This window comes from Bubalus bubalis, chromosome 1 (genome assembly GCF_019923935.1).
Source record: "Bubalus bubalis isolate 160015118507 breed Murrah chromosome 1, NDDB_SH_1, whole genome shotgun sequence".
In the NCBI taxonomy this organism is placed as follows: domain Eukaryota; kingdom Metazoa; phylum Chordata; class Mammalia; order Artiodactyla; family Bovidae; genus Bubalus; species Bubalus bubalis.
In genome coordinates this window covers 66,606,556-66,678,644 of record NC_059157.1, presented here as the reverse complement: position 1 = coordinate 66,678,644, position 72,089 = coordinate 66,606,556, and positions in this window count along the sequence as shown.

Below are 72,089 nucleotides of genomic sequence, written 5' to 3'. Positions count from 1 at the left end.
TGATTTGGGGAAAGATTGAAGGCAGAGTGAGAAGAGGGTGACAGAGGATGAGATGGTTGGAGGGCATCACCAATTCTATGGACATGAACTTGGGCAAACTCTGTGAGATGGTGAGGGACTGGAAGGGCTGGTGTGCTGAAATCCATAGGGTCGCAAAGAGTTGGACCCAACCTGGTGACTAGATAACAATAGACTGTTTGTGCCCTCTTCCAAATGTACATGTTGAAATCCTAACACCCAATGTAATGGTGTTAGGAGGTGAGGTGTTGGAAAGTAATTAGATCATGAGGGTGAAGCTCTCATGAATGGGATAAATGCTCTTACAAAAGAAATCCCAAAGATTTCTCCAGCTCCCTTTCTGCCATGTGAGAACACAGCAAAAGAATAGTCTGCAGGAGAAAAAGGGACTTCACCAGAACCTGACCATGCTGGCATCCTAACCTCAGACTTCCAGCCCCTAGAACTGGAGAAACACATCTCTGTTGTTTATAAGCCACCCATTCTATGGCATTTTGCTATAGTAGTCCAAGTGGACTATGACAGGATGGTTGGAGAAATGTGTCAACCAGTCAAGAATATGTGTACCTGCAGGTACTCAGTGTCTAAGAAGTAAGAAGCTGCCTGGGAGAAAGTAACTATTTTCATATAGCTTTTGGTGACAAACACTTTATGTTTAGTATCTTAAATCTCTTTTAGAAATATCACTCTTATTTTATGGAGGAAGAGACTGGGACTCATAGATAAACTCACCCAAGGCCACAAAGACAACAGTGAAGCCAGGACAGAAACAAGAACCATCTGGCTTCAAACTCAACCTTCCTCCTTTTCCACATCATTCTGAAATGTAAACATAGGACTTCCTTCAAGAAGATTGACCTGGCTAAAGACAGAAACCATAGTTCAGCTCTTTAAAAGCAGAAGGTATTGGACTACTGACCAATCATAGTTGGATTCAAAACTTTTAAGCAGTTAAGGAGATTAGCAAATATTTATTAAAGCAAATTCCAAGGAGACATGAAGATTAAATATAATGTGTTATCCTAGATGGAATCCTGTAAATGAAAGAGGACATTTAGTAAGATGTAAGAAAATCTGAATAGAGACCTCAAGTTAATAATAGAGTATTAATTCATTAATCTTTAACATATGTACCATACTAAGATGTTATTAATAGGGGAAACTGGGTCTGGAGTATATGAGAACACTCGACACTGTCCTTGTAATTTTTTTTCTGTAAATCTAAAACTATTCTAAAAAATAAAACATGAAATTGAAAGTAAATTTATTAAAGCAATTTTGACTAGAATTCCTCTCCCCCTTTGATAGATAGTATCTTTAAACCTCATTCATTTTCCTTCCCTACCTATCCACTGTTTTAGAATCCAAGAGGAATGGTTAAAAAAAAGATACTTGGAAAAAGATTCCACAAGGAAGAAAAGCAGAAGAAATAGACTCTAAAGTTTACTTATTTCAATTACAATGGAAAAAAAAATCCTTAGTCTATTGTTCTCCCACGGCTTGTTCTGGAATTGATTCTGAATCATGCTCTGTTATGAAAAACATAACAAAAGATCAAGGACTATAGTTTTGTAAAGTACATATTCAGTATTTCCCAGCTTTTGGTCATGCTCTATATTCATTATCCATCATCACAATAATACCTCTTAACAAACCTCAGTGGTATATGATCATTTCCTCCACCACCACCACTCCTGATCTTTGGGTCAGCTGGATGGTTTTATTGATTTGAGCCAGTTGTGGCTGATCTTGGCTGGCTCACTTATGCATTTGTAGCTGACTAGGAGATATCTGTGGAGAAGGCAATGGCAACCCACTCCAGTACTCTTGCCTGGAAAATCCCATGGGCGGAGGAGCCTGGTAGGCTGCAGTCCATGGGGTCGCAAAGAGTCCGACACGACTAAGCAACTTCACTTTCACTTTTCACTTTCATGAACTGGAGAAGGAAATGGCAACCCACTCCAGTGTTCTTGCCTGGAGAATCCCAGGGACGGGGCAGCAGAGTCAGACACGACTGAAACGACTTAGCAGCAGCAGCAGCCACAGCAGAAGATATCTGAGAGCTGGTTGACCAAGGAAGTTCATAGCTGGAGAGACCTAGCTCTGTTTCATTTGCTCCTTCACCATCTAGCACACTAGCCTCTGCTTGTTCTAACTGCTCAGCAAGATTTCAAGGGAGCAATAATATACAAGGTGTCTGAAGCCCAGGCCTGGAACTAGCATTTTGTCATTCCTGCCATACATGTTCTACTGGCCAAAACAACTTGAAAGGCCAGTCCAGAGTCAAAAGGTGGGGAAAAGAACACCTTGGGAGGAGCTGCCAAGTCACACTGCAAACAGAAGAAAATTAATCTTCTGCAATCAACCTACCACATCTACCTACCATCTTTTGGAATTTTGCAAATTCCCTTTATCCACTGATTAACATGCTTGTTACTTAAGATGTCCACATTACCACAACCATATTTGTAAAATCATGGGTTTAAAGTTTTATTTAAATATGCATTAAAAATTTTAACTAATAAAAATTGGAAAAAATATCACATACCAGTTAAAATTCTCTCAGTGAAACACGCTGAATTAAGTAATGTTCAGAAGCTTCTATAGGATCCAAAGAGAGAAAGTCTCTAACTTGCAATGAGATAGTCAAAGCAATCTCTCTAACAGGTGCTAGACTCCCTATTGTATCTGAAGTACTCAAATACATTCAGAGGAAGAGACTAAGGGCTTAAATCCCATCTCAGGAGAATTTGCAACCCAGGGGGGCAAACAAGATTATCTTGTCCAGCAAACCTGCTTACCCTGAGTGAGTAGAAACAGTATGTATATCAGACAGAGAATAAGTAAAATAATATTTCAAATTAGGAAGTGATCATGGAGAGGTAGAGGAAGAAGGCATAGATGGAATTGATTTTGAGCTAGACCTTCTCATATGGGTAGAAGAATAGCTAATCTTAAGGTAAGGAGGCTTTTTAAATTAAAAGAAAGCCTCAGCCAGAGGCTCAAAGGAAATCACTAAACAAGCACAATTAGGCCTCAGCAAAATTACATAAATAAGGTTAAAACCAACATTATTCACATTATAGTAAATAAATTATATTGTGTAACACCTGGCTTTGGACTTCAATATCGTGATCATTGAGCACATCTGAATTTAAGAGAGATGGGGAGGAGTACTGAAGACTTGAGAAACGTGATGCACTCTACTTATGGTAACTAGGGCTGCAAATTTTGAACCAACATTGCTATTAAAGGAGAAAAGCTGGACATAATATAAAAACCACTAGCTAGATTATACTGGAAAGCTCATAAGATAGTGAAGAATTGTCAGATCAACATCCAAGAGAAGGTAAAAGCCAAGAAAGTTGACTCCACATTTGAGGACAGATTTTCCTCTGGAGATATTAACTGCTGAGAGCCTGATCAGCACTTTCGAGAGCCTCTCAAGGACAAAGTCATCAAGGGTGGAGTCCAGGCACGTGTTTTAGTTTGGGATCCTAATAGTTACATTCTGATGTCAAGTTCAGGTAAATCTGCCCATCCACAGACTGCAATTCATCTTCAGAGCAGCTAAATCTCTGAAATAAATTTGTGTCCCAGGCCACTAGCATTTTAGAAATTTTATTTTGTATCCCCTCTCTCTTGAGCCTCCTTCCCATCCCCAATCCCACTTGACCGTTATTCCACCCCTGTAACTCATCACAGGACACTGAGTTGAACTCCCCATGCTATATTTCAGTTTCTCATTAATTATCTATTTTTCACTATTTGGTGTATATATGTCAATACTATTCTCTCAATGTGTCCCACTCTCTCCTTCTCCCACTGTGTAGACAATAGGTGTACTGTACAGCAGAAGCTAACACAACATTGTAAAGAAAGTATACTTCAATTTAATTTTTTTTTAAGAAATTTTGGGTTTTCAAGTTTATTTCATTTTCCTTTTAGCTGAGTGCTCCTTCGACTGGACACAGACAGAATCTCAAAGAGAAAGGACATTCATGAACTACTGAGAAAATATAAAATGGTGTGTGATGCCAAAAGGAATTTTAGTTATCACACTAAGGAATGCAGAGCAAAATATTGCATCTTTATTCATTAGCAAAACAAAAGCAAGCAAAAATAAAACCTTTTCATTGGAACCCAGCTATGGGTTATTCATTGGCTTTCTTTTGCTATCTTCTTTACTTGGCAATCTGTTGAGATGATTTTTCTATTTCATTGTATGTGGAGATTGATTGTAAGATGTAGAACAAAAATAATTCTGAGTGGCACATGAATTATAAAGTCATATCAGAGAGAAGCAGACCCAATTTCTGAAGATACAACACAGTCTTGTGCATTTGTTTTGGTGGGATTTGATTTTTATGATGCTCTTAGAAATTCTTGACATATAGTTTCCAGATATAACTAAGAGTAGGCTCTGCTAAGCAACAGAAGTGAATTGTAACACATGACAATATGTAGGCTTATAATCTGCTACTATACTTAAAATATCCTAGTATGTCTTCCTATTTAATTCATTTTTCTGATTCTCAATATGTCAGAACATAATGTTCTCATTCTTTCATTTTTGAAGACACAATTCTTATTTGTATAACTTTCATTAGCACTTGTTCACTCTGTTCTTTACACTGTTTTTATATGTGGGATGCTGTGTTAAATGAGTAAGCAAAGCATGGGCACCAGATGCTGACTTGCAGAAAAGAATGGGCCTAATGTATCCAAGTATGTTCCCTGGTAAAATTTGCCATGGCTGAACATTCTAGTACAACATACTAGACAGGAATCTGTGTCCAAGATATTCAAAGTCACTTCAAACATTTAGTAAAATCAATGGCAAGCAATGGCCCTGAAAGAAAAGACTGCAAGCAATTATAGCTAGATTAGATACATACTGTTCTTTCTTTCCCAACCTTCTATGATGGTTAATTTCAAATGCCAACTTGGCTAGACTACGATGCCCAGTTGCTTGGTCCAACAATAGTCTGGATGTTACTGTGAAGGTAACTTTTAAATGAATTAACATTTGAATCAGTGGACTTTGAGTAGTTTATCCTCCAGAATATGGGTGAACCTCACCCAATTTGTCGAAGATCTTAAAAGCAAAAATGGAGGTTTTTTTCAGAATAGAATGAATTCTGTCTCTGAGCAGCAATATAGAAATTCTACCTGAATTTCCAGTCTTTAGACACAATATTGTAACATCAACTCTTAGCTGAATTTCTAGCTCTTTAGTTTTATCCAATGGATTTCAGACTTGCTCCTGCAATCATAGGCGTCAATTCCTGAAAATAGATCTTTCCCTCTGTATACATAGTATATACCCCACTGATTCTGTTTCTCTGAAGAACTCTGATTAACACACCTTTCAAGTTACAGAATGAAGGTCCATGCAGTAAACTGCCCATACTCATTTGAAATACTTTGTATAAATTTATCAGATGTATCTAGCACCCATTCTTAGAGTATATGTTAATATTATGTCTTTGTATTTTTTAAAACAAGTGAATAACAGCCAGAGATGCTTGCTCCTTGGAAGAAAAGCTATGACAAACCTAGACAGCATATTAAAAAGCAGAGACATCACTTTCCCTACAAAGGTCCATATAGTCAAAATTTTTCCAGTAGTCTTGTATGGATGTGAGAGTTGGACCATAAAGAAGGCTGAGCACTGAAGAATTGATACTTTGGAACTGTGGTGCTGGCGAAGACTCTTAAGAGTCCCTTGGACAGCAAGGAAATCAAACCACTCAATCCTAAAGGAAATCTACCCTGAATATTCATTGGAGGGACTGATGCTGAAGCTGAAGCTCCAATACTTTGGCCACCTGATGTGAAGAGCAAACTCATTGGAAAAGACCCTGATGCTGGGAAAGATTGAGGGCAAGAGGATAAGGGGGCGACAGAGGATGAGATGGTTGGGTGGCATCACTGAGTGAATGTACCTGAGTTTGAGCAAGCTCCAGAAGAGAATTAAGGACAGGTAAAGCCGGTGTGCCGCAGACCATGGAGTTGCAAAGGGTTGAACACTGAGTGACTGAACAACAATCACCACAATCCTTTTATCGTGTATTCTTTTCTTAGACTGTCAAAGAGAATATGTTCTTTTGACTCTCCTATGTTTCCTTTCTCAGTCTTATCCTACTGTTGCTCCCATACTAATTCTTAACATTAAAGTTTATTTTTTCCACCTGGAGTAAATTTAAAACTTTTAATTCTGTATCTTATGGCCCTTTGCAGATTACTTTTTTAAACCTCTGATTATCTGTTTGTTCTTTTTGTCTTTCATGAAAACAACTACTGCCATTATTTTTTTCTGTTGTGAAAAACATTAAATTGCCATATGTTACAATCTATGGAAAGAAATGTTTCTATTCTCTTAAACAGTTCCCAGAGAATTATTATCAAGGACAGTTTATCAAAAGTATGAGTGTTAGGACCATTTCAAGGGCAACTTTTAGTAGTGAAAGGAAACAAAATTAATTTATTGGAAAAGAAAAGTGAGTTAGGAATGCAGCAGTCTAGAAGAGATGTGTATATAAGTATATGAAGACGGGTTTTGATATTTTCACTCTCAGCTCTCTCTTCCTGCTGAGACCAGATGGAAGAAAAGACCTGGATTTCAGAGAAGAGGATGGAAGAATTTTAAAGGTACACATAAGGCTGTTCTTTAAGCTTTTTTCATAACTTAGTGAGACTGAATATATCACTGATAGTTGTGATGGAAAATAAAACCAAGTGTAGGCAGCTAAGGGGAGGATAGGAAGGAACTGAAAAGAGAACAGTTAACAAAGTGTCCAAAATTACAAGATCATTAAACTAGTAATTTTTCAAATGTGCTTCCTTATAATAGTCACTTGGAGATAATGATTAACTCTACTAGTTTCTTCAAAACAATCATGAGTTTTAACAAAGTTATGTAAGAACCCATGTTCACAGGATGACAAGAGAGAATTTTATCTTAGCAACTGGTTCCAATGATCTAAAAATGTTTCAGTCTTGTTTGAGCACCCTAAGCTCTGTTTTTATACATGTCCTCCAGATTTTTTCCAAGATAAATCAACAAGTCTTTGATTCCTTGTCATGTGGATGATTGCAACCTAACTTGCAAGGTTTTATCTGTAGTTTATCTCCTTCATTATACTGACACCTAACTCTAGTAGCAGGTCTATGAGGTTGGGACGGGGTGAGACATGAGGATAATGAACTTCCTCTTCAAGGAAGTCACTAAGGTGACATGGTAACAGAAAAATCTTTAAACAACTGAGAAAGAGCCATCAGACAGGCAAAGGGAATCTGAGAGCAGAGGATGCTTAGTGGACCGTGGGGAAAAAACAACTAAATATCTATTTCTAGTTCCCAAATTTAGATATTTGAATTTGTCATTCCCTTTCTTCAACAGTTTAATTCTATCAGGATATATGCCACCATGAGCTCTGAAGCCTTGCTGTTACACTTTGGTGGCCACCATGCTGTCTCCCAGAGCTTGTTCCCAAGTGAACACAGAATGGTGGAATTGGCAGTTTCACAACTCTTTTGCCATAGATTACTAAATTCCCATGACAGAGTATTATAGGATTTTGCATACATCTAGACCAGATTATTGGAGAGGGAAATGGCAACCCACTCCAGTGTTCTTGCCTGGAGAATCCCAGGGGCGGGGCAGCCTGGTGGGCTGCCGTCTATGAGGTCGCACAGAGTAGGACACGACTGAAGCGACTTAGCAGCAGCAGCAGATCAGATTATCAATCCCATTTCCCCATATTTCCCCTGGGATATTTTGTCTGTGTTTATCTATACTCCATATCAATTAGGACATTGTCTTACAATAAGTAACAGAAATATCTTGTGCCTAGTTTAAGATGATAGATACACAGAAGAAAACAAAATACTTAAGGAGAAAGACATTTAATACATGTGTATTTAAGGATACATATGTATTTAAGAATATATACATGTTAAAGGATATGTATATTTAAGAAATCTATGTCTATCTAAATATATGATATCTGGAGTAACTATATTTATAGAAGGTTCTTCTGAAAGAGCATCTCTCAGCATTTCACTCTGGCTCAGATATGGGTGCTAATGCTCAGAGTAAATTGTTTCTATTCTTGTTTGAATCACTGAATACAGTCCAGGTCATGTTTGAAAAATCCAATTGAAAGGATTAAATCATTATCACTTCCTAAGGCCCAGGGTGTGCCCTGTTCTCTGTCTTCGATGTAGCAGGAAATAAAATGCCGCCTACGAACAAGATCACACAGTGTGGGAAATTATCCCCTAATAGGACACTAAACAGTCCTAAAATGCAGTGAGCACTAAAACTTCTGGTATCTTTTTGTCCAGCATAATTCCCACATTGACTAAAGTGCACTTCAGTGTTGCTAATTTGTACATGCCTCTGAGAGAACTCTGAATTACTTCCACCCTGGACACATCTTGGCTCTTTTATCCACCGTAGCAGGGATCAAAAGCAAGTGTTTTCCATTGTAATTGTTCAGTCACCATGAACATATTAACTTGTGTTGATTGGCAAGGAAGCAGTCAAATAGCTGTCACAATAGCAAAGCTAAGTATCCTTTGATCATAGAAATATCAATAATGTTCATTCACTGGTCTCTGGCACATGGCAATTACTTTTCTACCACAGAAAGGCCATCTTCATTGAACTTGTATTTCCTGTTTCCCAGGCATTTTGCGTAGGAGGAGGACAGACATTCTCCACCATCTAAGGCAATGATTTGCATCATTTTAATTTGGTTGGAGTCTTAAACATCCTAAATCCTGATTGTCTACATTCCAAGCTGTGGGGTGTGGCAAACAGCCCAGTTCTTTTAATTCCAGAAACTGTGTGATGAAGTTTTGTTAAACCTCTTTTCTTTATACACCCTCATGAAGGGTGGGAAAAGTTTGAACTCTGTGCCTCAGTTCATGTGTTATACGTATTGAATATTTGAACATGTAAGCGATCGAAGCACATTTACTTGGTTTTGACATTTCCAGCTGCTTAGCAATAATTTTCTCAGCTTGCAAAGAGAGAATACCAAGTGAATCTTATTCATCGCTTATTCCCAGTAAAGTCAAAGAAACAAATGTTTGAGCTATTAAGGGATAATAAAAGATCAAGCAGTAAGTACCAAATGAGTAGTACAGATAGCAATAGGAGTGAGAAGAAGTTTGTTGCTGGTGGTAGTGGTGATAATTGTGACTTAGCCCACCCCTCTTATACCAAGTTCTACTTTGAAGAGAACAGTTGTATTTATTTTTTCTTATGTGCTCAGGTATGCTGTGCTGTGCTTAGTCGCTTCAGTTGTGTCCAACTCTCTGTGACCCCATGGACCACGGCCAGCCAGGCTCCTCCGTCCATGGGGTTCTCCAGGCAAGAATACTGGAGTGGGTTGCCATTTCCTTCTCCAGTGCTCAGGTATAAATTAACCAAAAATTATTTTGATGTGTGATTGTTGTCATTTAGTTGCTAGATCACATCTGACTCTTTTGTGACCCCATGGACTATAGCCCGCCAGGCTCTTCTGTCCATGGGATTTCCCTGGCAAGAATTCTGAAGCTTGGGTAGTCATTTACTTCTCCAGGGGGGATCTTCCCAACCCAGGTACTGAACCTAGGACTCCTGCTTGGCAGACGGATTCTTTACCACTGAGGCAGCAGGGAAGCTTGATTTGTGATACTTCTAGATAAGGGTTTCTGCCTTCATTACCAAAGGGAAAGATACTGTTGTTACCAGAAACATCTGTTCTAATACAACTTTGAATAAAGAGCCCCAAAGCTGTAGCAGGTGGTTCCTTGGTTGTCAGCCTTCAATATATAAAACTTAATATTGAATCCCAGATTAAGACCTTGGGAAAGAAAAATCCCTGAATGGCTATATCCAGATAAAAACATCTGATCTTGTGACAAGGAACATTAAAACTTGTTGCCCAAAGACTGAGGGGAAGTGTTTTCAGATCATACATCCACCTGCAAGTTAATAATCCTAATAAAGTATAGTGTGGGACTATCTGCATCCATGGTTTAAATGGAATTGCTAGAGTTATACAAATAGAAAAACAAATATCTTCTTCATAAATTGATGTTACAGAATTCTCCAGTATGAACTCCAGGGTACCCTCCCTATGTGTCAGCCTTTGTGTCCGTTTTATGAGCATAAAAGAATAAGCAAGATAGTCCTGCTGCGCTGGTTGAAGGTCATTCTCTAGCACTTGGCATGTTGTTTGGTATACACCAACATTTGAGGGTTCCTAAGTGTCAAGCAGTGTACTAAACAAATTATGGGCACATGGGTATGAAAAGACAGAGAGTTCTTGAACATATTCTTGCAAACTCTGCATGCCTCTAACGGATCTAGAAACTCTTTTCTTAAATTACAACTTTACCAAAAACTTTTGGAATCCTATAATAAGGTGTCACAACACATTTTTTTTTTTCTTCTAACTCCATAGTATAGTAAAGTTCTGGTCCTTAAACTATAAAATATCAGGTGAGTAACAAAGTGGAGAAAACTCAATTCCCCAGAGTTTTTTGGTGCTATTTGTTGATGGAGAGACAGCAGTAAGATGAGAAGCCTACACTGTATTTCCCTTGTCCTTGACAGTCATGAGAAAGGCCATGAGATAGTAGTGTGATCTTTTGGAAGAAGACGAAGGGAGAAGTCAGCAAAAACAATAAAAAAGATATGACTCATGATATGACCTCACCCTCTGAAATAGTTAGGAATTTGTAGGGGTTTAGGAATGTCACATAACATTGAATTATACTAGTTATTTCTAGTTACTTACTCCTCATACATTGCTTAATAAAATTAATAGAAAAAAGTCTATTGCCAGAGACTTCTTCATTTCTGGTCTGGCATGTAGGAAGTGTAGACATTGCCAATCCATCCTAACAAGGAAAAGCTGAATACACCGAAAAGCCAACTACTCTTCTTAGATCACTGAGAGAAGTAAGACCACAGAGCAGACTGCTGGCTCCAAAAGAGAATCACGACTTACTGCACCAGAGACTTCCATGGGAACCAGTGCTCCAAGGTGGGAAACTCTGAATGATAATTGATGAATTGTGGAATGGTTAATGTGTGCAGTTCTGAGAGATAAAACCTCCAGAGGGACCTAGTCATCAATGGGCCCCTATAATTTGTGTTTTACCTCCTGGAGCTCCACCAGGTTATCACAGAAAGTAGAGAAAAGTCTTGTGCTTTCAGCAGAGTAAACAGAAAAGGGACCATCATGAAATAAAGCGCATCATATTTTCTTCTTTAGTAAGGTTTGCCCTCAGGAGAAACTATTTAACTAGAGCTCACCTGCTTTGGTTTCATCGGGGCCTAACTGACCTAGGGGTAGCGTACATGCACACTCAGCTGCCCAGTCCAACTCTTTGCGGCACCATGGACTGCAGCCTGCAGTCTCCTCTGTCCATAGGATTTTTCAGTCAAGAATACTAGAGTGGGTTGCCATTTCCTCTTCCAGAGGGTCTTCTTGACCCAGGGAGAGAACCTACATCTCCTCTGCAGTGGCAGGTGGATTCCTTATCATGTGACCCACCTGGAAATGGAAATACACAGTTCCCTTCTACCCTGGCTATCCAATCATACTGAAGGGTTGGTAGGGTGTGGCTTCTGAGAAGCACTTAGAAGTTCATAGTCCAGCACATGGGCTCACTAAAAGACTGAGACCTAATCATATGACTGTAGAACATTTCCGTTCCCCTCACACTTCCCCACCACATTACTAAAGTCTGATTCACAGCAGTTTCTTTAATCTCATACATCATATCCAGCTACTGAGAAAAATTACAAGGCTCATCAAAAGACAAAAACCAACAGCTTTAAAAGGCAGAATGAGCATTAGAACCAGACTCTGATGTGGCAGAAATGTTGGACTTATCAGGCCAAGAATTTAAAATGACTACAATTAATAGTAAATGTTTTAATGGATAAAGTAGACAGTATTCAGTGGTATAGCCTGACAATGGCATACTATTCTGAGCTAAAAAGAAATGAGTTATTAAGTCATGAAAGGACATGGAAGAATCTGATAAAGACTACTGACCATCTCTCCAGGAAAACAGGCACTTGCATATTTTACCCACCCACTGAAATCCATCAAGGAGCCTCAGGTTTAAAATACTCATCTGAAGTTTAAAGTAGTACTTCTCAACCCTTTTTCACAATGATATTTTTATAGCACACATGAATAAATTAAATGGAATTAGAAGGCAATCACATGGTATTTAGTGAAAAATTGGTTTTAAACTATCTCATCATAATAAGAAAAAGAATATAAACATATTAATGATATGAAATATTGTGTTTGTATAAGCTTCCAAATAAAACCTTCTTGAAGATAAATTAGCAAAAGACATAGGGAAAACTTAAATGCATGTTACAGAGTGAAATAAGCCAATCTGAAAATGCTACACACTGTATGTATGTCTCCAGCTCTATGGCATTCCGGAAAAGACAGACTACAAGACAATAAAAAGGTCAGTAGTTGTCAGGTGGGATGAATAGGTTGAGCACAGCAGATTTCTGTGACAGTGAGACTACTCGGTATGATGCTACAATTTTGGATATATGTCAGACACCTTTGTTGAAACACATAGAATATACAACACCAAGAGTGAATTCTAATGCAAACTGCAGACTTTGGAAGAAATGATGTATCCATGTAGGTTCATCCATGGCAACAAATGCACACGCTGTGGGGGATGTGGATAATGCAGGAGGCTATGCAAGTGTTTGGGCATATGAGAAGTCTCTGTACCTGCCACTCAGTTTTACTCTGAACCTAAAAAGCTCTAAAACATAAAGTCTAATAAGAAAATTAGAAATCTATTTTCTACTATGAACCACAGAACCTGGGTCCTGGGAGCATGGATAAAGATTTTTGAAAAATTAACTGTCTTATGATAGAACACAATTACTTGAACTACTTTGCCTGTCTCCTCATATCTACCCTTCTACATGAATGTTTGTGAAATGTCGGGGGAGATATGAATTAAAGTGTTAGCAGCATAAGATATATAGGCTTCCCAGGAGGCTTGGTGGTAAAAAAAAAAAAACCCACCTGCCAATGCAGGATACACAGGTTTGATCCCTGGGTCAGGAAGATCCCCTGGAGAACTAAATAGCAACCCACTCCTGTATTCTTGTCTGGGGAATCCCATAGACAGAGGAGCCTGGCAGACTACAGATCATAGGGTGGCAAAGAGTCAGACCCAACTGAGTGACTGAGCATGTATGCACACAGGTAGGGGAGAGAAAGATGAGAAGAAATAGCTACTAAAATCATCTTCACAATCATTTTACCCTCTGACAATAGTTAATCCAATAGTGAAATAGATTTAGTCTGTTTCTCAGTTGTGTCTCATTATTTTCACCTAGATGTTTTGAAATAGCCTCTAGTCTTTTTCTTTTCTGGTCTGTCTTCTATATTATTTTCTGAAATTATTCTAATTTATGAATAGGATTAGTGCTTGGGAAAAATAAATACTCAAATATTTGTTGAGTAAATGAAGTTTTTTTTCATGATTAAAACCCTCCCAAAACTTCTAATCGCTCATGGTATGGAGTCCAAATTTCTCAGCATGATCTCTAAGACTTGAAGACTCTACACATCTTCTTTTCTAGCGTCTTCATCTCATGTGGTTCCTTGTGACTTTCTGATTTTGAGATGTTCTCTTCTGTTTCAAGTGATTTACATGTACTATTTCCTCTTGCTGTCATGTCCTACTTTCCATTTTGTCTTGAATGCTTCTATGCCTTCTCAAGCCTGTTCCTCAACAAAATCTTCTCTGAGGTTCCGAGACAGATTCAGTTGATCTCATCAAAAAGTTCCCATGATACAAGCTTGCAGTTAGAAGATGAAAAAGTCCTGAAGATATAATATACAACATAATTACAGTCAATAATAGTGTATGCTTCTAAATTGCTAAAAGACTAGATTGTGTTCTCACCAAATATATATATATATATATATATATATATATATATATGTATCTATTCATGTGCTGTGATAGTTTTACCTAACACTACAGGGGTCCTCTTATTGCAACATATAAATGTATCAAATTATCACATTGTACACCTTTAACTTACACAATACATAGAAGAAGTGAAGTCGCTCAGTCGTGTCTGACTCTTCAAGACCCCATGGACTGCAGCCCACCAGGCCCCTCTGTTCCCATGGACAGAATGCTAGAGTAGGTAGCAAGAGTGGGTTGCCATTTCCTTCTCCAGGGGATCTTCCCAACCCCACCCAGGGATCAAACCCAGGTCTCCTGCCTTGCAGGAGGACTCCTTACCAGCTGAGCCACGAGGGAAGTTCAACTTATACAATGTTATAGGTCAATATTAGCTGAGTATAAAGTAATCATAAAACAATTTTTCTTAAAGTTCCCCTGAAACTAGCAAAATGTATCCTACTTTTCATGTGTATTATAAATGGTTGTCTACGTATTTGTATTTTTTCCTTTAGACAGCATCTTTTGAGGGCAGAGATCTCAGCATAATTGTCCATGTCAAGTCATGGAATATGGCTGAACAAGTAAAGCAGTGATATTAGGCAAAGATAGATTCCCAGGTGGCTCAGAGGTTAAAGCGTCTGCCTGGAATGTGGGAGACCTGGGTTCGATCCCTGGGTCAGGAAGATACCCTGGGGAAGGAAATGGCAACCCACTCCAGTACTCTTGGCTGGAGAATCCCATGGAGGGAGGAGCCTGGTAGGCTATAGTCCATGGAGTTGCAAAGAGTCGGACACTACTGAGCGACTTCACTTTCACTTTCACTTTCAGATTAGACTTTGGGCTTCCTCTGTCTGATTGCATGACCTTAGTAAACTCAGAAGTTTAGTTTTCTTTCTCTAAAAATACAAAAGAAAGGTACCTTTGCTGGATCAGCACGTGGCAGACAAAATTTCTATTTCTGAATTAAATATGGTGACATAGAAGCAATGTATGTGTATGTAATTATCAAATTTCCAGAAGATGATTTTAGTATTTAATGATTTTTAGTTTAGTTTTTTTTTTTTTGGTCAAGGCTCTTAATGCCACTTAAAATTTGTACCAGATGCTGCCTTTACAAATTCTACTGTAATTATAGATATTTGAAGTACTTGTAATTCTTTCTGGAAATGGAAAGTTGAAGCTTATGAAATATGCTTTAAGCTTTCCTTCAAAATAACTTTTCTGAAGTGTTTTCCTTCTATCATCTGACTTAAACCATTTGCTTGAGTTCTAGAATCAGCAGTTCTTATTCACAGAAGCTACTAGTATATTGTAGCATCAGTATACGTGAATACACTAAGAGAGTAACACAGGTGTGAATTAACCAATGAATGTCAAAATATAAAACTATACGTAAGCCAGAAGTTAGAGTTACCAGTCATACATGTTAAGTCAAACGTGTGACTGGTCTACTTGGAAAAATGGATTAATAACTTATCTAGTTCCCAGGATTTCTTATTTATCCCAAGCCATCCTGGTCTATTCACATTTGCTTTTTTGATTCTTGAGTGTGGAAGTGAGGATGATTGGAGAGAAATTAAGATGAGTGAGCTATTATTGTAATCAGATAACCAAGAATAGCATGAAATGCCATGGAAATCCAAAGCCATTCTCAAAGAGGAAATGTGTAACCAGTCCCATGGCAAAGGATATTTCAAGCTGAATTCAGTATGTGCTATCCCTTTGTTGTAAACTAATTGCAAATCAAAGCACTTGGAGTATAATGTTTAAAAAAATATACCTTGGATCACATGATGAGATTTATCTCATTAAATTCTTTACCTTTAAGGATTTGAATTTTCTCTTACTCTATGCATGCATGCAGAAAAGAATAAAACCAAAGCACTCGTTTAAAAAAAAACAACTTCCACAACTTGAAAGTTGATTGTTATCAAAGGGTAAAATTTCTGTCAAATGGATGACAAGCTGTTAAGGCATAATGGGAAGCTTTTGTGGGAGTAGGCGAGCATTAATGCACAGAAGCTACATAACATTTTGAGCTCGCATACTCTTTGAAACATAAAGAATCTAAATTTCAAAGCTTTTACTAATGCTTCTCAATAACTGTACAATCTCTTCATAGATTTCCAATATAATCTTGTAGAACTAATCCTATAAATAAAATTTTAATTTTTTAAAGAAATATTAAAATTATTTTCAATGCCCTTTTTAACATTACTTTTCTGAAAATCTAAAATAATCCAATTTGTCAAAGAAATAAAAAACATATTTCTCTTACAGATTAATAAAATATGAGTCCCCAAATATTAAGATAATGTTATGTCATCTAGTCACTCAGTTGCGTCCAACTCTGCCACACCATGGTCCACCAGGTTCCTCTGTCCATGGGGTTCTCCAGGCAAGAATACTAGAGTGGGTTGCCAGGTTCTTCTCCTGGGGATCATCCCAATCCAGCATTCAAACCTGGTTCTCCCACATAGAAGGCAGATTCATTACCATCTGAGCCACCAGGGAAGCCCATGTAGGTGATTAGAAGGATATAAACCAAGACTTAGAGAGCAGACTGTGACCAATAACAAAGATTCTTTGTTTGACCAAGCTTTATTCTTTAAGCAACTGAACCTTCTCCTGAGCAACTGAAACTCTGCAGGCTCATGAAGCTTCTCCTCAGCTCACCGGTGCACTTCTTTGTAAAGTCCAGTTTTATCATGATGCCTGATAGATCAGTTCAGCAAGCATCCCCCATCCTCTGTATCTGTGCACTCTCAACATCTCCTTGAGTTTCTCATTCTCCACCATCCCACAGGTGATGTCCGATCACCGTGTCCTGTCTCTGTCTCTCTCTCTTTTTTTTTTTTTTTGGTTTTTATGCTTATTTTATTTTATTTTTTAACTTTACAATATTGTGTTGGTTTTGCCATATATCAACATGAATCTGCCACAGGTATATACATGTTCCCCATCCTGAACCCTCCTCCCTCCTCCCTCCCCATATCATCCCTCTGGGTCATCCCAGTGCACCAGCCCCAAGCATCCAGTATCGTGCATCGAACCTGGACCAGTGACTCGTTTCATATATGATATTATACATGTTTCAATGCCATTCTCCCAAATCATCCCACTCTCTCCCTCTCTCACAGAGTCCAAAAGACTGTTCTATACATCAGTGTCTCTTTTGCTGTCTCATATACAGGGTTATTGTTACCATCTTTCTAAATTCCATATATATGCGTTAGTATACTATATTGGTGTTTTTCTTTCTGGCTTACTTCGCTCTGTATAATAGGCTCCAGTTTCATCTACCTCATTAGAACTGATTCAAATGTATTCTTTTTAATGGCTGAGTAATACTCCATTGTGTGTATGTACCACTGCTTTCTTATCCATTCATCTGCTGATGGACATCTAGGTTGCTTCCATGTCCTGGCTATTATAAACAGTGCTGCGATGAACATTGGGGTACATGTGTCTCTTTCCCTTCTGGTTTCCTCAGTGTGTATGCCCAGCAGTGGGATTGGTGGATCATAAGGCAGTTCTATTTCCAGTTTTTTAAGGAATCTCCACACTGTTCTCCATAGAGGCTGTACTAATTTGCATTCCCACCAACAGTGTAAGAGGGTTCCCTTTTCTCCACACCCTCTCCAGCATTTATTGATTGTAGACTTTTGGATTGCAGCCATTCTGACTGGCATGAAATGGTACCTCATAGTGGTTTTGATTTGCATTTCTCTGATAATGAGTGATGTTGAGCATCTTTTCATGTGTTATTTTTTTTTAAACATTTTAATTTTTATTTTGTCTGTGCAGGATCTTCCTTGTGGCATGCAGGTTCTTCATTGCAGTGAGATGACTTCTCTAGCTGCGGCACACAGGCTCTAGAATGGAGAAGCTCCATTCTAGAGTAGTTGTAGGGCATGTGTTTAGTTGCCCCATGGCATGTGGGATTCTAATTCCCCAACCAGGGATTGAACCCTTCTCCTCTGCACTGGAAAGTGGATTCCCAACCACTGGACCACCAGGAAAGTCCCTACCATGGCCTGTCTTTAGGAAAGATCCTGTCAGGTCCATCTAGCTAGAATCTCTCTTCCTGATGTTTCCTCTCAGTAGTTTTCCATCCACTTACCCCTTCTCTGCTTCTCAGCTATAAATGGCCACTTGCCCATATGGTATTTGGAATTGAGCTCAGTTCTATAGTGAGGTCTCTTCTCCTTAATGCAATGGCTCTGAATAAAATCACTTTTACCACTTAACTAATATCCATCTCTGGTTATTCTTGGGCACCAAAGGTCATTTGAGTCTTTGGCATAATTTTATTATTAAATCCTTACAGCAACTACTATGCCTGCTTTACACTTCAAGTTTAGAAATTAAAAGGCAGAGGGAGACTATTACTCATTAAAGATCAAGAAACAAGTTAGTGGTAGAAACAGGACACAAATCCAGGGGGTTTTGTGGATTTTTGAAAGCCCTATTTATTTTGAAAGTTGTGTAATTTCTAATTTTGACCTAGTGTTTCAAATTTGTATTCAAATATAGAAAACACAGAAGCAGTTAAGCAGGAAGTTTTTACAATATGGGAGCTGTAAATAGCTTCCTCTTCTAAGATATAGTAAATTTATCTTAGCATAAACACATTTTGAAAAGAAGCCATCATCATTATACAAGGAAGTCCCAGAAGGGAGCCAAAACAGAACCTTTGAAAATAGAATCACATGAACCTTTCATTTCATATCCTCTGGGGAAGTAAATGAAGCATCTCTGTCCCACATGATAATGCTCCCTGCTGATCGTCCATCTTTGGGAAGGGTCATGTTGCATTCCTGGAATGTTTGAGGTCATTTGGAAAGATTGGTTACATTCCCATACACACCCATCATTAGGGAAAATAGTGTTCAAATTCATCCAGCTGATGATTAAAAGCTGTATCAGAGCTCTCAGTCCATTCTTGAACTTACAAAATAGCCTTCAAAGTTACTTTATAGTGATAACCTGTTACTGATTTCTAAGGAAATTCATCTCATTTTATTACTAACAATGGTTACTTATTATATGTTAAACTCACAACATCCAGGTAAAATAATTTTAGAAATTATCTGACTCCAAGACTTAAGAGTGAGGCATTTTACCTCCAGCCTGAGGAGGAAAGATGACTTCTATGGACACAAGTCATTGCAAAAACACACACTTCCATAAGGCTGTATGCTTGGCTCATGGGCTTTCCTGGTAGCTCAGACAGTAAAGAAACTGTCTGCAATGTGAGAGATCTGGGTCGATTCCTGGGTTGGGAATATTACCTGGAGGGAGGCATGGCAACCCCACTCCAATACTCTTTCCTGGAGATGCCCCATGGACAAAGTAACCTGGTGGACTACAGTCCATGGGGTTGCAAAAAGTCAGACATGATTGAGCGACTAAGCGCATGGGACACAGGCTGGCTCACACACATCTTTCTGGCTTCTTGGGATTCACGTTTGAGAAACCAAGAGAATCCCTTCCATGTACTTTGTTAGCTGAGGATAGTAATTAGGGATAGATATCACATTCTAGCTGTTTAACTTCTTAAACATGTAATTCCAAATAAATGGACATGATTAGGAACTTGGACCAGGGCCAATATAGAAAAGGAAAAAGAATCATCCTTTACCCTCCTAGGTTCTGCCCTGAGCCTGAAAATTAACTGGAAACAAGACAGAGTAATAGGAGAAAAGCATACTATTTATACATATATATATATGCTGTGTGCACCCAGGAGCCGTCATAGGAAAAAAGTAAAGATTCAAAAGAACAATTAGGACTGAGAGTTTATAAACTTTTTAAAAAAAATCATAAATTTGTGGAGAAATGACAAGACAAAGAAAGAAGACAAGCTTTTAGGGGCAGTAAATTGTGAGGAAGTTACTAGAAATTATATAGGGGAAATTAATAGAAGGTTGTGGTTATTTTAGTAGGTTTATTTGTACAGATCCATTTAGGAATTGATTCCCAGTTTCAGGTGATAAAAATATTCTTCTCTTACTGATAAGGTACCTTTCTCATGGGAAATACGCACTTTCTATACCTATTGTTATTTAATTGCTTTAAGCTCAAAACAATCAATAGGCCAAGAAGGATGTTTTGAGCTGGCATATTCTGAACACCACCATCATTAGCAGTAAAGGCCATATGTACTTTAGCTCTAGGAACCTCATGAAATTTAACACCTGAATGAATGATGTTAAGAGTCCATTTAATTCATGCTCTCCAACAAGTAACACAGAAGTCATTTAAAGAAAAGCTGGGTTTAATAAGGTCTCTCTGTTTATTTTTGGTTTTGTTTTCATTACTCCAGGAAGTGGATCAAAAAGATCTTGCTTCGTTTTTTTGTCAGAAAGTGTTCTGCCTGTTTTCTGAGTTTTATTGTACTGGCCTTACATCAAGGCCTTTAATAAATGTGAAAACTTGTCACTCAGTTGTGTCAGACTCATCGTGACCCCAAGGACTCTTGCCTACCAGGCTCCTCTGCCCATGGAATTGTTCAGGCAAGACTATTGGAGTGGGTTGCCATTCCCTTCTTCAGGGAATCTTCCTGACCAGGGATCAAACTTGGTTCTCCTGCATTGCCGGCAGATTCTTTACCATCTGGGCGACCAGGGAAGCTGATAAATTAATAAGTGTAGGGAACAATAAATGTGATGTGCTCAAATCATTCTGAAACCACCCCCCCCCCAACCCAACCCCTCACACACATACCCCTGGGTCAGTGGAAAACTTGTCTTTCATGAAACCTGTCTCTGGTGCCCAAAATCTTGGGGACTGCTGCTCTAGGAAACTGTACTTTGTATGGAAAATTAAGCACAAATGGAGGAATGACTATGGTACATACTGTAATTAGTACGGTTGGGGTATTGTATCAATTCTAACAAGCAGGAATGGGGAAGACACTTGCAGACAGACCCCCGTACACTGAACTCCTCTTGCAGCTCAGTTCCAAACTGAGACCACAATGTGAACTTTGAGTAGTTGACACTATATCATCTGTTAAGAGATCAAAGCATGTAATTTGCTACATAACAAATGCAAAGTTATTTTTCACCCAGGGCAGTATTTACTTTTAGAAATGCCAAGAATCCATTTTAAGGAAAAGAAGTTCCATAGGCAGATAAGACATTTGAATATTTAATGGAATATGATAAGGGACATTATTAAATAAACTGTTGAGAGATTATGCTATACAACACTGAAAAAATACAGCCAAGAAAATGGCTAGAGTCAGAGGCGGCTTTCCTGACACTTGATTCAAATACAAATGTTTTAAAAAATCAATGACCTCAAATATGAAGGAAGCCTGAAGCTAACAATTAAGATAATTGTCTTGTCTGATTATTGATTCATATGAACATTACTAGGAATTATCCCCTTGATCATGTTTTAACAGAGCAGTTTACCAACAGGAATTGGTTTAAAAGAAGTCAGAAAATTGTTTTCAGAGAAGAATAAATATCCCCACCTCTTGTACCTCAATTTTCTTTCATAATAGAGATCTATCAACAAAATAGGAGTGACCTTTTCACATGCTGTTTTCCCAAGTCTGTAAGCCTTCACTCAATCCCATTAGAGTTGGTGTGAAGAAGCATCCATATGACCATATGGAGCAAAGGACAGGCCATGGCCTACCATCTGTCCATCAGAAATGGACTGGGAGGTTGTCATCACTGATCAGGCATGTCTTGGCACTAAGAGCAGAAATTGGTCATCTGCTGAACAAAATAGTTTATGTTGGATGCAGGAAGTCATTTTCACACAATGTATAATAAATCATCTACAGGGGACCATTTTGAATAGAAATTGCCACATCTTGGTCATGTAGCACTTATTACAGACACTGCAGGGATTGTCATTAATCACTGATGTGTTTGACTTCATCTTAGGGCTTCGAAGCTCATTTCTGTCTTTTCCTACCAGTTCTGGAGCCTTTATATTTTGATGAGAGAAAAAGCTTTATATAAATTAACCAAATACAAAGACATTTCAAAGACATGTGTATTCTAGATGGTAATATAGTAAACTTGACTTTAATGGTCTATGTATCAAATTTCACTGTCTCTTCCCCTTGATTTCCCATCTCCACTTAGACATCATTAATATGTTTTTGCTGGCTTCCAAAAGAGTGAGATTCCCTTAGGTCCAGATGAAGGAACAAGGCATACAGGAAGAGCCTTTATTTGTGAATTTGCTGTTCTGGGTCGAATAACCAAAGCTCTCTCTTCGTGTGTCTTTGGGAAAAAATATTCCAATTATAATGGAGAATCTGAACAGAGTTATGTTCTTTGGTTGCATGGACTCTAAGTTGCTTCAGTCATATCCAACTCTTTGCAACCTTATGGACAGTAGCCCGCCAAGCTTCTCTATTCATGAGATTCTCCAGGCAAGAATACTGGAGTGGGTTTCCATGCCCTCCTCCAGGGGATCTTCCCAACCCAGGAATTGAACTCATGTCTCCCATGTCTCCTGCACTGGCAGGCGGGTTCTTTACCACTAGCACCACTTGGAAAGTTCCTGCTCTTTGGTTAGGAGACCTTATTTGCAAGAGAACTTTATGAGACTCAGGTTAGCGCCTTCAAGTTTAATGAGTCAAGTGGACACTGTCATAGCAGATATTACCCTAAGTTTTATGCAAACATTGGTGTAATTTTACAGATTCTTATTATTTGTGGGAACAGAAAAAAATTGATTGACCCACCATATAATAGGTAGTCAGGCATTGGTTGTCTGCAAATAACACTGAGGGGCATTATGTAAACAAATAGAGAGAACTGTGTATTTAAAATAGTATCAGATAAACTTGGTTACAGATTACTAAAAGAAAAAAAAAGAAGAAGAAAGTAGTACTGCCATGATAATATATTCTTCTCAGTGTGTTCCTCATGCCTTTTTAGACAAAACCCATTTTCCTATTTATTTTTTGAACACCAGTATATGAAATAATATATAATAGTAGCTTCTATTTTTCAAATACCTACTGAGTACCAAATGCTAAGTTGTCTCATTTTACTTTTAGGTTAGTTTGGCAAAGATAACCATATTATTCATATTTTAAAGGTTAGAAATCTAAAAATCAGAGAAGTTAAAAGACTTACTTAGGCCCTCTGCAGTGATAGGGATCAGAGATGGGCTATAATGGCACCCCACTCCAGTACTCTTGCCTGGAAAATCCCATGGATGGAAGAGCCTGGTAGGCTGCAGTCCATGGGGTCACTAAGAGTCGGACATGACTGAGCGACTTCACTTTGACTTTTCACTTTCATGCATTGGAGAAGGAAATGGCAACCCACTCCAGTGTTCTTGCCTGGAGAATCCCAGGGACGGGGGAGCCAGGTGGGCTGCCTTCTCTGGGGTCACACAGAGTCAGACACGACTGAAGCGACTTAGCAGCAGCAGCAGCAGCATGTACCCAAGTATAAATCCAGATCCTTTGTTTCTCCCCCTGTAATTGACTTTCTTCCATATTATATTTCCTGTTATGCAATGGGAACTAATATAAGTACTAATGTCAATATTTTTGAAATATGTAATTTATTTCAACAAACACGTATTAGTCATGTTTTGCTCAGCTAGTTTTAGCTTTACTATTTGTATATACATAAATGAAAAGTGTTTTTCCCACTCACCTCTTACCCCATTCCCCACTCTCAGTTTTCACTGATACACTGAAGCAAATCCTGATGTTGGTAAGTAAAGTCAAATATTTAAGCAAGAACTTCTGTAATTAGCTCCCATTTATTCATCTTGTGACATTTTCTTGAGCCCCAAGACAGTACTGCCCTTTCCAAAGGAAATATCAAGCTTTCATACTACAAGCTTGGTATGTAATCACACATAGTGCATTTGATGTTTTGGAAAAGATACTTGTATGACCTTCTTTCTATTCCACTGGGAGCATTCATAAGCAGTTTCTGTAGTTAACAGGATCAAATGAAAGATTTCAGACAGGGGCAAATGCAAACACACAATCAGCTATATGGAATGGTCATGATAACCCTGGGAACTATCAGCTGATATGTTTTCAAGGGAAAGCTTCAGACTAAAATCTTCAGATGGTTTTTCCACCTTTCCCATTCCCCTAACTATGGCACATTTTCAGTTAATATTCTGTACATGGGATTAAAATTAATCAAAACAGGAAGATAAATGGAGATAACATGAGTTTCCTAGAAAGCAGATTTCTTTAGTACTGATTTATTGAATATTTTTTAACATGCCCAATCTTGGTGAAAATATTGGAGCTGCAAATATGATTTTAAAAGACTTATAAAACTAAATCATTTGTATTTTGAATGATCTGGGAAGGGTTAAATAACTGATGGTATATTTACTTGTTGGAATAGTTCGCAAACGCTAAAACTGAGAACTTCAACGACATGAAATTATGAGGAACTGTTTGATAGTATATTAAAGTTGAAGATAAAATAAAGTACTTGTATATACACTAAAATTACTGATTTTTTTAAACAGTCCTACACTGGAAAACTGATTTTTGACAAGGCAGACAAGAATACACAAAGGAAAAAGATAGTCTCCAACAAATGGTGCTGAAAAAACTGGATATCCATATGCAACAGAATGAAATTAGACCCTTACTTACACCATACACAAAAGTAAACTGAAAATGGGTTAAAAACTTAAATAGAAAAACTAACTCTAAAAATCCTAAAAGAAAACATAGGAGAAAGATCATTGACATTGGTCTTGGTAATTATTTTGATGAAAGAAATTTATATTTTAAGGTAGAAGAAAAACAAAAACTAAACATAAAAAATCTGTGTGTCTGTTTGGGCCTCCTCCACCCCTCGTTAATGTGCAATGAGCATCTTCAGTTAAGTTCAGTTGCTCAATATTGTCCAACTCTGCAACCCCATAGACTGCAGCACACCAGGCTTCCCTGTCTATCACCAACTGCCGAAGTTTGCTCAAACTCTTGTCCATCAAGTCAGTGATGCCATCCAACCATCTCATCCTCTGTCCAGAGCTCCTCAAAGATGGGAGGGCCTGCTCTACTATAAAGATCAATTTTTTCTCTTTCTTCTGATTCTAGTAATATAAATTCTTTAATTAATAAGTGTTCTTTCACAGCTGTGTAGGGGGTCATGGTGACTTGTTTCTCGCTTTGCAAGTGCTTAGCTGGACTATGCATCTTTAACAAACTTTGTATAAAATATCACTATGTTGTTTTGATATGCAATCCTTTGGTTTATGTTCTAACAGATGAAACAGTTCTCAGAACTTTCTAAGAGTTGTCTCCCCAGATAAAACCCTCAATTTCACTCAAACAAAATTCCTGTTTTTCTTCATAACTTTATTGTTCATTGAACTTTCATCAATAATTTCTTGGATATTACATAAAAAGCACAAGAAACAAAAGCAAAAAACAGGACTATGTCAAATTAAAAATCTTCTGCACCATAGAAGAAACAATTAACAAAATGAAAAAGCAACCTATGGAACAGAAGAAAATGCTTGCAAACTCATATCTGATAAGGAAGAAGTTAATATCCAAAATATATAAGGCATACCTACAACTCAGTAGTAAAACCAAAATGAAAATGGAACATATAACTTGAGTTTAAAAAAAGGTCAAAGAACTTGAATAGATATTTGTCCAAAGAAGCCATATGATGTTGGATGATGACCAAAAGTATCTGAAAAGGTCCTCAACATCACTAATTATCAGGGAAGTACAAATGAAAATGGCAGTGTAATATCATTTCACAACATGTTAGAATAGCTACTGTAAAAAAATAAATAAATAAGTGCTGTCAAACATGTGAAGAAATTGGAATTCTTTTACACTGTTGGAAGGGATATAAAAAGGATGCACTCACTATGGAAAACAGTATGGAGATTCCTCAAAAAATTGCAATGAAACTGCCATTATCATCCAGCAATTTCACTTCTGGATATACAGACAGAAGAACTGAAATTAGAGTCTTAAAGAGATACCCACACTCCCATGTTCATTGCAGCATTATTCAAATAGCCGGGATATGAAAACAACCTAAATGTCTATCAACAGATGAACAGACAAAGAAAATGTGCTATATACATGAAATGGAATATTACTCAGTCTTAAAAAGAAGAAAATCCTGCAAAAACCATGGATGTACCTAGAGGACATTATGCTAAATGAAATAAGCCAGTCACAGAAGGACAAATACTGCACGATAGTCAAACATTAGGATGGTGGTTTCCAGGACCTGGGGCATGAAGAAATGGGGAATTGCTGTTTTAACTGGAATACTCTTTCAGTTACACAAGATAATTACATTCTAGAGATCTGCTATACAATGTAGTGCTTATAGTTTAAATAGTGTATCATACAATTAAAAATTTGCAAAAAGGGTAAAACTCATGTTGAATTTTCTTGCCACAATTAAAAAGAAAGAGAGAGAGAGATAAATAGAGCTCCCCATTTTATGAGAACAGGAGCTACAGGAGAAGATTTATTTCTGTAAGCAGATCATTCTTGTAGCTGTACAAACGAAGACCTGAATCAGGAGAGAAACTGGAGACAGGAAGGGCAGAAGGAGAGCTGGAGAATGGTTGTGAAGCAACATGGTAGAGGGGAGAGGCAGTAATTGGGCAAAAGGGCCAAATTAGGCTTCTCAGTTAAATTAATCACCAACTCTATGATCTGAGATAAGCTTCTTCTATTTTTTCACCTGTAGACTATGAGTGATGGACCTTCCTCAAAATATAATTGTGAAAATTAATATAAGAGAAAGAATTTTATAAGTTGTTAGACCTTATAAAAATACAAGATTTGAATAGTTGTATTGGTATTAATTATAAGAATATTAGTATCATTCTTTTGCACCATCCTGGTATTGGAATTCCAGTTGAGCTATTTCAAATCCTGAAAGATGATGCTGTAAAAGTTTTGCACTCAATATGCCAGCAAATTTGGAAAACTCAGCAGTGGCCACAGGACTGGAAATGGTCAGTTTTCATTCCAATCCCAAAGAAAGGCAATGCCAAAGAATGCTCAAACTATTGCACAATTGCATTCATCTCACTCGCTAATAAAGTAATACTCAAACTTCTCCAAGCCAGGCTTCAGCAATTCGTGAACCGTGAACTTCCTGATGTTACAGCTGGTTTTAGAAAAGGCAGAGGAACCAGAGATCAAATTGCCAACATCCATTGGATCATGGAAAAATCAAGAGTTCCAGAAAAACATCTATTTATGCTTTATTGACTATGCCAAAGCCTTTGACTGTGTGGATCACAGTAAACTGTGGAAAATTCTGAAAGAGATGGGAATACCAGAGCACCTGACCTGCCTCTTGAGAAAACTATATGCAGGTCAGGAAGCAACAGTTAGAATTGGACATGGAACAACACACTGGTTCCAAATAGGAAAAGGAGTACATCAAGGCTGTATATTATCACCCTGCTTATTTAACTTCTATACAGAGTACATCATGAGAAACACTGGGCTGGAAGAAGCACAAGCTGGAATCAAGATTGCTGGGAGAAATAGCAATAAACTCAGATATGCAGATGACACAACCCTTATGGCAGAAAGTGAAGAACTAAAAAGCCTCTTAATGAAAGTGAAAGATGAGAGTGAAAAAGTTGGCTTAAAGCTCAACATTCAGAAAACTAAGATCAAGGCATCTGGTCCCATCACTTCATGGGAAATAGATGGGGAAACAGTGGAAACAGTGTCAGACTTTTTGGGGGCTCCAAAATCACTGTGGATGGTGACTGCAGCCATGAAATTAAAAGATGCTTACTCCTTGGAAGAAAAGTTATGACCAACCTAGATAGCATGTTAAAAAGCAAAGATATTACTTTGCCAACAAAGGTCTGTCTAGTCAAGGCTATGGTTTTTCCAGTGGTCATGTATGGATGTGAGAGTTGGACTGTGAAGAAGGCTGAGCACCGAAGAATTGATGTTTTTGAACTGTGGTGCTGGAGAAGACTCTTGCGAGTCCCTTGGACTGCAAGGAAATCCAACCAGTCCATCCTAAAGGAGATCAGTCCTGGGTGTTCATTGGAAGGACTGATGCTGAAGCTGAAACTCCAGTACTTTGGCCACCTCATGTGAAGAGTTGACTCATTGGTAAAGACCCTGATTCTGGGAGGTATTGGGGGCAGAAGGAGAAGGGGACAATAGAGGATGAGATGGCTAGATGACATCACTGACTTGATGGACATGAGTTTGGGTGAACTCTGGGAGTTGGTGATGGACAGGGAGGCCTGGCATGCTGTGGTTCATGGGGTCTCAAAGAGTCGGACAGGACTGAGCAACTGAACTGACTGACTAATAAAGCATGTATTTTGAAAACGTATATCAAAGACAGTCAAGGAAAACAGATGAAAATTTTAGCTTATAATAAATTTTGAGGGGAAAGAAATGTGGTGTAGCAGTCATATGGCTGCATTTTATAATACAAAACTTTAGTACTGGCCTATAATCATATTTGAAGTTAATATTTTTTATTTAAAAATATGCTGTCAAAAAAGAATCACACAACCTACTTTTGTGATATTGGAAAATCACCAAATAAAATGCTTATTTCAAAAATGTATATTTTATCTGGCTAACTGTAGTGTTAATACAGCTTGAATGTGTGGGTTCTTTCCATCTTTTCCCAAGACTACTTTTTTTAGTTGAAATTTATTTTAATAACCTTTAGAATTAAAGAAAGGAAATATATCCTTTCTTTTTCTTTGCAAAAACATTTTTCTCAATCTTGAATAACATTTGGGTTCAATTTTTTAAAAAAAAATGCTTAGACTAAATTCCTTCGGATATAATGTTAAATACAAGTAAAACTAAGAATACTTTATAGCAAAAGTACAACCATACAAACAATTTTTTTCAAGTTAAGTACAGCCAAAAAAATCCATCTAAAATACTTAATAATGACAGATGATACCAGTTTAGTAGAAAGATGACAACTTAAATCTAGTCCTAGATCTGATCTTCCTGTAGTTTTACATATACGCTGCAGATGTAAGATCTATTTATATATGCATAGTATAAGAAACAGAACAGCTTCAAAACTTTACCTGTTTAGAATAATGACAATTTACCCAACAAACAATCTTCAAGTGCCAATCTAACACATGAATAATGAACAAGGTTATTTTTACTTAAAGTTCAGGTTAGCACTGTCGTTTGTTGAAACTGACATTAAATATTTTCTATTTTATTGATTGCTAGCATTGAAAACAGCAAATTGCTTCACTGCATATTTAGTGCCCACTTATTGTTGCTGATTTATTACAGGTTGGTATCAGAAATATTTGCATAAAGCAGCCATTTGTTATGTGATTGAGGTGTAGATATAACCATTGACTCAGGACTTGTCTGTTTCAAGTGATTTTAAAACTACACAGTGATACAGCCTCCATTTTTCGAACACACTCTCATACCCTAACACAGTCTTGGGCATTCATGCAATTGCAATATAAGGTGGATATTTAGATGAAGCAAAATTCATGGGAAAAATTAGGAACCTGAATATACCTTTTGGTGACCTAAGTCTGAGACACTGTTTGTGCTTATTTGTGAGAAAAATACATTTTGTCCTAAACTCTAGTTTGTTTTTACTATAGGATTAAAATTATGGTTAAGACAACATAAAAAGAGAGTGATTGAACCAAAATTCCTTAGAAAAAAAGACAAATGATGTAGAACTACTAGAGGAAGAGATAATAATAGCTGATAAGTGAACAATATGCAATTTAGGTAAATACGAGAAAACTAACGGGCTGGTCTGTTGCTAGTTTATGGAGCTGGGGTAGGAGAGAAATTGTAATGATGTCACTGGAGAGGTTAAGAAAGTCTACACATGTATATTTTGCTAACTCTCCTTGTTTGTTCAGAGCTAAATAGGTTGTTGAGGAAAAGAATATATAACAAAGAATACCAAAAAAGTGCTTTTTCTCACCCCTGAGGGAATAAGTAAACCCCTGGGAATTATGTCACAATTGACACAGAATAATTCAGGGTATGGAGACATGTTCCCTTTAGAATACATCAATGTAAACTTAAGTTGCTAGGTCTTCAGGAAAGCTGTATTTTTGTACTGCCACAAATGTGATAGCGGCACACCACCATTAATAAGCTTATGTTTACCAACTCAGTCCTCTGAGAAATGGCTCAGGAATAGCAGGCACTCTTTATAACCACCTCTAATCCAAGCAACTGTACTAACTGGGAAAATGGAATGATCCAGAGAATGAACTAGGTAGGGTCTCTTATGTCACATGTTTGTTTTTGAATCACTTTACTGTCAACATAAAATTATCATCTTGGAGTTGTGCATTTTTCCTGGTGACTAAGTCACTCACTCAAGGTCTGAAGTATATGATAGCTACTTTTCTATATTTTGGCTATTTTTAGGACCTTATGTCTTGGGTTTTTTAAAGAAATCAATGTAAAAAATGTCAGCTGTCATGTCTGAGGGAGGTGATTATTTTCTCAGTGTGCTTTTCAATTTTACTCGCAATTTTTGAATAACGATTTTTGGTAATAATATCTTCCTTTTGTGTTAGAAATCCATTCCAACCCAGATATCTGAAAATTAATTATTGAAACTTCATTAAAATTTTCTTTTTTAGTTTTAAATCTAGTTCATCTGAACTTTCAGTTGAATCCACATCCTGTTTTCACATCTCTTTCTTCCATCTTGGAACTTGTTTGACCTCTAACTCCTCTGTTTTTCGACAAGAGCTCACAGCTGGCGCCTGGCTTATTTCAGCTGATAGTGATATCAACCCTTTGAGCTTTAGTTTTCAACAGGGAGTGCTGGAAAACCAAAATCCTTTCAAAGTCCTGAGTATATTTTTTAAAGAATTCATTTAAAATACAAAAAAAAATAGTTAAATGTCTCCATATATTTGTACTTGAAGCGCTTACCTAGAAATTCTGAAGACCTACCATCTAGCCCTCAGCCAACTTGTAAACAAGCTGTCTTTTTCCTTATATGTACTTTTCCTAAAAAATACACCTTTTTAAAAACTTTTCCATGTAATGTGTTAGGATTTGGAGCCCACTCATAGTCTTAACTGATTTAGACAATGTCAAACTGCAGGTATTTATTTACCGTGAGAGACTTAATTGCCCGGGGGAGGGGGCTCCAAAATCACTGCAGATAGTGGCTACAGCCATGAAACTAAAAGACACTTGCTCCTTGGAAGAAAAGCTATGACCAAACTAGACAGCATTAAAAAGCAGAGACATTACTTTGTCAACAAAGGTCTGCCTAGTCAAAGCTATGGTTTTTCCAATAGTCATGTATGGATATGAGAGTTGGACTATAAAGAAAACAGTGCTGAAGAATTGATGCTTTTGAACTGTGGTGTTGGAGAAGACTCTTGAGAATCCCTTGGACTTCAAGGAGATCCAACTAGTCCATCCTAAAGGAAATCAGTCCTAAATATTCACTGGAAGGAAGGACTGATGATGAAGCTGAAACTCCAGGAATTTTGGCCACCTAATGTGAAGAACTGACTCATTGGAAAAGACCCTGATGCTGGGAAAGATTGAAGACAGGAGGAGAAGGGGACGACAGAGGATGAGATTGTTGGATAGCATCAGTGACTTGATGGACATGAGTTTGAGTAAGCTCTGGGAGTTGGTGATGGACAGGGATGCCTGGTGTGCTGCAGGCCATGGTTGAAACTGTTCAGCTTTATCCATTAGAGCAGGTATTTGATTAAATCTGGCAGGACCTTTGAATTGTGAAAGTGTTAGTCGGTCATGTCCAACTCTTTGCAACCCCAAGGACTGTAGATCCCCAGGCTCCTCTATCCACGGGATTCTCCAGGCAAGAGTACTGGAATGGGTTGCCATGCCCTCCTCCAAGGAATCTTCCCGACCAGGGACTGAACCTGGGTCTCCTGCATCGCAGGCAGATTCTTTACCTTCTCAGTCACCAGAGGAGGCCCATTACCTAAATATAATTAAAGCACAATGCAATGCACTCAGACTATCATGAGGTCTTTGAAACTGTCTCTTTATTGAAATATAGTTGATTTATAATATTATATTAGTTTCAAGTGTATAGCATAGTAATTCAGTATTTTCACAAATTAAATTCCATTAAAAATTATTACGAAATGATGGCTATAATTCCTTGTGCTGTATAATATATCCTTGTAGCTTATCTATTTTATACAAAGTAGTTCGTATCTCTCGATCCTGTGTACATACATTGTCCCTCGCCCCTTTCCTCTCTCCACCAGTAATCACTAGGTTACTTCCTATGAGTCTGTTTCTGTTCTGATATATACATTTGTTTTATTTTTTAGATTCCACATATAAGTGATATCATACAGTATTTTTCTTTCTCTGTCTGACTTATTTCACTTAGCATATTATCTAGGTCTATGTTGCTGAAAAGGGCAAAATTTCATTCTTTTTATGGCTGAGTAATATTCCATGGAGATATATATATATATATACACACATATATATTTGTATGTATCCATTGTATATATGTGTGTACATATATATCACATCTTCTTTATCCATTCATCCGCTGATGGACACTGGGCTGCTTCCATATCTTGGCTATGGTAAATAGTGCTGCTATGAACAATAGGTACATGTATCTTTTCCAATTACTACTTTTTTTCAGACATATACCCAAAAATGAAATATCAGGATCATACGGTGGTTCTATTTTTAGTTTCTTGAGGATCCTCCACATTGTTTTTGAAATTGCCTCTTTTCCTGAAAATCTGGAATCCCTAAAGACAGAGTAGACTTCCAGAATACTTCAGCACCTCTCCTGTATTTAAACAACACATAACTAGGAAGTAAACTACCTGTAAAACAAATGGATTGGAAAACTGTCCAGCCCTAGAGTTAAATTATCCAAGAAGCAGGAATAATGGCAACTAAAAAAAATATATATCTGTTTCAGAATCTTTTTGGACATAAATTTGGATTTAAAATAAAGTAATCATTTTATTTGAAAATGCAAGAGGAATCAAATAAGATAGAAAAATAAAACTGCTTATAATCAGGTGAAACTGTGTACCAATCTTGCAGAATTCATGAATGGCAGAGAATACAATCAAACTCTGCTCTTACTTTAATTTGGTCTATGTGAGTATAACTGATCATAACCATGGGCAATTCAACTGAAAATCATTCTGTTAAGATAAATATTTGATCAAGAAAATAAAAAATAGATAAAGTGGATTGATTCAAAATTTAAAATTTTGTGCATTAAAGGACATTATCAATAAAGTGAAGAAGCAGCCCATAGAATGGGAGAGAACATTTGCATATTACATATCTGATAAGGGATTAATATTCAGACTATATAAAGAAAACAACTACCAAGCAACCCAATTTAAAAAATGGGCAAAGGACTTGAATCTACATTTCTCAAATAAAATAAAATAATCTCTCAGTGAACCCATAAAAAGATGTGTGTATGTGCTCAGTCATTTAGCCATGTCCAACTCTTTGCAACTCCATGGACTGTAGTCTGCAGGATCCTATCCATGGAATTTTCCAGGCAAGAATACCAAAACAGGTTGCCATTTCCTACTCCAGGGGATCTTCCCAACCCAGGGATTGAATCCACATCTCTTGTGTCTCCTGCATTGGCAGGCATATTCTTTACCATTGCACCGCCTGGGAAGCTAATGTTCAACATCAATAATTATCAGGGAAATGCAAATCAAAACCATAATGTTATACCATTCACTTAGAATTATTATAAAATTTAAAAAGGGGGAAAAAAAAACAACAGAAAATAACAAATGCTGGAAAAGATGTGAAGAAATTGGAACCCTTGTGCATTGCCAGGGTGACGTAGGGGGAGGCAGACAGTCTGGAAAATAGTATGGTAGTTCCTCAAAAAACTAACTGTAGAATTACTGTAAATTGTGTAATACCATAATTCTGAAATACTGTAAATTCTTCTGGTAAACTTCATTTCTTGGTACACCCAAAAGGAAAGCAGGGACTTGAGCAGTTATTTGTATACCCACCTTGATAATACTGTTATTCAAAACTGCCAAAATGTGAAAGCAACGTAAAAGCCTATGGACAGATAAATGAATAGACAAAATGTGGTATATAATACAAGGGAATATTATTCAACCTTAAAAAGGAGAAAGTTCTGACACATGTTACAACACGGATGACCCATGAAGACATTATGTTAAGTGAAATAAGCCAGTCACAAAAGAATAAATACTGTATGATACCCCAAATATGAGGTACCTAGAAAGTTAAACTCATAGAGACAGAAAGTAGAATGGTGGATGCCAGGACCAAGCAGGAGGGATGAATGGGGAGTTATTTTTTAATAGGTACAAAATTTCAGTTTCATAAGATGAAAAAAGTTTTTGAGATGGATGGTGGTGATGGTTCACAAAAATGTGAATTTAATATACTAAACTGTACAGTTAAAAATGTTTAAAATGAGAGTTTCCCTGGTGGCTCAATGGTAAAGAATCTGCCAGCAAATGCAGGACACACAAGTTCAATCCCAGGTCTGGGAAGATCCCATATGCTGCAGAACAACTAATCCCATGCCCCACAATTATTAAGCCTGTGCTCTAGAGCTCCAGAACCACACCTGCTGAGCCCAGGTACCAAAAACTACTAAAGCCCATGTCTTCTGCACCAAGAGAAGCCACTGCTTCTCTTGCAAACCACAGCTAGAGAACTGACCCCACTAGCTGCAAGTAGAGAAAAGCCCACGCAGCCAGGAAGACCCAGCACAGCCAGAAATAAATAAATAAAATGGCTAAAATGGCACATTTTATGCATTTATTACAGAAATTTAAAAATAAATAATTAAAAATGATACGTATACTGGCAACAACGTTTTGACTTTTTAAAATGACTAGATTTCCTTGATAGTGGTTCTTGATGTTTTGTCTAGAGAACTCCTTAGCATATTCTTGTTTTGTAAAATGAGATAGTGATATTTGTGCCATTTCTGCCTCTTCTAAATTTTATATTTTGCATTTTTGATTCCTCAGGAATTATAATTTACTAAAATATTCCATGTGAGAAGGTATCTTTGAGCAGATTTGCATTTCACCATCTAAAGATGGCTTATTATGAAAACTACCTTAGTCTTTAAAATGTTTATTTCTATCTCAAAAATTTTTCTTGCAAAGCAGAAATTTCACCAAGTGGTTAAAAGTCTATGACCTGTTGCAAAAAGCTTTGTGCTATGCTCTATGTGATGATTCTCTTCCTAACCACTCATAAATTTAATCATTTTTGTTAAAATCATGTTTTATTTGTTATAGATACTGAAATGAAGCAAGCATCAAATATGACACCCAAATATTTAGGTGTCGGTAAGAGCAAAACTAGAAAATACATAGTCATCCCTGTCCATTTTCAACTAATCGTCACAATATTGGTTACTAATAATTTCTACCAATAGTAACAACATATATTGGCTACTTTCTTATACAAGTACATGCAAAGCACTGAACCTATACCATTTAATGTTTCTTTCTAGTGTACAATAGTTTATCAAGTCAGATTACAAGTATTTCATTTTAATGTATGCATTTTGCGATGATATCTATAGATTTTGAGGAAAATTCCTTCTGTGTTTTAAAACCATCCTTTGACTTCCCTGGTAGTGCAGCGGTTAAGACTTCATACTTCCAATGCAGGAGGAGCAGGCTCCTGCCTGGCCGGTGAACTAATATTCCACATCCACAAGATGTGCACAAAAAGTGTAAACATTAAAAAAAAAAAAGCAAAGCCATTCTTAGTTCTAGGCAGCCCAATAAGATCAATTTAGCATCGTACTCTTTGAGCGAATTCTTCATGAATATGATGCTTCTGGTAATAGAAACTTTTTCTATCACTTTACTCAAAAAAAAAAAAAAGAAAAAAGTCTCTTGACATCTCAGTTTGAAAGTCGCCAGAGCACTGCGCATGTTTGAGTAGACAAATGTCCTACTAGGATGAAGCCCTAGATGAGAGATACTTAAAAAGATCTGGGAACCTGTATTAAATGTTCAAGCTAAGAAGTCCAGGAAGAGAGTGAATAATCATAAATATCTTCATCACTTTTGTCTGGAGGTTTCTCCCTTCTTACTTCTCTGAGCAATGGGTCTTTGGCTAATTATTGCTGCTGTCTAACGCCCTTCATTATCCTTTGACTTCAGAATGCTTTATAGTTACCTTTAGTGTGTCAGGCCTAGTATAGTACTAGAAATACATACTCTCCATTGTGGCTTTGAGAATCTATTCAATCCTAGCTTAGCATTGATACCACATTTTCAGGAGGATGTGAACAGCTCTGCAATGTTCAAGATACTCAGACTCTGCGTGTCTTGATGCACGCGGAAGTTTTCACACACTGATGGTGATGTGTAGTTCACACAGCAAGAATTCAGGAAATCATCAAATGCAATTCTCAAAGTTAAATACCAGTATCAACTTTTTCAGTTCTTCTGAGAATAACAACTTACGGGACATGGATTACTTAAGTGACCAGAGGAGGAACAACCCAGAAGGGATTCATTAAAGACTTTGCATGTTAGGAAAGTTCTCAGCCTAGTTAAGGTTTATAAAACTCATTTCTTTGAGATGGACTTAAAGTATAGCATCCTGTGTTGCCATGACGCTGGCGTGCCTCATGGGATCAATAATCTCTGAAGCTCAGACTGGTCTTTGTTTTCACAGTAATGTCATGACTACCACAGAGAGAAGACAATGATACTGATAACATTTATTAAATTATGTATGAATAAGAGAGAATTGCTTTAGAAATATACTTCTTTTAATGTTTTATATGGTAAGTTTGTGGCAAAATGTTCTAAGAAGTGTCATTCTCCATGTATTGGATGTCTTAATTCAGAATTACATGGGCCTTTTAAAATTCCTTAAGCCCAATTTCATGCTCTGTATGGATATGTCTTCTAGAGCATCCTTTAGAGAAATAATGGAAACTCCACTCAGAAACTTACAAAGATACGGAATGTAGCCTTCCAAGAAAACACATTATAAGTAAGTTAAATTATAGCCATTGTTTTCAGACACATTTTATTGTTATACTTATCTAAGATATCCATCTTAACTAAAATTTCTAAGCTTACAAGAAGTACTCCTTTCTTCTGAAGGAGGATTTCTATATAATGACACTATGTCTTAAAAAAGTAAAAAAGGAAATAGAGGGGAGAAATACGGGAAAATCTATTTCTTTACTTGCTTTCCTTTTTTTCTCCACAGATTTGCCACCAAAAGCTTAGCAAACACTTCTAGCAATTAAAATAAACCTAATAAACATTTTCTAACAGTTTTATTGAAATATACACCACAACATTCACCCTTTTAAATTATACAATTCTGTACTTTTAATATTTTGACCAAGTGGTGTGATGATTATCATAATCCAATTTAAGAACAGTTTTATTGTCCCAACATAAAAAATTTTTTAGTTTATATTGTTCTTTATTTATATATATATAAAGAAGAACAACAAAGAACAAAGAATTATATATATATTATATATATATATATAAAATCCATATATATATGGACTCCCTGGTAGCTTAGCTGGTAAAGAATCCGCCAGCAATGCAAGAGACCCCGGTTCAATTCCTGGGTCAGGAAGATATTGGCTAAGTTCCTCATGTTGAACAATACATCATTCAGCCTACCTTATATCCAGTAGTTTGTATCTCCTATTTCCCCACCTCTGTAATGTCCTTTCCCTTCCACTGATAACCATTAGTTTGTTGTCTATATCTGTGAGTCTGCTTCTTTTTTGTTACATTTACTAGTTTGCTGTATTTTTTAGATTCCACATATGTGATATTATACAGTATTTGTCTTTCTATTCCTGACTTATCTAACTTAGCATAATGACCTCCAGGTTCATCCATGTTGCTGAACATGGCAGAATTTCATTCGTTTTATGGCTGAGTGGTTTTCCATTGTTTGTATATATATGTATGTATATATATGAAAAGCATATATATATATATATATATACACACACATATATGAATGGTGGTGGTGGTGGTTTAGTCACTAAATCATGTCCAACTCTTATGACCCCATGGACTATAGCCTGCTAGGCTCCTCTGCCCATGGGATTCTCCAGGCAAGAATATTGGAGTGGGTTGCCATTCCCTACTCTGGGGGAATCTTCCTAACCCAGGTATTGAACCCAGGTCTCCTGCATCATAAGCAGATTCTTTACCAACTGAGCTATGAGGGAAGCCCTACATATATGAATATATATATATATATATGCACACATATATGAAAAGTGAAAATGTTTGTTGCTCAGTCATGTTTGACTCTATGTGATTCCATGGACTGTAGCTTGCCAGGCTCCTCTGTCCATGGGATTCTCCAGGCAAGAATACTGGAATGGGTTGCCATTCCCTTCTCCAGGGAATCCTCCCAACCCAGGGACCGAACCCAAGTCTCCTACATTGCAGGCAGATTCTTTACCATCTGAGCCACCTGAGAAGCCATATATATATATATATATATATATATATATATATATATACATACACACACATATATATATGTATATATACACACACACACACACACACACACGCACACACATATACTTTACATCCTTATCCATTCAGCTGTTGATGGACACTTAGGTTGCTTCCTGATCTTGGCAATTGTAAATAATGCTGCTATGAACATTGGAATACATGTATATTTTCAAATTAATGTTTTTGATTTTCTTGGTTTTATACCCAGAAGTAGAATTACTGGGTCATATGAAACTCCAATACTTTGGCCACCTGATGTGAAGAGCTAACTCATTTGAAAAGACCCTGATGCTGGGAAAGATTGAAGGCAGGAGGAGAAGGGGACAACAGAGGATGAGATGGTTGGATGGTATCACTGGCTCAATGGACATGAGTTTGGGGCAAACTTCAGGAGTTGGTGATGGACAGGGAAGCCTGGAGTGCTGCAGTCCATGGGGTTGCAAAGAGTCGGACACGACTGAGCAACTGAACTGAACTGACTGATGTTAGTTCCAGTTTTAGTTTTTTGAGAAATTTCCATACTATTTTCCACAGTGGCCACACCAGTTTACACTCCTTACAACAGTGTAAAAGGATTTCCTTTTCTCCACATCCTTGCCAACTATTATTTGTGTTCTTTTTGACGATAAACTTTCTGATAGTTTTGAGGTGATATCAAGTCGTGATTTTGGTTTTCATTTCCCCAGTGGTTAGCAATGTTGAATATCTTTCCATATGCCTTTGGCCATCTGCATTTTCTCTTTGGGAAAAATGTCTGTTCAGTTCTCACACCCATTTTTTAACTGGGTTGTTTGTTTTGATGTTGAGTTGTATGAGGTGTTTATACATGTTGTATATTAATCCCTTATCATGAATTTGAGCAAACTTCAGATGATAGTGAAGGACAGGGAAGCCTGGTATGCTGCAGTCCATGGAGTCACAGAGTCGGACATGACTTGACGACTAAACAAAATCCCTTATCAGTCATATTATTTGCAATTATTTTTCTCCCATTCAGTAGATTGTCTTCATTTTGTCAATGATTTCCTTTACTGTACAAAGTCTTAAGTTCAATTTGGTCCCATTGTTTATTTTTGTTTTTATTTCTTTACTTTAGGAAATGGAAACTGTATTTCTGGGTAAATATAAGAGGCATTTTTATTGATTTGACAATGGCTGTGTTAAATCTAAAATGAAGGAAAAAAATAGGTGAAAATTTAGACAGTTGGCAAGAAGGTAATAAAAACTAATTCTTTTATTTGTTGTCTTTAGAAATGTGAATATTTCTGGGAAGAACCCTCAAATCTTAGTTTTCAGTAAAAGAAATTCTGGAAAGTAAAGTGTGCCAAACATTAAATGCTACCATTCAAAAATTTTTAAGCAATAACAGACTGTATCTGTTAGGCAAATTTCTACCTCAGATTAGAAAGACATAGTTAGAGTTCCTTTTTGAAGTATTTGTACTGTGTTAAGGAGAAAACAAAGTTACTCAGATTTAACCATACCTTCTGGCTCTGTCAATGCATGAAATATATTATCATGTGATTACACAGAAATGGAGTTTTCTATTCATATAGAAAATGTTCTGTGTAGTTCTATGCAAGCTATTAAAGACCAGATAGAGGCTGTATTATAGCATGTAAATAGAAAAAAAAGTGTGCATTCATTTTATGTTTGTAAGTTCTATACAATTCTAAATATTTGTGTGTTTTATTTTAAATTTTCCTCTGCATGAGTTGGAAGAAAGTTCAGTGGTCAAATATTTGGGAAGATTAGTCGTTATTCTTTATTAGTTCATTTCTGCACTGGAATAACCTGTCTTTGACGATTTTCGTCCAAACACAACTTAAGGTGCTCACCAAATCAACAATAAAATTGCTTTTTAACTATTCTATCACTCCAATTTTCAGATATTACAAAATTTTTCTGCTCTTTCTATGCTGCTTCCCCTCCAAAAATCACACTTTTTAAAAGAATTTTTAAAGCATATTTTAAAAATATTTGAAAATATTTTTAAATAAAAATTGCTGAGTCGATCCTGCCTATTGAAACAGAATCTCTAGGCTTCACAGGTTGAGAATCTAAACTTTTAATAAACATCCCAAGTGGTTTTTTATCTAAAGTTGTCTTATTCCTTTCTGAGAGAGAGAGAACTTGAGAAACACTGGGAAAATACAGTAAGGCAGAATTTGGGAAACAACTTGTTTAGAATTGTGGGCTATGGTGTTTCAGGACAAATTCATTATGATGAAAATATGTGAAGGCAGGTACCTTCTCTGCCTTGTTCACCACCCTTTTTTCAAAAACTTTTATTTTATATTGTAGTATAGTTAATTAATAATGCCATGTTAGTTTCAGGTGTACATCATAGTAATTCTGTTAAACATATACACATATCTATTCTTCTTCAAATTTCTTCCCCACATAGGTTATTACAGAATATTGAGCAGAGCTCCCTGTGCTGTACACTAGGTCCTTGTTGGATAGCTGTTTTAAATATAGCAGAATGTACATGTCAACCCCAAACTCCCATTCTTTGTAATAGTTACTACCACACTGCATGCATACAAATATTTGTTAAATGAAAGAATTTTCTTTACAAGCAGATCTCAAACTGAACTTGAAGTCACTTCAGAAAAAAGTAGGTTTGTGGACAAAGGAATCCAGAATGAAATAAATATTTTGTATGACTATTTTTACAAAGACCTCCAATTATTTCAGAGTCAAGAAAATTCTAGATATTTTGGTGAAAAGTTTTCCTGATGGTTCAGTAATAAAGAATTTACCTTACAACTCCTGCCAGTACAGCAGATTCAGGTTCTGTCCCTGGGTCGGGAAGATCCCCTGGAGAGGAAAATGACTACCCACTCCAGTATTCTTGTCTGGGAAGTTCCACGGGCAGAGGAGCCTGACAGGCTACAGTCCATGGTTCACAAAGAGTTGGACACGACTTAGCGACTGAACACCACCACCACCCTGATTAGAGTTACCTTTCTGGAGATCCATTAAATCACAAGAAAATGAACAGAGATTGAATAGTATGGCAGAAGTCTTTCCTACACCCTGAAATGCTCATTTGAAAGTTTTTCTAGTTATTTAATAGAATGACAGAAAGCTAACCTGAAATTCATACTTCGCCTTTGTTGTATGTAAGCAGATGTTGTGCAACTCCTTACTCACCAGGAATTATTCCTGTTGACTCTTAGTCACTTGGGGGCACACTCCACTCTGGAGAAGAACAGAGAAAAGACGGAAGAAACACAACAGCTGACTCTTCAGTTCAAGTGACTAGAATTCTTTCTCAACTTTTGTGTTCAGTGAGAAATGTTATCTTAATCTCAACTGACAAGAATGTTCTTAAAACAAAACTCAGAGGTAGAAGGCTAGAGGAATGCTTTAGAGTCATCCAAGAAGAACAAACTGAATAAGATCTGCATAGAAATTACATTTAGCAACTGAAATTTGCTACCCACAATTTTAGATACTACATGGAAAGACAAATTGTTCATTTTTATTTTGGGGTGAAGATTATAATAGATCATCATAGTGGCTTTTCACATTAAATAATGTTTTTCCATTTCTGTAAAAAATGCCGTAATGTCAAAAAGGAAGGAAAATCACTTAGTCACACTAGTACATGCTCAGTCACTCAGCCATGTCCAACTTTTCGCAACCTCATGGACTGTAGCCCTCCAGGCTCCTCTGCCCATGGGATTCTCCAGGCAAGAATAATGGAGTGGGTTTCCATTTCCTTCACTAGGGGATCTTCCTGACCCAGGGACTGAACCTGTGTCTCCTGCATTGGCAGGTGGATTCTTTATCACTGAGCCACCAGGGAATCCAGTCACACGATGGGAAAAAGCAAATCTATGTAGCAGCAATAATTCATATATTCTTCTGTCCAGGGGTTTCTAAACACTTATTGTATACCTGGTTTTAGTCTAAGCAAAGAGATAATTATCATAAGGATCCCTACAGAGAATGTCTTTTAACTTTTGATGGCACTTGCAAACGACAAACAGGGATGAGGGAAGACCTCTCAGAAGAGTATAGTCTACTTGTAAATAGGCAATATGGAGATTTTAGAAAATGAATTTTGAAACATTTTAAAAGAGCATAATAAAATTGTTTCTCTACATAAATTAGATAATATTACTATTGCAATCTCTGTGTGCCCTAAGTATATATAACTCGCAGGAAAGGAAAAATCAGCTCCATGCCATGTGTGAGAGGGAGGTATTAGATTTAAACATTTCCAAAAATCCAGTCTCCATTTAAAATAACTATTGCTCTTCACAGGATTGAGACAGTATGCTAAAAACTGAAACTAGGAAAGAAGAAGTGTTTCAAGAATACCTGGAGTGAGCAGTCTTGAATCACAAAGCTTTCTTTGTTTTTAAATCTTAATCATCATCATGGGAAGGATTCATTTTATTCTCTAAGGATCTAAGGGGCTCTTTTTCTTTCCCTCCCTCCCTCTCTCCTTCTTCTCTTCCTTCTTTCTTTGGCCTGTTGAAAAAAGCAAAAACATATTGCCTCAAAGTTGAGAATTATATTTTATTCTGGGAACTTACTGAGGACTATAGCCCAGGAGACAGCCGCTCAGATAATTCTGTGAAAGTGAAAGTCACTCAGTCTCCGACTCTGCGACCCCATGGACTATACCATCCATGGAATTCCCCAGGCCAGAATATTGGAGTGGGTAACCAGGCCAGAATATTGGAGTGGGTAGCCTTTCCCTTCTCCACGGGATTTTCCCAACCCAGGGATCAAACCCAGATCTCCCACATTGCAGGCAGATTCTTTACCAGCTGAGTCACAAGCGAAGCCTAAGAATACTGGAGTATCCCATCTCCAGCGGATCTTCCCAACACAGGAATTGTACTGGGGTTTCCTGCATTTCAAGCGGATTCTTTACCAACTGAGCTATCAGAGCTAAGAGCCAAGACATATAGGAGTTTTTGCTGTGAGAAAAAACAAAATACCATGCAGTCGAACATCAAAAGAATTACTGCTGATCACAAAAAACAGACATCGTAAGTTAATGATTTTAGCCCATTTCTATGTGTCATGGTTTGTTGTTCAGTGGTTAAGTTGTATCTAACTTTGTGATCCCATGGACTGCAACATGCCTGGCTTCCTTGTCCTTCACCATCTCCTGGAGTATGCTCAGCTCATGTCCACTGAGTCCATGATGCCATCCAACTGTCTCATCCTCTGTTACCCCCTTCTCCTCCTGTCCTCAATCTTTCCCAGCATCAGGGTCTTTTCCAGTGAGTTGGCTCTTCACATCAGGTGGCCAAAGTATTTAAGCTGAAGCTTCAGCATCAGTCCTTTCAATGAATATTCAGAGTTTATTTCCTTTAGGATTGACTGGTTTGATCTTCTGCCCAAAGGAATCTCAAGAACCTTCTCTAGCACCACAATGTGAAGGCATCAATTCTTTGGCACTCAGTCTTCTTTATGGTCCAACTTTCACGTCCATACATGACCACTGGAAAAACCATAGCTTTGACTATACAAATCTTTGTCAGCAATGTGATGTCTCTGCTTTTTAACATGCTGTCTAGGTTGGTCATAACTTTCCTTCCAAGGAGTAAGCGTCTTTTAATTTCATGGTGGCAATCACCATCTGCAGTGATTTTGAAGCCCAAAAAAATAAAGTCTGACACTGTTTCCACTGTTTCCCCATCTATTTCCCATGAAGTGATGGGACCAGATGCCATGATCTTCATTTTCTGAATGTTGAGCTTTAAGCCAACTTTTTCACTCTCCTCTTTCACTTTCATCAAGAGACTTTTTAGTTCCTCTTCACTTTCTGCCATAAGGGTGGTGTCATCTGCATATCTGAGGTTATTGATATTTCTCCCAGCAATCTTGATTCCAGCTTGTGCTTCTTCCAGCCCAGCCTTTCGCATGATGTACTCTGCATAGAAGTTAAATAAGCAGGGTGACGATATACAGCCTTGACGTACTCCTTTTCCTATTTGAAATCAGTCTCTTCCATGTCCAGTTCACTGTTGCTTCCTGACCTGCATACAGGTTTCTCAAGAGGCAGGTCAGGTGGTCTGGTATTCCCATCTCTTTCAGAATTTTCCACTCTTTATTGTGATCCACACAGTCAAAGGCTTTGGCATAGTCAATAAAGCAGAAATAGATGTTTTTCTGGAACTCTCTTGCTTTTTCCATGATCCAGCAGATGTTGGCAATTTGATCTCTGGTTCCTCTGCCTTTTCTAAAACCAGCTTGAACATCTGGAAGTTCATGGTTCACGTATTGCTAAAGCCTGGCTTGGAGAATTTTGAGCATTACTTTACTAGCATGTGAGATGAGTGCAATTGAGTGATAGTTTGAGCTCTTTGGCATTGCCTTTCTTTGGGATTGGAATGAAAACTAACCTTTTCCAGTCCTGTGGCCACTGCTGAGTTTTCCAAATTTGCTGGCATATTGAGTGCAGCACTTTCACAGCATCATCTTCCAGGATTTGAAATAGCTCAACTGGAATTCCATCACCTCCACTGGCTTTGTTTGTAGTGATGCTTTCTAAGTCCCACTTGACTTCACATTCCAGGATGTCTGTCTCTATGTCAGTGATCACACCATCGTGATTATCTTGAATATCTTTTTTGTACAGTTCTTCTGCGTATTCTTGCCACCTCTTCTTAATATCTTCTGCTTCCGTTAGGTCCATACCATTTCTGTCCTTTATCGACCCCATCTTTGCATGAAATGTTCCTTTGGTAGCTCTGATTTTTTTGAAGAGATCTCTAGTCTTTCCCATTCTGTTGTTTTCCTCTATTTCTTTGCATTGATCACTGAAGAAGGCTTTCTTATCTCTTCTTGCTATTCTTTGGAACTCTGCATTCAGATGTTTATATCTTTACTTTTTTTCTTTGCTTTTCACTTCTCTTCTTTTCACAGCTATTTGTAAGGCCTCCCCAGACAGCCATTTTGCTTTTTTGCATTTCTTTTCCATGGGGATGGTCTTGATCCCTGTCTACTGTACAATGATAGTATTAGGTCTGAATTTTTTATTAATAACTACATTTTCACAATTCATGATTTTATTTTTTTTGCCAGTAAGTAGACTTTAATTTTGGAGAAGGAAATGGCAACCCACTCCAGTGTTCTTGCCTGGAGAATCCCATGGACGGAGAAGCCTGGTGGGCTGCAGTCCGTGGGGTCACACAGAGTCAGACACGACTGAAGCAACTTAGCAGCAGTAGCAGCAGACTTTAATTTTATTAATTAAAGAATATATATTGTTTAACTAAACCATTAAAGGTTTAATTAATAAAAATACAGTAGCCTCGTATTTAAAAACAAGTGCAAGAACCACTTACGTATTAAAATGATGATGATTTTGATATTATATTTGTAACACTGAAATGTCTACTTAGTGGCAAAAAATAAAATCATGAATTGTGAAAATGTAGTTATTAATAAAGAATTCAGACCTAATACATATCTTCCTGATCTTTAATTATTATTCCCTTCCTATGAATGGATCATGATGATGCTAGATTTCAATTGAATTAGTTTTTATAAATCTACTGTATTGCTCCATGTGCTGAAAATATGTTCACATCTTTTTTTTTTAAATTTCATATGACTCAGGGGATAAGGGTATATGTAGTAACATCACTGGATTTTATCATCCTTGGTTTGAAAATTTGCTGAAGTTTGTGTAACAATTCTAATGTTTATGTTAAATTCTAAAAATACATAATTTTTATCATCTATATGGTTTAGTTAATAACGTTAAAAGAAAGAATCACAGAGGTCCAAGAGGGAGGTGATGTATGGGTACATACAGCTGATTCACTTCATGGTGCAGCAGAAATGAACAATATAAAGCAATTTTACTCCAAAAAAAACCAAACAAACAAACAAAAAAACCAAACACTAAACAAGAAGAATTAGAGAAATAGACATGCAATGCACAAAATTCTAAGCCAGTGAAGATGATTTCCTAGTTTATGAAAATGCATAATCTGCATAATACAAAATTTGGGAAAAGCTTATGGCTGTTCAAAGTTCTTGCAGTGTTTCCTAAACAATTAAAGAAAAGTGATAATACTGTTTTTTATAATTGAAATGTAATTAATTTATGATATTGCATTAGTTTCAGGTGTGCTGCTGCTGCTAAGTCACTTCAGTCGTGTCCGACTCTGTGCAATCCCATAGACGGAAGCCCACCAGGCTCCCCCGTGCCTGGGATTCTCCGAGCAAGAACACTGGAGTGGGTTGCCATTTCCTTCTCCAATGCAAGTTTCAGGTGTACAGCATAGTGATTCAGTATTTTTTCAGATTGTACTCCATTATAGGTTATTACCAGATAATGACTATAAGTCCCCATACTATACCATATATCCTTCTTGCTTAACTATTTTATACATAGCAGTTTGTATCGATCAACTTATACCCCTAATTTGTTCCTCCCCCTTTCCCTATCCCATTTGTAACCAAAGTTTACTTTCTGTATCTGTGAGTCTGTTTCTGTTTTCATATATATTCATTTGTATTTTTTTAGATTTCAGATATAAATGATATTATACAGTATTTGTCTTTCTCCATCTGAATTATTTTGGTAAGAATATTCTCTAGGTTCATTTGCAGTAACCAACATTTCAGGTTTTTTCTACAGGTTCCTATTTTTCACGAGAATTTAGATATGCCAATCAGATTTTTACAATCATGGGATTTATCAGCAGCACAGATCCTTAGCCAGGAATTATGGCCCTTTACCTAAAATTTATACTCCTCTTTTTAAAATAAAATGTGTTCTGCATAGAAAATTTTAAAATCAAACATCTATCAAAGGAGTACATGTTTCTCATTACCTCAAAGACATTAAATTGCTCTTATAAATTAGCTTCCCATCTTCTTTTCCCAGTCTTTTCTTAATTTTCTATGGTTTTTATAGCAAAGTGCAGTTGCTGGTTTCATTTGGTTTATTGCTTTCCCTAACACTAATTTTAATAGCTTAAGTAGTCTCATTAATTTGATTCTTTCTAATAGTTTCATTTATAAGTGGTCACATTTTCTCTCTCTCAGGCACCAATTAATATTTCTACAAACAATGGGGATAGGTTTGTTTTTGAAATTATGCATCTATTTCAGTTTGAAACTTCTATTATTCATAATCAACATTAGACAAGACAAAGTAAATGATAACTAGTAAATGTTTCTTGGAATGTTTATATTAATGATTCATTGAAAATTTATTTGAGTCAAAAGAATTAGATTGTAAAGCAAGCAAAATCCTACTAGCAGCTGGAAGAAATCAACAATAAACTTGAAGTCAAACTCAGGTTAGAACCTGACTTTACCAGTGATTGGCTATTACTCAGGGTCCATTACTTGTCCTCTGCGAACATCAGTTTTCTCACATGTGCAATCTGGAAAGCGCCTGTATTGTAAAAATGATGTAAGAACATGAGAGATTGTCAGCAAATTTGTAGCATAAGGCCCACAGGAAGCATCTAATCACCAGTAGTTACTATTACCTTGAACTTTTTACTTTAATTTGTAAAAATATTTTCAACTATTCTTAAAAGAGTTTTAATTGATATATGCTATAAATCTTTTATAATTTTTTGTTTTTGATGTGGACCATTTTCTTTAAAGTTTTTATTGAATTGGCCTCTGTTTTATGTTCTGGCTTTTTGGCCAAGAGGCGTGTGGGATCCCAGCTCCCTGATTACTAATTGAACTCCCACTCCCTGCAATGGAAGGCAGACTCCTAACCACTGGACCACCATGGTAGTCCCTACAAACTGTCTTTAAAATTACAAGAAATATACAACATATTAATACTAAATAGACAAAGATCACAATAAATTTCAAATTTAAAAATTTCAACCTATAAAAATTAAACCAAATAATTTTTAATTGTTAGATTGACAATAAATAGAATCTTTTTATGAATAGACTGACATTCCATATAAGTGTTTGTATGTGGGAAGGTGGGGGATGGATTTTCCTATGAAGGTCCTAAGACACTAGGGCTTCCTAGGTGGCGCTAGTGGTAAAGAAACTGCCTGCCAATGCAGGAGACAAACAGATGCAGATTTGATCCCTGTGTTGGGAAGTTTCCCTGGAGGAGGACATGGCAACCCACTCCAGTATCCTTGCCTGGAGAATCCCATGACAGAGAAACCTGGCGGGCTATAGTCCATAGGGTCACAAAGAGTCTGACACAACTGAAGCTGCTTAGCAGGCACACTCATACTAAGACCACTTGTTGTTGTTCAGTCACTAAACTGTGTCCAACTCTTTGCAACCCCATTGACTGCAGCAAGCCAGGCTCCTCTGTCCTTCACTATCTCCAGGATCTTGCTCAAATTCGTGTCCATTGAGTCGGTGTTGCCATCCAACCATCTCATCCTCTGTCACACCCTTCTCCTCCTGCCCTCAACCTTTCCTAACATCAAGGTCTTTTCCAATGAGTCAGCTCTTCACATCAGATGACCAAAGTATTGGAGCTTCAGCATGAGTTCTTCCAATGAGCAGTCAGTATTGACTTCCTTTAGGATTGACTGGTTTGATCTCCTTGCAGTCCAAGGGACTCTTAAGAGACTTCTCCAGCACCACAATTCAGTTCAGTTCAGTCGCTCAGTCATGTCTGACTCTTTGTGACCCCATGAATCACAGCACACCAGGCCTCCCTGTCCATCACCAACTCCCAGAGTTCACTCAAACTCATGTCCATCTAGTCAGTGATGCCATCAGCCATCTCATCCTCTGTCATACTCCTTCTCCTCCTGCCCCTAATCCCTCCCAGCATCAGGGTCTTTACCAATGAGTCAACTCTTCACATGAGGCGGCCAAAATAATGGAGTTTCAGCCTCAGCATCAGTCCTTCCAATGAACACCCAGGACTGATCTCCTTTAGGATGGACTGGTTGGATCTTCTTGCAGTCTAAGGGACTCTTAAGAGTCTTCTCCAACACCACAGTTCAAAAGCATCAATTCTTCAGCACTCAGCTTTCTTCACAGTCCAACTCTCACATCCATACATGACCACAGGAAAAACCATAGCCTTGACTAGACGGACCTTTGTTGGCAAAGTAATGTCTCTGCTTTTGAATATGTCATCTAGGTTGGTCACAACTTTCCTTCCAAGGAGTAAGCGTCTTTTAATTTCATGGCTGCAATCACCATCTGCAGTGATTTTGGAGCCCCCAAAATAAAGTCTGACACTGTTTCCACTGTTTCCCCATCTATTTGCCATGAAGTGATGAGATCAGATGCCATGATCTTTGTTTTCTAAATGTTGAGCCAACTTTTTCACTTTTTCTGAATGTTAAGCCAACTTTTTCACTCTCCTCTTTCACTTTCATCAAGAGGCCTTTTAGTTCCTCTTCACTTTCTGCCATAAGGGTGGTGTCATCTGCATATCTGAGGTTATTGATATTTCTCCTGGCAATCTTGATTCCAACTTGTGCTTCTTCTAGCCCAGAATTTCTCATGATGTACTCTGCATAGAAATTAAATAACCAGGGTGATAATATACAGCCTTGACGTACTCCTTTTCCTGTTTGGAACCAGTCTGTTGTTCCATGTCCAGTTCTAACTGTTGCTTCCTGACCTGCATATAGGTTTCTCAAGAGGCAGGTCAGGTGGTCTGGTGTTCCCATCTCTTGAAGAATTTTCCACAGTTTATTGTGATCCACATAGACAAGGGCTTTGGCATAGTCAATGAAGCAAAAATAGATGTTTTTCTGGAACTCTCTTGCTTTTTTGATGATCCAGTAGATGTTGGCAATTTGATCTCTGATTCCTCTGCCTTTTCTAAAACCAGCTTGAACATCTGGAAGTTCACGGTTCACGTACTGCTGAAGCACCACAATTAGAAAGCATCAATTCTTCAGCACTCAGCCTTCTTTATGATCCAGTCCTTACATCCATATACATGACTACTGTACAAACAATAGCTTTGATTATAAAAACCTTTTTTGGCAAAGTGATATCTCTATTTTGACAATTAGTTATCTGGATATAAAGCTATCTGCAGGGCAGCAATGGAGACACAGACATACAGAAAAAACACTTGGACACAATGGGGGAATGGGAGGGTGGGACAAATTGAGAGAATAGCATTGAAACAAATTCATTAGCATAAGTAACATTAGATAGTCAGTGGGAATTTGCTGTATGACTCAGGAAGTTCAAATCCTGTGCTCTGTGACAACCTATAGGGGAGGGATGGGGTAAGAGGTAGGAGAGAGTTTCTAGAGAAAGGGTACATCTATATACCTATGGCTGATTCATTTCGATGTATGGCAGAAACCAACACAATATTGTAAAGCAATTACCCTCCAGTTAAAAATAAATGCATTTTAAAAAGAAAGATATAAGATTTAGGAAATAATATCAAAAATATATTTTTATTATATAGAAGGATTTATTAATTCAGAAGAAAAGTGCGTGAAACTGTTGACAAATTTGACTACCTTAAATTCTAGAATGTCTGTTCATCAAACAATGCTGCAAAGAGTAAAAATATAAATCACAGCCTGGGAGAAGATATTTACAGCAAATACATTTCCATGGCAGAGATCTCTTGCAATGCAATTGTTCGATGTACAAAAGAGAAGCAATTCTGTAGAAAAATGAGGAAAAAGGTTAAAAGACACCTCAGAGGAAAGAAAATCTGAAGGATCAATTAATATATAGAGGATATTCAACTTCATTACTATTCAGGAGAACTCCACAGTAGGATATCATTTCAAATTTACCTGATTGGAAATGATAAAGACTGAGAATGTCAAGAGTTATCAAGGATGTGGAACACCAAATATTTACACACAGCAGGGGGGAGTGTAAGGCTATATTGTCACTTTGGAAACAATTTGACTGCATCTAGAGTTGAAGATGTATTTATCCTACATGTGGCAAAGCAATTGCTCTCCTACATTTATACCCTAGAGAAACTATCGACCAAGAAATACATATCAAAATACTCCTAGAAGCTCTATTTTTAGTAGAAAAAAACAAAAACTAAAAACAACCCAAATATCTACCACAACACAATTCCCTCCATCAACAAAAATGAAATAAGTAACAATCTACAACAAAAAATGCATTTCAAGAAGATAAGTTGGAGAGAAAACTGAATAAGAATGCACACTGCATGATTTCATTGCCCAAATTTTAAAAATGTAGACCTAAACATCATTTGGAATTTAGTGTTTAGGGTTACAAAAATGTGGAAAAGCTACAAAGAAAAGCATAAGAATGGTAAACATGATTCTTACCACTATTAACTCTGCAAAGGGAAGCATACAAGAAACTAAAAATAATGCAATATTCTCCATTTTAATGGAATGGTGGGTTCAGGGTATTCATGTTATTATAATTCACATATTGTGAATGGTATAAATAGTATTTTATCAGTACTTAATAAAAATAAATGAAAAAGAAAGAAAAGGAGAGGTGAAGAGAGGAAGAGAAAGATGAGAGGAAGAGGGAGGGGGAATGTGAGTCACCACTCCCACTGACAACCATACCAGGAAGCATTGTTACCCCTACGTACAGAGGATTCCCAAGTTTAGAATTAAGTTTGTTACTTTGGTGGATTTCACTTCTTTTTGTTATCTGAGCTCCATTTAAATTAACTGGGATCCCATCGTTCATTGCAGCACTATTTACAATAGCTAGAACATGGAAGCAACCTAGATGTCCATCAACAGATGAATGGCTAAAAAAGTTGTGGTATATATACACAAGGGAATATTACTCAGCCATAAAAAGGAACACCTTTGAGTCAGTTCTAATGAGATGGATGAACCTAGAACCTATTATACAAAGTGAAGTGAGTCAGAAAGAGAAAGATAAATATCATATTCTAACACATATATACGGAATCTAGAAAAATGGTACTGAAGAATTTATTTACAGGGCAACAATGGAGAAACAGACATGGAGAATAATTGACTTATGGACATGGGGAGAGGGGAGGAGAGGGTGAGATGTATGGAAAGAGTAACATGAAAACTTACATTATCATATGTAAAATAGATAGCCAAGGGGAATTTTCTGTATAGCTCAGGAAACTCAAACAGGGGCTCTGTATCAACCTAGAGGGGTGGGATGGGGAGGGAGATGGGAGGAAGTTACAAAAGGGAGGGGGTATATGTATACTTATGGCTGATTCATGTTGAAGTTCGACAGAAAACAGCAAAATTCTGTAAACCAAATTATCCTTCAATAAAAAATAAATTAAATTAACTGGGATCAAAGTACAGATGTGGAACTCCATTATCTGCTCCGTCTAGTTCAGCCACATGAGACATCACAGCATCACAGCCCCGGCCTCACGCTTGCTTTGGCAAAATTACAGTCCTCTCTTCCTAGTCTCATTGTCACAACACAAACTCTAAAAGTCTCTATCTACAAACCTGGGCTCTTCGATGCTGTAATAAGCTTCCCTTCCTGAAAGTTTATGCCCCCAAAATGGGCTGTCTTTTCCTTCCTCCCTGTGGCTTCCTTCTACCACACTTTGTCCAAGACCATTAATACAGTGGTAATGGAAGAATTTCTAAAGCAAAACTGTCCAATCATTGCCAGAAACACCTCTTATCTCTTCCTGTTCAAGGAAGCTTGTCAGGCATCATGAGAAAGTAGCTTGAGACAAATGCAGACCTCTTTTTAGAATGAAAGCTTCATGTTGGGTTTGATTAAGTCTTGTTTGATTAGGATTCCAGAAGAAAAACGATGAGCAAGTGTAGAGACAGGAGACACATGGGCCAGTCCAGATAAAGATGCTCTGATCCAAGGCAGCGGATGTGGCAGCGGCATTAGAAAGGAGAGGACAGAACTGAGAGAGGTTTGCCTGGATCCTTGTTTATTAGTTGATGAAAAGCTGTCTAGAGAGAATGATGTAAAAGTGAGCCATCCTCTGAAACAATTTTGGATGGACAGACTTAAATTTTTAAATCCTGAATTTACTTTCTACAATGACACAAGGAGAAAACAGAATACATACAAGAGCTACAGATTACTGGAACAAAATTAGAAACAATAGAGCAACAGAGAAAACATTACTTGTAACACAGTAAAACCTTATGAAATTAATGATAACTCTTAATCATGTGTGTATGTTCAGTCGCTCAGTCGTGTCCAGCTCTTTGTGGCCCCATGGACTGTCCTTCCTCTGGCCATGGTTCATCTGGCCATGGAAATTTCCAGGCAAGAATACTGGAACAGATTGCCACTTCCTACTATAGAAGATCTTCCCAACCCAGAGACCGAACCTGCTTCTCTTGCATCTCCTGCACTGGCAGGCAGATGCTTTACCACTAGAACTACCTGGGAAACCCAGACTTATTCGTGACTTGCTGTAATTATTAGTGTTATACACAGATTGGACCAATTTTTAGGACTATACATGATCTGAATCATGTCATTTGGATAATTCTCAACTATTCAAAATTTTCCCTCTTTGTTCCATGGTAAGGAATGGTAAACAGTACATTGAGAAACGTTGATGTGGTTTATAAAATGCTGGATAATTTATTCTTTTAATATTTACAAGCACTTTCTGAGAAAAGATTAAAAAACTATTAAGAAAGTGTTTTAAGAATAATTTATAAATGATAATAAAAGATCTGGAGGAAGGGAAGTGGTCTACTTCGATCAACTCATGCCATAGACAGAGTTTTTAAAACTAAAAAGAATTCTGGAAAAACAAAGTTCGATCACACTGATTTTATCAAGGACAACAAGACAGCATTTAAACTATAGGAAAAAGGAATCAAGGTAAATTATTTTATGACTCTGTTTTCATCATTTAAAAGAGTCTCTCAATTTCAGGTATCTGTTTTACTCTCCCATGGGACAAACAGAATATTATAAGACAATTTAGCAAAATTTAAGGCCAAGGTAAAATATGCAAAAAATACACTATAATATCAGTGATAGCTCTACAAAGGGGGAAAATTACCAAAATTTCTGTTAAGGACAAATCAAGATAAGTGTGGCATTTTTTTTTTTATCCCCTCTTACAAGTAAAATGTTTATGTGTTGTAAGTGTTTAGGGTGAAATCGCTCAAAATTTATATTCCGTGATAAAAGGATTTTTTTTCTTTTTTCTTTTTTTGTAAACCTGTGTATCTATTGTGTTTGTACTTCAATGCATACAATATGCCAGGACACATCTTTATCATTGAGCAAGGATACATTACTCATTACATTGCACTATTTTTTTCTTTTTGTTTTCTCCTTTAGAAAGTTAGTGTGCTGAGACAGAAACTGCCATTTTTACCTGAATTTAAGTTCTTTGCACCATGCATGGCACACAATAGATGCTCAATAAATACATAATCAATTGATTTATATGAATGAATAAGCACATATAATGTTTATCCCAAGATATTATTCTTGTTTTTCAGTCACTTATGTCCAACTCTTTGTGACCCCGTGGACTGCAGCAGGCCAGGGTCCCCTGTTCTCCACTATCTCCCAAAATTTGCTCAAATTCATATCCATTGAGTCAGTGATGCTATCTAAGCATCTCATCCTCTGCCACCCTTTTGTCCTTTTGCCTTCAATCGTTCCCAGCATCAGGATCTTTTGCAATGGGTTGGCTCTTCACATCAATTGGCCAAAGTACTGGAGCTTCAGCTTCAGCATCAGTCCTTTCAGTGAATATTCAGAGCTGATTTCCTTAGGATTGACTGGCTTGATCTCCTTGCTCCCCAAGGGACTCTCAAGAGTCTTCTCCAGCACCACGATTTGAAAGCATCAATTCTTTGGTGCTCAGCCTTCTTTATGGTCCAACTCTCATATCTATACTTAACGACTGGAAAAACCAAGATACTTAATTTCTCTAAAAATTGTTATCTCTAATGATAGAGTTACATAAACAATACAGACATTCTTATCTTTACAAATGCCTGTTTATACTTAGTAATTATATATAAGCTCTGTAGTAAAAACTTTGATTCATCCCTCTAAAATATTATGTAAATTGTATAAACAAACAAACAAAACTAAAGTACCTTTTCCCCATGAAATATAATACAACTAAATGGCTTTCTGATGTTTTTGAGAAGGACTATCTCATCCAGATATATAATAGAAAATCATGAATTTTAATACTTTTGTAAAACATAGTATATGGGAGTATGAGCCTTCTCTTCACTCAAGGATACAGATTCTGCTCTGTGGGTTGCTAAGATACACTGAAAAGTACAGAAATGCAATTTGGCTCTTTGAAGATAGGCTAGGCAGCTTTCTTATTTCTGATAAATTTAGTGCCTAGGGAATATATATAATCTCAGTACAATCATTTATTTTAATCACTTTTTGGCCTTAATCAAGCTATGGTTTGTAAATATTTTAATCATAGGTTTAATGCTGAGGTCAGCAAATTATCTGCAAGAATTAACCAAGTACTAAAAGGCAGAGATCTTTTGGTTTCTCACTCTTTATTTAGGCAATTGGTAGAGAACAAGCCAGACTTATTTCATTGAAAATCACTGATTTCAACTTCCACAAGTAGCTAAGTCATATTCTTTGTCATTTCTTCTCCTTTTTGCAGAAAAAGAAAGGTTACACATCAGGACAAAGCCCATTTATTTTGAGGTGCAGTGATGGAGAAAGTGGTGAGGGATACTATGCTGAATTCTTAGATTATAACAAATCTTTGGCAAATATATTTTTTCTAGTTGACCCATATAACAAGCATGACGGAAATCTTGGGGGCGGGGGGGGTGTGTGTGTGTGTGTGAAAGTCATTCAGTCATGTCCAATTCTTTGCGAACCCTTGGTCTGTAACTTTCCAGGCTCCTCTGACCATGAAATTTTCCAGGCAAAATACTGGAGTGGGTTACCATTCCCTTCTCCAGGGGCTCTTCCCAACCCTGGGATCAAACCTCGGTCTCCTGCACTGCACGCAGATTCTTTACCATCTGAGTCACCAGGGAAGCTCAATGGATATCTTGAAAAAGTTCAAACAGAACCTATCACTTGGTTTCAGTGAAAACACTGAAAATACTAGCTGTCAGTATTTTCCAACTAAGTGACACTCCTGGTCATGTCCCTGACCACAGTCTGTTCATGGATAAGAAATAAACAGATTTTTTTTTTTACAGTATCCTGGTTGTAAGTTGGTTTAAAAGGAATATATATATATATATATACACATACATATACCAACTTAACAACTAGCATATTTACATGCACACATACACTAATATTTATATATTACATATACTATAAATTAATATATAACTTCTATCTATGAAAGTTTGAAACATATATTTTTAACGATTATCACAGACATTAAAATCCCACCTAGATGTCAGGTGAGAATAGAAGAAAGGGTGAGCATGCCTATTATACAGAGTGAAGTAAGTCAGAAAGAGAAAGACAAATATTGCATATTAACACATGCATATGGAATCTAGAAAGATGGTACTGATGAACCTGTTTGCAGTGCCACAATGGAGACACAGACATAGAAAACAGACTTCTGGACATAATGGGAGAAGGAAATGGTGGAATGACTTGGGAGGATAGCATGGAAACATATATATTACCATATGTAAAATAGATAGCCAGTGGGAATGTGCTAGATGACTCAGGGAGCTCAATCCAGTGCTCTGTGACAACCTAGAGTGGTAGGATGGGGTGGGAGGGGGGTTCAGAAGGGAGGGCACATATGTATACCTGGGCTAATTGGTGGTGATGTATGGCAGAGGCCAACACAATACTGTAAAGCAATTATCCTCCAATTAAAAAAAAAAAAGAGGGAAAAAAGAAAAAGGGTGGGCAATAAATTAATCTCCAGATTCAAGATGGGAGATTGGTAAGCTGGAGGCTACTTTTTCCATGGTTTCCCCATCTATTTGCCATGAAGTGATGGGACTGGATGTCATGATCTTAGTTTTCTGAATGTTGAGCTTTTAATCCAACTTTTTCACTCTCCTCTTTCACTTTCATCAAGAGGCTCATTTGTTCTTCTTAGCTTTCTGCCATAAGGATGGTGTCATCTGCATATCTGAGATTATTTATATGTCTCCTGACAATCTTCATTCCAGCATGTGCTTCATCCAGCCGAGCATTTCTCGTGATGTACTCTGCATACAAGTTAAATAAGCAGGGTGACAATATATAGCCTTGACATACTCCTTTCCCAATTTGGACCCAGTCTGTTTTTCCATGTCCAGTTCCAACTGTTGTTTCTTGACCTGTACATAGATTTCTCAGGAGGAAGGTAAGGTTGTCTTCCATCTCTTGAAGAATTTTCCATGTTTTATTGTGAACCACATTGTCAAAGGCTTTGGCATAGTTAATAAAGCAGAAGTAGATGTTTTTCTGGAATTCTCTTGCTTTTTTGATGGTCCAAAAGATGTTGGCAACTTGATTTCTGGCTCCTCTGCCCCTTCTAAATCCAGCTTGAACATGTGGAATTTCACAGTTCACATACTGTTGAAGCCTGGGTTGAAGAATTTTGAGCATTACTTTGCTAGCATGTGAGAAGAGTGCAATTGTGTGGTAGTTTGAACGTTCTTTGGCATTGTCTTTCTTTGGAATTGGCATGAAAATTGACCTTTTCCAGTTCTGTGGCCACCGCTGAGTTCTCCAAATTTGCTGGCATATTACATGCAGCACTTTAACAGCATCATCTTTTAGGATTTGAAATAGCTCAACTGGAATTCCATCCCCTCCACTAGCTTTGTTCACAGTGATGATTCTTAACGCCCACTTGACTTCACACTCCAGGATGTCTGGCTTTAGGTGAGTGATCACACCATCGTGGTTATCTGGATCATGAAGATCTTTTTTGTGTGGTTCTTCTGCATATTCTTGCCACCTCTTCTTAATATCTTCTGCTTGTGTTAGGTCCATGCCATTTCTGTCCTTTATTGTCCTCTTTCATGTGGCATCTCTAATTTTATCAGCCACAGAATTCTATCTTTTCCTTTCTTCCTTCTTCACTATACAATCTGGGTGAACTTCTTCACTGTCATGTTTCAATTAATATCTACATATAAGTGAATTTAAAATATTATCTCAAACCCATTTCTTTATGTTTTTTGAGCTCTAAATTCACTTCTCTGAAGCTATGTTTTCAAATGTAATATTCATAAAACCAAGCTCAGTCTTCAGTACTTCATATCTGCTCCTCCTCTTGTTTCCCATCTACAATTCTCATGACTCAATATTGATACATCAAGTATCTGATCACAGAGACTTCTAGTAACATTTCCCAGTCCAGTGGCGACCCTCTTTGTCTACCTCCATTTATTTATTTACATATTTATTTGTTGTACTAGAAAATGCATAAGTGAGGTACAAATTGAAAAAGATGCACATTCTCCAATTCCTCTCCCCACAGGAACTATGGCCAATTACTGAACCATTACAGCATTTTCCGAGATGGGCTTTACTCTGTAAGCATATATGTAAATAGTTCTGTGCACACACATGTTCTGTGCATGTGCATGTGGAGGCTACATATTGTTGTTCACTTTTTTAAATTCAACAGTTCATTTTGGAACATATCCCACATAATTCATAAAATGGTTCCTCATTTTTTTTTAACTGTTGTAATTATTCCATTAAATACATCATGGAGCATGGCATTCCACTAAGGACAGAAAAACAAAATATATGACAAAGGTGCACCAGCTGGGAGAGGAGAAATGGAAATATACTCTGGTAAAGTTCTCATACTACATATAAGTCATATAATACAGATTTAAGCTAGATTATGATATGTTAAATATTTATACTCTAAACACTAAAGATGCCAAAAAGATAACATTTCTTTAAACAAGCTTCACAGATATGTGTGTGTGTGCTCAGTTGTGTCTGACTCTAGACAATCCCCTGGACTTTAACCCTCTTCTTCCTTATTAATATAATGAGTATCTTTGCACATACAACATTTTATGTGGGAGACTTATCTGTAGAATAAATGCATTCAACTAGAATTTTTAAATCAAAGTAGAATTTTAAAATTTTACATTTTGATAAGTATTGCCAAAATGCTCACTACAAGTGGTAGTATGAATTTATATTCCCAAGAGCTTTATGTTAAAGTGAAAATGTGAGTCACTCAGTCACATCTGACTCATTGTGATCCCATGAACTGTAGCCCAACCAGGCCCCTCTGTCCATGGAATTCTCTAGACAAGAAGACTGGAATGGGTTGCCACTTCCTTCTCCAGGGAATCTTCCCCACCCAGGGATCAAACCTGGGCCTCCCACATTGTAGGCAGTCTCCCAGGTGAGCCACCAGGGAAGCTTATATTCAGTTCAGTTCAGTCGCTCAGTCATGTCCGACTCTTTGTGACCCCATGAATAGCAGCATGCCAGGCCTCCCTGTCCATCACCAACTCCCGGAGTTCACTCAGATTCATGTCCCTGGAGTCGGTGATGCCATCCAGCCATCTCATTCTCTGTCGTCCCCTTCTCCTCCTGCCCCCAATCCCTCCCAGCATCAGGGTCTTATCCAGTGAATCAACTCTTTGCATGAGGTGGCCAAAGTACTGGAGTTTCAGCTTTAGCACCATTCCTTCCAAAGATCACCCAGGCCTGATCTCCTTTAGAATGCACTGGTTGGATCTCCTTGCAGTCCAAGGGACTCTCAAGAGTCTTCTCCAACACCACAGTAAAGCAATTGTATTTTACAAGTTTTAAGTTATTTTTGGAACATATCCTCCCTCAGGTTTCCTCCTACACTAAATTGATGCAATTATCCAAGGATTTGCACCACAAAACATTCTGTTCAAAATTGAGGTAAAAGTATCTCTTTGGTTCTTCTGTAGGATAGGGAAGGATGAATTTATCTGGATAATTATATCTGTTTCGCCATTTCAACTGGTATGTTTAAATTTACCAATGTTGAATGGGAGACCAGTTCACTATTAGATTTTCTGTAAATCAAATAATAACTAGACATGGGAAAACTTGTTTTTCCATGCATAAATTGTGAAATATCTGAAGTATGTTCAAAGTAAACTAACCACAAAATGACTTAAGAAAATAAATGTTTTAATAAGAGGAAAATTAAAATAGAAAATTGCCTCAAAAGCAATATTTGGTAAATAGGACTCAAAGATTTTTTTAATTTATAATTTTTCATCTCACAAATTCAATGTAGGTAGAAAATTTTCCTACCCTGATTTTTTTTCAATTGTCAAATAAAATTTTAATTGAATATAGTGACAAAAATGAAAAATAGATAATCTTATGAAAAGCTATAGCAATGTTTAAAGAGACATAATGCTATTTAAATTGAATTATACAAATGGAAGTTTTAAATCAATTTGAGGTTTCAAAATAAGTCAATTGCCTCTTAAAATAATTTAACATGCAGTATGATGATATATTTTGAATGGTTTTTAAATGAGTGACTAATAAGAATCAATTAGTTTTTCATGTTAACTCATTTAAGACCTACAGCAGCTTTGTGAAATAGGAAATCTTCATGTCCCTTTTACAGATAAAACTGGAATTCTGGTAGGTGAAGTGACGTGCATGTGTGTGCTCAGTCACTCAGTTGTGTCTGATTCTTTGTGACTCCCATGGACCGTTACCCTCCAAGCTCCTCTGTCCATGGGATTTCTCAAGAAGGAATATTGTAGTGTGTTGCCATTTCCTTCTCCAGGGGATCTTCCCAACCCAGGGATCAAACCCACATCTCCCGCATCTCCTGCATTGTCAGGCAGATTCTTTACCACTGAACCAACTGAGAAGCCTTGACTTGACTTATTCATAGACACATATAGACATAGGTAGCCATGCTGGATCTCAAGTCCCACAAATATAAGACAGCAGATTCAGTTGTGACTAACAAGAAGGTACTTCTGTCTAATTTCTGATGTCAGTTGAACCAGCGGTGGCTACCTAGACATACTTTGACCTTGGGTTTGACCATTGATTGTTAAGTTCCTACTATTTTGTTTTTATTTGTCCAAAAGAAACTTGAGGAAAAGCATTGTTCTTTATAACTTAACCCTTTGCACTAACAAGATCTTCAGGCCCAGAGATATACCAGGTATTGTCTGTAGCTTTACCCAGACTCCTTTAATATGGTCTCATTAGTATCATTAGAAAAACGGGCAACTTATTATTGAAAATCAATAGAATACTTTCAGAAGTCACAAATTCAAATGTATTCAAGAATCTCACAATTCTAGAAGTAAGAATAAGGCTACAGGAAATAGCAAGTCCAGGGGCTTAAGCAAGATGTTTGGATTTGAGAGCAAAAATAAAGGTAACAACGCAAAAATAAACAAGTAAGACTGTCTGAAACTGAAAAGTGTATGTACAGTGAAGGAAACCATTAACAAAATGAATATATAACCCACTGAACAGGAGAAGATATTTGCAAATCAGATATCTGATAAGGGGCTAGGCTAATATCCAAAATACATAATGTGTGTATACAGCTCAGTAGTAAACAAATAATCTGATTTTAAAATGGACAGAGGATGTGAATAGACATTTTTCCAAAGAGGAAATGCAAATGGCCAACAGGCACATGCAAATGTACTCAGCATCACTAATCATCGGGGGAATGCAAATCAAATGCACAAGAAGATTCCACCTCTTACATGTCAGAATGGCTACTATAAGAAAGACAAAAAATAGTGAGTGTTGGTGAGGATGTGGAAAAAGGGGACCTTTGTGCACAATTGGTAGGAATGTAAATTGGTGTCACCACCATGAAAACAGTACAGATATTACTCAAAAAATAGAACTACCTTATAATCCAGCAATCCCACTTGAGGGTTCTTATGGAAAGAAAATGAAAAGACTAATTTGAAAAGCTTAATTGCAGCATCATTTATAATGGAACAACCTGTGTCCATCAATATATGAATGTATAAAGAAGATGTGGTATCTATATACAGTGGAATATTATCAGCCATAAGCAAGAAGGAATTCTTACCAGGTGCAACAAAGTGAATGACTTTGAGGGCATTACGCTGAGTAAAGTATGCCAAATGGAGGAAGACAAATGACATATGAATTCTCTTGCTTGGAATCTAAAAACAAAGGAAACAACAGAGGTACAAAGAACAGATTGGTGGTTGCCAGAGGCAAAGGATGGAGGGTGTGCAAAATGGCTGAAGGTGGTCAAAATGTATAAATTTTCAGCTATAAAAAAGTCATATAGTTATACCATTGAGACTATAGTTAATAATACTGTACTGCATATTTGAAATTTGATAAGAGAATCTGTCTTAGAAATTCTCATCACAAGAAGATAAATTTTGTGACTATTAGGGTGACTGATGGATGCGAACTAGACTTATCGTGGTAATTATGTCACAATATATGCAAATATGGAATCATTATGTTATACACCTGATGCTAATATAAAGTCATATGTCAATTATTCTCAATAAAAATATTCCTCTTTGAAGTTCATACTTTTTCACTGTTTTAAAATTTAAATACAAGTAAAATCTACACGTGGTAACAGACGCTAGAAGTAAAACAAGTTCTATTTCTTCATGTTTACAGTGTGCTGTCATCGTTTATTTTGGCCCACTGTTTAAATATAGGAACGTGTACTCTCACAGGTATTAGAGGAGAAACTGCTCCCAAAGAAAACTCAAATGAGACTCAACCGCTGCCAACTTAAAGTACAAGAATGAAATTGTATACCTGAGTGTGTGTGCGTGTGTGTGTGTGTGTGTGTACTCATCTGTGTGAGAGGAGGCAACTATATCCAGAGAATTTTGCCAAGTTACTTCCATTTAGAATATGATGCTCATTAAAGGATAACTAAAAACACGCCAATTTGAAGCTTTTGTAAAAGTTATTAAAACACAGAAATCACCATAGCAATTGCTTAGGATTTAGACCAAAGGATCCTTTTCTAGCAGGAGTATTTTAGCACTGACATTGTTTGGAGAGGCTGGTGATAATAAAAAGCAGACTGTCCTTAGTTGGTTTTATTATTGTTTCTTTTCAATCTCCCCGTGCAAGGCACTTCTTCATCCCCATTCTGTACTTGTTTTTCCACTGCCTGAAACCTATTACCCTTAACTGAGATAATGAACATGAATGTACGGAGCAGCAGGCCTCAACACGTTATATTATGGTGGTGATTTCAGTGACGAGTGTTAATCTCTGGCAGAGTTTATCCATTACAAACTACACAGGGGCTTCTTCTCAAACCACTCTCAAGTTTAGTATGTCATATTGGGATTTTTGTTTGGGGTGTCACTGTACATAAATTTGATGTTTTTCCTAATGATACTACGGATTTCTTTTCTTTTCATGCTCAAATGCGTACAAGGTTTTCGTTGTCCAAATTAACTACTTAAAAGGACCCTCTCCTCACTTTTCACTCACCATGATAGCAACATACCGAGAAGACATTAGGAATGCAAGTCTAGAACACAGTTTATAACTAGCTCTTTAGCCAAAGCTATTGCTTCTTTCCCCCAAGTTCATGAACCATGAGCAGCTTGAATTTGGGCAAATTTCTTAACATCAACAAGCCTATAAAATGTTTATTACAATAGTACTTGCTTTCATCAAGTTGGTGTCATGATTAAATTAGATACATAATTCATATACAGTAGTTCACACAGTATCTGGGAAACTGAGTAACAAAGCATTCAAAATGCTTAGCTAGGAGTATTAACATCACAATAATTAGGTTATTATTAAACCAAAGCAATCCCTTGTCTTTCCCTCCTTCTATCTCTCTCTACATTCTACATTGCTGACACCACAAAAGGAATTGCTACTTTTTATTCTTTGCTCTCTCCAGTTTAAAAAAAAAAGTATTTAGTTTAATCTCTCAGACAATGTTTTATCATTGCAAAGTAGTAGTATTTTTGTGTTTAATATGCCTGTGTGGGCAATTCTGGTTTTTAGCTTTCTAATAGATATTGTTGTTGTTCAGTCATTAAGTTGTGTCCAACTCTTTGCGATCCCATGCTATTCATAGCAGAATTTAAGCATTTCTTAAGTTAAACACATTACACTATCTCAAGATATAGATACTGCTGTTACTGCTTGCATGCTATCCTAGCTTGCTCTAGGGAAAACAGCGTATCTAAAATCCATCTTCAACTTAAACTCAACTGACTCAATAACATGATATGTATAAAACATGCTATCTTAATGTGTGTGTGTGTGTGTGTGTGTTGGTCTCTCAGTAGTGTTCAACTGGAGAAGGCAATGGCAACCCACTCCAGTACTCTCGCCTGGAAAATCCCATGGATGGAGGAGACTAGTAGGCTACAGTCCATGGGGTCGTGAAGAGTCAGACACGACTGAGCGACTTCACTTTCACTTTTCACTTTCATGCACTGGAGAAGGAAATGGCAACCCATCCCAGTGTTCTTTCCAGGAGAATCCCAAGGACAGGGGAGCCTGGTGGGCTGCAGTCTATGGGGTTGCACAGAGTTGGACATGATTGAAGCGACTTAGCAGCAGCAGCAATGTCCAACTCTTTTTGACCCCATGGACTGTAGCTGGCCAGGCTCCTCTGTCCATGGAATTATCTAGGCCAAAATACTAGAATGGGTTGCCATTCCTTTCTCCTGGGGATCTTCCCAACCCAGGCATCAAACTCAGGTCTCCTGCATTGCAGGCAGATTCTTTACCATCTGAGCTACCAGGGAAGCCCCTGATTAAAATATGAAGTGAAGTGAAGTGTTAGTCACTCAGTTGTGTCTGACTCCTTGCGACCCCATGGACTGTAGCCTGCCAGGCTCTTCTGTCCATGGGATTCTCCAGGCAAGAATACTGGAGTGGGTTGCCATTCCTTTCTCCAGGGGTTCTTCCTGACCCAGGAATCAAACCCAGGTTTCCTGCATTTCCTACATCTTACCATCTGAGCTACAGGGGAAGCAGATTAAAATATAATGATCAGCATTTTTTCCCATATTAACCTTTTTTCCTTGCTTTTTGAACTCTGTCCTACGATTTTCAGTATACTTCAGACACAGTTTTTGAAACAAATTTAAATGTGTCCTGAACATTTACTTATCTTTACACAAGAAGTCAATCAAATGTCTGGTTTTCTTTTCACTTTGTAAATGAAAATATGCTCTAATATAGTAATGTTGACGGAAACAAAGGATTCCACGGAATGTTTTTGATGTCACCTTAAAGAAATTGTCACACACCATCTGCTGGTTTATTGCGTATACAGAATGGCAAAGTTGATGAATTCTTCTTTAATAAATGATACACATTGGCATAGCTACCAGACACACCCTAATGCCCAGAAGCATGGCACAGTATTTTGAAATACACTCAGCTTAGATTATCTATAGGTCTTTTTTATTTGTGAAGAAATGGATATTCTAAATAATCTATTTCACTTTGTGCTGCACTTTATTTATACATGCTGGTAAGTATGTCTTTCAGTCCAGCTCACAAATGACAAGGCTAATAGTCTTCCCTGTCTTCATTGTCCTTGTGGGTTGTCATCTGAGAATTCTCTGCCTCTTAAGAATGTACAGGCTGAGAAAAGATCATTCTGGTTGGATGCCAAAAATTATTTCAGAAACCATCCTCTCTGTTTTATACCTTGGATGTAATAACATGAATGGGGGATGGTTACAACTTCAGCTTAGAAATGAGAATTATTTCATAAATCATTGAAATCAATCAGTGACTCCCAAGCAAAAATGAAATTCAGTGAAACTTCTTAAGTGCCCCCAAATTGGGAGTCCCAATGTGAATGATAAGGAGGGAGACAGATGGCTAATATAGACAATAAATAACTAATTTTTTAAAATAAAGAAAGGGGACATTAATGAATTATGTCAAAAAATCATGGACTATTTCAGGATCTCAATTCTATAGCTTAGTTTATGGATGTCTTTGTTTAGTCGCTAAGTCGTGTCAGATTCTTTTGTAGCCCACCAGGCTTCTTAGTCCAAGGGATTACCCAGGCAACACTATTGGAGGAGGTTGTCATTTCCACCTCCAGGGGATCTACCTGACCCAGGGATTGAACCCGCATCTTCTGCATTGACAGGTGGGTTCTTTATTACTGAGCCACCAGGGAAGCTCACAACTTAGTTCATGCTAACCCAGAGATAGATTCAAGAGAAAATAGATCCAGACTATCATTGGATTGCTAGCATTTTGGTATTGCTTATAATTGATGATATTAGTCAGGATTCAATTTAGGAGTTGGAATCACTCTGGATAATTTAAGCAGGAAAGCAATCAAATCAAGAGATTATATAAATTGGTCAGAAGAACTGAAAGTGGGGATTGAAGATCGGGTCTCCAGATCTGACTTGCCATAGTCAGGAAAGCAGGGAAGCAGAAATCACTGATGAAACCACTGAGTTATAAAAAATTAGCATGGTTTTTTTTTGCTCCAATGATTTAAAAAAAAAAAAACAAAAAACAAAACACTGCCAGAGTAACTCTTACAGCTCCCGGAAAACTGGTGTTAAAACAGTGGCCCCCAGAAACCAGCTGCCTTCTCCAGTGCACATTCCTCCTGACAACTTCAACTCCACTCCTCAAGTATATCCAGCAGTAGAACAAAATGTAAAGCAAGCAGGAGAGGTCTGCAGTTCACTCCCACTTCCTAGGATCTGGCATCTATGTCGGGGCAACTTATTTTATGAGAGAACCATAGATACCAGGCTCTACCCCACGTACAAGGTAAGGAGTGGGGCTACGCTTTGCTGGAGCAGCTGTGAAGAGATACCCCACGTCCAAGGTAAGAGAAACCCAAGTAAGATAGTAGGCGCAGAGAGAGGGCATCAGAGGGCAGATACATTGAAACCACAATCACAGAAAACTAGCCAATCTGATCACATGGACCACAGCCTTGTCTCACTCAATGAAACTAAGCCATGCCATGTGGGGCCACCCAAGATGGAAGGGTTATGTTGGAGAGGTCTGACAGAATGTGGTCCCCTGGAGAAGGGAATGGCAAACCACTTCAGTATTCTTGCCTTGAGAATCCCATGAACAGTATGAAAAGGCAAAAAAGATAAGACACTGAAAGATGAACTCCCCAGGTCGGTAGGTGAAAAATATGTTACTGGAGATCTGTGGAGAAATAACTACAGAAAGAATGAAAGGATGGAGTTAAAGCAAAAAAAAAAAAAAAAAAAATACCCAGTTGTGGATGGGACCGGTGATAGAAGCAAGGTCTGATGTTGTAAAGAGCAATATTGCATAGGAACCTGAAATGTTAGGTCCGTGAATCAAGGCAAATTGGAAGTGATCAAACAGGAGATGGCAAGAATGAACATCGACATTCTAGGAATCAGCAAACTAAAATGGACTGGAATGGGTGAATTTATCTCAGATGACCGTTATATCTACTACTGTGGGCAGGAATCCCTTAGAAGAAATGGAATAGCCATCATAGTCAACAAGTGTCCAAAATGCAGTACTTGGATGCAATCTCAAAAATGACAGATGATTTCTGTTCATTTCCAAGGTAAACCATTCAATATCACAGTAATCCAAGTCTATGCCCAACCAGTACCCTGAAGAAGCTGAAGTTGAACAGTTTTATGAAGACATACAAGACCTTTTGGAACTAACACCCCAAAAAGATGTCCTCTTCATTATAGGGGACTGAAATGAAAAGTAGGAAGTCAAGAAACACCTGGGGTAACAGGCAGATTTATCCTTGGAGTACAGAATGAAGCAGGACAAAGGCATATAGAGTTTTGCCAAGAGAACGCACTGGTCATAACAAATACCCTCTTCCAACAACACAAGAGAAGACTCTACACATGGACATCACCAGATGGTCAACACCGAAATCAGATTGATTATATTCTTTGCAGCCAAAGATGGAGAAGCTCTATACAGTCAGCAAAGACAAGACCAGGAGCTGACTGTGGCTCAGATCATGAACTCCTTATTGCCAAATTCAGACTTAAATTGAAGAAAGTACAGAAAACCACTAGACCATTCAGGTATGAGCTAAATAAAATCCCTTATGACTATACAGTAGAAGTGAGAAATAGATTTAAGGGACTAGATCTGATAGACAGAGTGCCTGATGAACTATGGATGGAGGTTCATGACATTGTACAGGAGACAGGAATCAAGACCATCCCCAAGAAAAAGAAGTGCCAAAAAAGCAAAATGGCTGGCTGAGTAGGCCTTACAAATAGCTGTGAAAAGGAGAGAAGTAGAAAGCAAAGGAGAAAAGGAATGATATACCCATTTAAATGCAGAGTTCCAAAGAATAGCAAGGAGAGTTAAGAATGCCTTCCTCAGCGATCAATGTAAAGAAATAGAGGAAAACAATAGAATGGGAAAGACTAGAGAGCTCTTCAAGAAAATTAGAGATACCAAGGGAACAATTCATGCAAAGATGGGCTCAAAAGGACAGAAATGGTATGGACCTAACAGAAGCAGAAGATATTAAGAAGAGGTAGCAAGAATACACAGAATTGTACAAAAAAGATCTTCACGACCCATATAATCATGATGGTATGATCACTCACGCTCACTTAGAGCCAGACATCCTGGAATGTGGAGTCAAGTGGGCCTTAGGAAGCATCACTACGAACAAAGCTAGTGGAGGTGACAGAATTCCAGTTGAGCTATTTCAAATCCTGAAAGATGATGCTGTGAAAGTGCTGCACTCAATATGTCAGCAAATTTAAAAAACTCGGCAGTGGCCACAGGACTGGAAAGGGTCAGTTTTCATTCCAATCCCAAAGAAAGGCAATGCCAAAGAATGCTCAAACTACCACACAATTGCAGTCATCTCACACACTAGCAAAGTAATGCTCAAAATTCTCCAAGCCAGGCTTCAGCAATACATGATACATGAACTTCCAGATGTTGAAGCTGGTTTTAGAAAAGGCAGAGGAACCAGAGATCAAATTGCCAACATCTGCTGGATCATGGAAAAAGCAAGAGAGTTCCAGAAAAACATTTATTTCTGCTTTATTGACTATGCCAAAGCCTTTGACTGTGTGGATCACAGTAAACTGTGGAAAATTCTAAAGGAGATGGGAATACCAGACCACCTGACCTGCCTATTGAGAAACCTGTATGCAGATCAGGAAGCAACAGTTAGAACTGAACATGGAACAACAGACTGGTTCCAGATAGGAAAAGGAGTACGTCAAGGCTGTATATTGTCACCCTGCTCATTTAACTTATATGCAGAGTGCATCATGAGAAACGCGGGGCTAGAGGAAGCACAAGCTGGAATCAAGACTGCCAGGAGAAATATAAATAACTTTGGATGTGCAGATGACATCACCCTTATGGCAGAAAGTGAAGAGGAACTAAAGACCCTCTTGATGAAAGTGAAAGAAGAGAGTGAAAAGGTTGGCTTAAAGCTTAACATTCAGAAAACTGAGATCATGGGATCTAGTCCCATCACTTCATGGGAAATAGATGGGGAAACAGTGGAAACAGTGTCAGACTTTATTTTGGGGGGCTCCAAAATCACTGCAAATGGTGCCTGCAGCCATGAAATGAAAAGACGCTTACTCCATGGAAGGAAAGTTAGGACCAACCTAGGCAATATATTAAAAAGCAGAGACATTACTTTATCAACAAAGGTCTGTCTAGTCAAAGCTATGGTTTTTCCAGCAGTCATGTATGGATGTGAGAGTTGGACTATAAAGAAAGCCCAGTGCCGAAGAATTGATGCTTTTGAACTGTGGTGTTGGAGAAGACTCTTGAGAGTCCTTTGGACTGCAAGGAGATCCAACCAGTCCATCCTAAAGGAGATCAGTCCTGGGTGTTCATTGGAAGGACTGATGCTAAAGCTGAAACTCCAATACTTTGGCCACCTCTTGCGAAGAGCTGACTCATTTGTAAAGACCCTGATGCTGGGAAAGATTGAGGGCAGGAAGAGAAGGGGACGACAGAGGATGAGATGGTTGGATGGCATCACCGACTCAGTGGACACGGGTTTGGGTAGACTCCGGCAGTTGGTGATGGACAGGGAGGCTTGGCGTGCTGCAGTTCATTGGGTCACAGTGATTCAGACATGACTGAGTGACTGAACTGAACTGAACTGAACTGATAGTTACCAGCGAGACTGGGTATGATGGGCTTTGGTCTTTCAGGCTCTGCAGTGCAGAAAGGGCTACTAGAAGAAAATCAGATGGATATTTTATCCCAATAAAGAATATTCTGTGTATTTACAAAGGATCCCACTGTCATAGTGATATGATCTCCTCATAAAAACCTACTGGGATAAGTAATGCTATGCCCATTTAACAGAGGAGGAAACTGCAATTTGAAGTTATTCCATGTCTAATATTACACATGCACTAATATACTAGGAGGAGTAACTGGATATCACAGGTTTGCTTTTGAAATTCTCCCCAGTAATACCATACTGCCTCTGTAAGGGTTTGCTGTGCAAAGACATTATTTGTATTTTGGTTATCAAACATCCATAAAAGATTTACCCAGGTAAAACTTACAAGATAAAGCCCATCTAGTGAAAAGTAACATGTATCTATAATAAAGGTGAGGAAGTTATGTTCTGAAATTGATCATGTTAATCATTTATTGAATCAAAGAAATGGAATGTCTCAAACTGTTGACCTGGAACAATGGTGATATACCAAGCATCCTGATAAATTTGGAAATGTTCACTTTTTAATAGTTTTAAATGACTATTTATTTTATTTAAATGATTATTTATTTTACTTAAAATGACTGTTTCATAACAAGAAGTTACAAAATACTATACAATATTATCTCAATTTGAAAAATATATAGTGAAGGAAAGGAAAGCCTGGCATTTTGCAGTCCATGGGGTCCCAAGGAGTCAGACACAACTTAGCTACTGAACAACAACAATATATGAAAACTACGGTAAAAATCAAATGGCTATCTCTGGATAATGGTAATTTGAGTGTCTTTATTTCCTGGGGATTTTTTTCCGTTTCCAAATTCACATTTTAAGCTAACAGAGAAATAAATATTCCTCTTAAGATAAAACAAAAAGTTTCAAAAGAACTAAAGCATTAATAAATACACAAAGGATAAGGGTAGATGGAAGAATGATAAACAGGCAAAAGTGTTAAAATGAAAATAGTTGAAAGTAAGTTTTAAAATGTGTGCTTCCTATCAAGAAGGAAAAGAGAAAATCTTCTCAACTTGTTCCCTGTATTTTTTAAAACAAACTCACAGGAACATTATAAATTCTGATACTCAAGGCCAGATTACGTTCTAAATGGATTTATTTCCTTTTTAAATCATACAATATCACTCACATACATTATTTTTTAAATCCTTTTTTGTAAATGCAAATTTTTTATAATAAAACTAAAGCTGTAAATTAGCACCAGAGTTTGTTCTCAGTATCATCTCTGAATATCTTATGTGATATTCTTATTCCCTTAACTCATTTGATGTATATTCATTCAGACAGGGTTTAAATCTTATTCACTACTTTATATTACTCAACATAGCATCGATCCAAATGAATTTCATTTTTTCTATAAATTGAAACTTTAAAGAATGAGTACTGTGCAAATGTCATAGCAACTGTGAATATAAGGTTTTGACTACCTCAATCTCTAAAAAGAACAATAGAAAATAATCTTCAAGCTTATCAAGTCATCTAACTAAAAGAGAGTTTAATTAGATGATGGGACTTAGCAGACCTGAAGTCTAGT